The following is a 71,612-nucleotide window of genomic DNA, read 5'->3' as shown; positions in this document are numbered from 1 at the left end:
AATTTAACTCAAATGTCACCTTTCCAGGGAAGCATCCCAGACCAGATCAGCTCTCCCTACTAACACATTCAAGGTTTTGGTGAGCTTTCCCTCCCTAGTATTTACCACAGTCGGTAACAAGATATTGTATGATTCTTTGACTGTATGTATGTACATATACAGTATATATGTATATATGTATATGTAGTGCCCTGTCCTATAAGCTCCATGCAAAGAGATGATCCTATCCTTCAGCACCCAGCACAGTTGCTGACAATAGTAGTTACCTAGTCAACACTAATGATGGACTGGGTGAAGGAGAAAAGCGATTGGAGAAAAAGGTATGATCCTAGTAGATGGTTTTGGAGATCTAATGCCCTTCTTCCGGGAAAGTGGGACAAAGAGACATGGCATAGGGTGTTCATGCATGAATGTTTGGGTAGAGAGACAAGGGTTGATCTGGAATCAGAGGTCAGAAGCTAGCAGCTCCACTGGTTGAGCATAAAAAACATGATTATAGCACTGTGAAGAATAAATAGGGTAGAGCCAAGGAGACGATCCCTTCTCAGAAGGGATGCACATAGGATTTGAAACTTGGCTAGAAGAAGAGGAAATGCAATTATTGGTACCAGCCACAGGAGACATCACCAACATTTCTCTGGGTGTACAATCTTTCAGGGTGCTGCATCTACACATGAGTCAAGAATTTGTCATTTTGTGGGTACACGGTATCTAAAACCCCTCTTTGGTTTTGGAGAATTCCCCATGGGATAAGTCTTTATGGGAGGTAGCCAGCTTTGTTTCTACCTGTTTTTCAAGTCTGGCTCTCTAGCCTTCCTGGCGAGCCTCAATGCTTCCCACTATCCCTGAATAAACTCCCTTTCAGCTTAAGTCAGTCGGAATTAGTTTCTGTTGTTTTCAGCCAAGAACCATAACTGGTACAGTCGGGGGCCAGCAGGGCAGTGACATCTGGCTTCTCCATGTAACCACGCATGTGGATGCCAAGCACGCAGACAAGTGGACAGGACTGCTTTGGCAGCCTGGAAGTTATGGGCTCCTCAGAATTGGGGAGGGAAGGTGGCCATTTTGAGCCAGCAGGGCCTTTGGATAGAATCAGAATTCCTGCAGATCTGTGGGTGAAGGCCACATCACAGAAATCATCCTATTGTTGGGATATGCCCAAGGGGTTGGTCACGTAATACACCCCAGACTGGCGGCCTGGGAAACTCTGACAGGTGGAGGCCCAGAGAACCCACAGTTGGCTCATGGCCCTGTGGGAAAGTCCTGGCCCTCCTGGGCCTTCTCGTATTCGTTGTACTTTTCCTGAAGAGTTTGTACTCTGGTAATCTGTTCAAGATATTTTCCACTTCTCGGATCCTGAATCCACTATAAAGAATAAAATATGGGAGGAAATAAACGGAGAGTCAGAGTGCACTTAGCACACTTCCTGATGCCTCAAATAATAGGATGTCAGAGCAGGAAAGGCCCTTGGGACCATCCAGTCTTGTGGTCTCAGACGTCAGTGGGCTTCACAATTACCCAGGGAACTAGTTAGCAGTGTGGGTTCTCGCAGATTTCTCCATTCTCATAGCTGGTACACTAGGTCTAGGGTGAAACCCCAAGATTTGGGTTTTGTACAAACTTTCCCAGGTAATCCTAATATAAGTTTGAGAATAGTGATTCTAGTCCTTCATCCCATCTTACAGGGGAAAAAATGGACTGAAAAAGAAAACTCCCCCAAGGGTCAGCTGTTGACTGGACACCAAGCCCAGGCCTCCTAACTCCCACTACCCTGGGCTGGTGTGGACTAGGACAGGGCATGGAAAGTGCTTCTTTCCAAAGTCAGTTATGTGATTTTTGTCCCCTAACAAGGCTCCTCCTTTTCTGGTTGTAAAAGGTGCAGCGTGTCATGGGAAATGCCAGAAATAAAGATGGATCTGTTCTAGCCTCTGCCAGAGAGGCTGTTGTGGTCTTAACCGAGTAGGAAGCCCTGGAGGCAAAGCCAGGAATTGCCACCACAAGGCCCTCAGCTTGACAGAGCAGCAGCCCAAGTTCTAGTTCTGGGTCCTCCAATGTCATGCATGAGCTTAGACAAGTCCTTCCCTGAGTCTCTGTTTTATCCAGTTCATAAAATGGGGATAAATGTGCTATCTGCTGTCTACCCTGCCTGCCTCCCTGGCCTCTGGTGTGAATGCGTTTTGTAAACTCCCACGTGCTGCTCAAGCAGGAGGGATTACAGACACTGGAGATGTGACTAGAATCCTGATTCCTACTCAGGGTCCCTTGAGGACGTGCCGGGCTCGTCTTAGAAACAGCAGAGGAAGCTAAGAACCTGCCAGCGATGCTCAAGGGAGATTCTCAGAGCCTGTGGGCTGGCTGGCAAAGAGATCCCTTCCTCTCACACAGTGCTCCCATGTCAGGCAACCTGCATGGACGAGAACCTCGCTCACTGCCAGGTGCATGTGTGTGTGGGGGGGACAAATGGGTGGTGAAATCACTGCTTCGGGGTCTTCCCTGCCTCTGGTCTGGCTCTGCTGGGAACTTCTGCCCGTCTTTCAAAGTGCCCTGGCTCAGGACCCCTAGGAAGTGTTCAGAGAACCCCAGGGGACCAAGAGAAGTCACACCCCACCCTTCCATGCCATGGCCTGTTACAGCAGGTTCAAGGGGGTGGATTCGCTCAGACGGTATCTTTCCATATTGCCACATCACACCTCTCAGAACCATTTCCCCAGCTGGCAGGAGTCCTGGCTTACCTGAAGTTATCAGGACGCCAGGATTCTTCCACCATTCTGCCCAAAATTTGCTTTGTCACCTTGCTCAATCCCCTCATCTCTATGGCCATTTTCTCATCTGTAAAATGGGGGAAACAATTCCTGTCCCTCCCTCCATTACAGGTTTGCTGTGTCAAGTGACAGCAGCGTGTGGGAGAGCTTTGTCGTCATTACCTGGTAGGACAAGACAGAGGCCTGGAAAGGGAAGGAGGAGAGGCAGGCACAGAGATGAACTGCAACTCCAGGAGGCAGGGGAGCTCTGCACAAGGACTGAATTCTTGCCTCTACTTGGGGCTGCCATGGGACAGCAAGTCCTTTGCTGTAAGATGCTCCCCATCCTTTTCTCTCATGTCAATATTTATAGTGCATTTACCCAAAATACCACAATTACTTGACCCTCAGAGTGCATTTTCACATTGGTAATACTTTACATCCTAAGAAGCCCCCATCCAACAGCCCCAGCTCATGAAAACTGGCACAGCTCCATTTTACAAGTGAGTCCAACTTAGTACACACACACACACACACACACACACACACACACATACACATGGCTGGCCAGCTGGCAGTTCACTAGGCTTTTTTGTCCCTCATTCCCCAGTAAGAAATTTCTATTGCATGACTATCAAATGTAAGGCATTCACTAGCGCATGCCAGACTCAGGGGCCTCGCTGTGATCAAGCCTAAGAAAAGCCTTCAGTCAGAAACCCAAGCAGACAACTGCTTGATGCAGGTGTAAGGTCATCTAGTCCGGGAGTTTTCAAACTTTTTTTTCTTATTTATTTATTTATTTATTTATTTATTTATTTATTTATAATTTACATCCAAGTTAGCATATAGTGCAATAATGATTTCAGGAGTAGATTCCAGTGACTCATCCCCTATGTCTAAAACCCAGTGCTCACCCCTACAAGTATCTTCCTCAATGCCCCTACCCATTTAGCCCATTCCCACACCCACAAACCCTCCAGCAACCCTCAGTTTGTTCTCTGTATTTAAGTCTCTTATGTTTTGTCCCCCTCTCTGTTTTCATGTTATTTTTGCTTCCCTTCCCTTATGTTCATCTGCTTTTTTAAAGCAGTACACTTTCTTCATAAGATCTTAAAGCAAACCCCTTATCAGCTAATTCTGAGGAATCGCTGAAACTCGAAGCACCACTGATTTATGGTGCAGATGTGGAAAATGAAGCTCAAAGAGGGTGAGGAATGTGACCAATGCCACACGACAAACTAGTGGGGAAACCAAATAAAAAAACTGTTCTTGAGCCCACAACGACAGGTACAAGGCGGGACCCAAACACCAAAGGCACAAGCAAGGGTTTGTAGAGCATACAGCTCAACTTAAGGGCAGGCACAACACCAAAGCACTTGAGTTAGGCTAGCCTCCAGAAACCGAGGGAAAGCCTACCTTCATACAGAAAGTTCCCGCTCAGGTTCTCACTCGGGTCCAATATGAAAAGGGAAGGGGGGAGCCTCGTCCTGATTGGTTGGAGGAACCTTATTCTGATTGGCTCAAAGGGCCGCATCCTGATTGGTTGGAAGGTCTCGTCCTTATTGGTCAATATTGGCAGACAACTCAGGCAGCTCATTGGTGCTTTTTGGAGCTGGAGTCCTCTGGTTCTGCTCTGTAAGGCTCGCAGTTTAACAAGAACAGCCAACACAAAGTGCTCTAGATGCACAATGTTTTTCACTTGGCGCTTGGTCCCATGGTCCCTAACTGTCTCAAAACCACCTTTCAGTGCAGGTCTCTAACCCTCAGCACAGATGTCTCCAGCTCAGTGTGACATCAGAGAGAAACGAAGTTTCCTTCATTCCTAGGCCATTTACACAGCCTAAGAAAGGAGGCTCACAAAGGGGGTGACTAGTGAATGGAGGAGGGGGATGTGCTGACATAGTTATAATAAACAAATCTGGCTGGGAAGTAAGGGACTCACCATCTCCTTTGAAAACAAGAATGTTTGGCAGGACGTTTCTGAGGCACTGAGCCCCTTGCTGAAATAAAGCAGAAGCAGGCCTGGCAAGAACAGACAAATGGAAATTCCTTCCAGCTGCCTTAGCTCTGCCTTCTCCATGGTTCCCTGGATCACTGGCAGCCAGGCTTTGCCAGTGGCCAGCATGAGACCGACCCACCTGCAGAAGGGCCCCTGGTGTCTCCCACCAATGGTCCAGAGGGCATTTGCATGAGCCATGGGCCAGAGAGTGACTTCTGTGGACCTTTGGGGTTGGCTTCCTGCCAAGGGGAGCTGACAGCCTGGGGGCGGGAAGTGGGCAGAGTCAGACACGCAAACCACCCCACCGTGTGAATATGGCATAGGGACTCGATGAAGCTACATTCCACACAGGGGAGGCGAGGACCGACAGGGACTGAAGGCCAAGACCACGGCTCTGTCGCTGAGATTGGTGAGCCTTGACCCAAGTCCCACCGTCTCTGTACAGAGCTGGGCCCGGGGCGGCCTGTGATTTGTCAGACTCCCAGCCGCCCAGCTGCTCAGCTCTGAGGCGGGGAGGCTCGCGATTGCGAAGCGTCAGAATGGGACGCGTGGAGCCGGCCCGGCGGCGGGACCCGCGGGCCATTTGGCCTCGGGAGCGCAGCCACGTCCCAAGTGCGGCTCGGCTCGCGACGCTGAGGACGTGGCGGGGGGAGCGGCGCCCCAGGTGGCAGGAATGCACTCTGCGGCGGGCGTGATCCCGGGAGGTGGTGGGGACAGCAGCGCCTGCCCAGGAGAGCGATTGCTGCTGCTGCGGGTCTGCCCAAAAGACTTGGCCGCCTCCGTTCCGCTGCTCCAGGGAGTAGGTGCTGCCAGTAGTTTGAAGCAGAGTTGCGTTCTGAAAGGAACTGAGGTCGAACAAGAAGCCCCGGGGCCCCAGCTCTCCTTATGTGAATATTCTGCTCACCTAGAAAATAGGTCACTTTGGAGAGTTCATCAAGCAAGGGGACTCCCAGACAAGTTCTGATCAAGCCTTTAATCCCAGTCTCAACTGGCAGATGGCAGGGCACCACGTCCTCTGTTCCGGGCTTTCCAAATCCCAGAGAATCCCTGGCCATGCCAGACTCTTCAGGATACTCCAACTGGAGGGCCCTTAGAGTTTTGTGGCTTCCACACTGTTCTAGAGCTCAGGGGAGGCCAAGCCTTCAGGGTTTAGACCCCCGCCCCCGTTCTACCCAAGACCCCACTTTCTTCTTTACTGCATTGAGACTGCATGCGATGTCATTGAAACAAGAGACTGTTAATAAATACAAGCCTGAGTTCCTCTTCTAAGAGGTAGTTCACATTTTTACTTTGTTGTGTATGCCCCTGGGCAACTTAAAAACATCCCAGGTTCTTCACCTGTAAAATGAGAATAGTAATAGGACCTCCTTCATGGGGTTGTCATAAGGAGTAAGTGAATTAATGCATATAAATGCACTTAGAGCATGTTGTGCCTGAGTCACAGTAAAAAAAAAAAAAAAAAAAGTGGTAAGGATTGTTGTTTTTCTGATCATTACTAATATTTTAAGATGAGGAGAGTGAGGCCCAGAGAGGAAAGGGACTTGCCCAGGTGACAAGGGAACTTGGTAGTAGAGTTGGGAGTAGTATCAGTAATATCCCTGTCTAGATGAGTCCTTTATGGCTTTTGAGGTTGATACTCCATGGAAATCTTTGCAGATAAACAAAAGCCCATTTGGGAGAGGCCATTATGTATGAGGGGCCCCTGGCACGAACTCCATGAACCTCAGGAAATAGAGGAGGGGGGCAGTTTGGGGAGAAGGAGGAAGAAGAGAGGAGGAGGAAGAAGGAAAGGAAGGCAGGGAGAGGAGGAAGAGGGGGAAGAAGAGAGGTCTTGATCCCTCTTAGTCACTCAATAAGAAATGGTGTCTTCATCATCTTAGGCTGTTATAACAAGATACCACAGAATGGGTGGCTGATAAACAACAGAAATGTATTTCTCACAGTTGTAGAGCCTGGAAGTCCAAGATCAAGGCACCAGCATGGTCCAATGAGGGTCTCTTCCTGGCACTTTTTCCTATGTTCTCACATGCTGGAAGAGGGTTAGGGATTTCTCTGGAGCTTCTTTTATAAGATATATATCTCATTCCTGAGGCTTCCACCCTCATGACTTAAGCACCTCCCAAAGGCCCCACCTCCCAATACCATTATGTTTGGGGGTTGGGATTTCAACATATGAATTTGGCGGGAGGGACTCATTCAGACCATAGCAGGTGATCTCACTGGGGTTGCTCTTGAGGGGACACCTTCATTAGGCAGAGAAACTAGACCTCAAAAATATTTCAAATCTAAGAATTTTGTTTGAGAGTAAGGACTGTGCTTTGGGCTGCCCAGGGTCTCAGCCTGATTTATGGTCAATTTCAGCGCAGCCACAACTTCATGAATCTCTCCTCTTAATCTAAGTTGAGCCACAGGCCCCAGTGGCCCAGGTGAGGTCAGGGAGGCCAAAGTCAGCTTGGCAGGGACCCTCATTATTACCAGAGGAACAGTCAATGCTTGCGTCCAGCAGTTAAAGAGAGTATGGTTCTGAATCCTGTCACTTTCTGACTGACTGGGCAAGGTATTTAAACCTAAGCTTCAGTTTAATCATCTATAAAATTGGGATTATAAGTCTTACCTCATAGTATCACTGGGAGGATCAAATGGGATAATGCTTAACCCCGGGCCTGGCAAGTAGGAAGTGCTCAATAAATGCCCATAACTATTACTATCAAATGTGGCTTCCTGCCCCCATGTGTGTGCAATACCTTCCCTATCTTCTGTCCATCAAGGGCCTACATTAGTTAAGATCTGATTTGCCTGCAAAGTGGTAATGCAGAAAAGATAGAAGTTTATTTCATCCCACATAAAATCTAAATGGGTGGTTGAGGAAGGAAAGTAGTTTGCCAGTGTCTGGGATCACCACACTATCTTGTAATGCCATAGATGGCCTTGACCTCATGATTCAAGATGGCAGCATCCAAGTTCCAGCCAGGCAACAGAATGAAGGGGTGAAGGAGCCAAAGGATGCTTACAGTCTATCTCTTAAGGAAGGTTCCTGAAAGCTATTGAACTACCATTGGCCAGAACATAGTCATATGACCACCTCTGGCTGCAAGGGAAGCTGGGAAATGAGGTCTTTATTATGGGTAGCCATGTGCCCAGCTAAACATTGGTGGATATATTCCTATAGAAGGACAGAATGGATATCAGAGACCTAGCAGTCTCTGCTCCGAGGGTCTTGGTTTGTCTTGGCCAGCTAGGCAGCTGGAAGCCAGGTACCTAAGCACTAAAACAGAGGGTTGGGAGCATGGTGCTTTCTCAGCCACTCTCAGTGGCTCAATCTACAGCTGAGAACCTGGAACTGGAACCGGAACTCATGCCTCCAGCCGGAGGTCAAAGAAAGTTGTATTCTATTTAATCACCTCCCAGGCCCTCCCGGGCTTCAACTCTAAAGGCAGGAAGCCTCCGGGAAAGGCAGCTGACTGCTCCCTCCTGGCTAAACAGAGGACACTGAGCAAAGCAGAGGTTCTGAGGGGGCAGAGAGGCACAGCAAGCAGGTGGGCCTGTTCCATGTTGCTCCCTTCAGTGGAAATGCTCTGCCAAGCGCCCTGCCTCCCGGTTTTACCTGTCAAAATCCTCTTCCCTTATCAAGGCTCTGCAGAAACACGACCTCTTTTAGGAAGCATCTGTAACCGGCTCAGTCAGAATCCCCCTCTCCCTTTCCTGGGTTCCCACACGTGGTTGTACCTCCAGTGTAGCACAGGCTGTCCTGGGTGATGATAGCTCCCCTAGGCTGGTGCACAGCTCACCTGCCCCACAAAACTGGAGCGCCTCAAGGCTAGGAATATAATCTTACCACCGACCCCCTGCAGCCTGATTCTGGATGGCACTTCACCCTCCGAACTTGAATGCCGAAAAAGACAAGACAGAGAGGAAGCCAGGCTTGGCTAAGACATAACGGAGAGGCAACAGGAAGAGCCCAAACACAGACAGCTGTGGGCAGGAGGAACTGGTCCGTCCTCCCCTGAGCTGAACTATTTGGGTGACACCCCCTGGACAGCTGCAAGGGTTTGTGCCTCGGAAAACACCTCCTTTTCTGCCGGGGATGCGCTTGTGGCCTGTACTTCCAGACTGAAGCCTCTGTGGCCCCTAATTCCTTTATCCACCAACATCCCCTTCAGGGATTTCTGGCAAGGAGGTGATGCAGGGCTGCAGAGTTCATTCTGTTTAGCCATAGGAGAGGGGCATTGGGAGGAAGAAATTACCTCCTCTGCCCCAGGCCCCCAGAAGGAGCAGGTGAGCAGGAAGGAGGGCTCAGGCTGCTGTGGCTCAGCCTTGAGTGTTTCCCGACTTCTGTCTCTGGCACTGACACACCCTAGGACTAAAGCCTGTGTGCCTTTCTCAGAAAGGCCACGCTGGGGTGGGTAGGGATGGGAGACGGTTTTTTAGGCCCTGGCTATGCTGGCTGGTGTGCCTCTGGAGTCTCTCCCCCTGTGCCGGGCACTGTGCTGCGGAGCTTACACAGTCACCTAATCTATGTAGCCCTGCAAGATACCCACTGTTATCCCCATTTTAGACATAAAGACACTGAGGCTGGGAGAGGCTAGATTACTTGACTGCATTATACAAATGGAAGGTGACCGAACAGGATTCAATGTCAGGTCTAGCTGGCCCTAAGACTTGTGTTCTCTCTACCCAACCTTGCCCAGAGTGAAATTTCTGGAAAGGCCTTTTCTTTCCCATCCTCTAACTGCACGGTCTCTGAGGTCCTTCCACCTCCAACAGGACATCACCAGTAGGCTCCCTTCCCCAGGGGTTGCCACTCAGAGACCCCCAGATTTGCTCCTTATTTCTCTTCTTCCCCAAGACCATCTCTTTAGTGTTCTATCGTATTCTCTTGTACACTTAAACCTCTCAGAAAATAAACACCCAACGCTGAAAACTCCAATTTGTCACATTCCTCCAGGTGGTATCCACCTTTCTGTATCTGTGCTCAGCCTGAGCATATGGTCTGGTTCTACCTTCAGCCTCCAGATCATGTGCCCAGACTGTGTGTCAGAGCCCCCTGCCTGGTCATTCTTCACATGGTTCCAGCACTGTTGGCTCGGCTACCTTATGTTTTTGGTGTCTGGACAAGGCCCAGCAGTGCTTTTTCAGGGACATTCACTTTTACGCTTCCTTTGAAAAAGTTGAGGAACTCCCCAAGCAGGGAAGGACCCCTGGCCCTTCATGCCTCACCCTCATCTGCTATTGCCTGGGGCCCTGAGGCTCTGCTAGGAAGAAGCCAAATTAGGTTGCGTGGGGATTAAAAATGGCCATACTTTTATTCATCTCTGGTGGAATAAAGCATTTCACTTCCTCCTCCAAATCATGGCACCTGTCACCCTGGGTTAAGGTTTCTGGCTCCCTGGGCTAGCCTTTGAGTTCCGGGAGGGCCATGGGCTGCCTGCCTTTGGACACTGTGTGCCTAGTACAGGGCTTGGCACAAAGAAGACACTCAAATGATACAGGAGCCAGAGGGAGAGGGAGCAGACGCTACTGAGCATGGGGCTGATCCTCTGAATATGGGAACACAAGGGGCATTTGCAATGGCTCCTCCATTCCCACGAAAGCCCCGTGAAATCACAGCGTGCCTTCCACCAGTTTCTTCTGTTATAGAACCAGGCCAGAATGCTGGCAGAAAAACCAAGCGGCACTCAGAGATCTTGGTGGATCGGAGATTTATTTAACACCGGCGGGCTCAGAGGAGACCGTTTCTCCAAAGATCTGAGCCCTGAGCACAAGCATGGGAGGCAATTTATAGTCTGTTACTTCCACATTCCGCATTAGTAGTAATTTGGCGCACACCGCAAGCAGGGCAGGAAGAAGAACCCGGAAAGAGGGGTCTCTGAGCTAGAAACTCAAGTTTGTTGCAGTTCCTTTGGCCATCTTATGGTGCAGAACTTTACTTATTTTCCCAACACTTCCACTGGAACCAGTCTGTTGATCCTGCCAGCCTGCAGGGAAGTTTATGATGCCCTTCATTACATCACTAGTCCCCCGTGGCCTGCCACTCTTTACCCTGTTTCCTTGAAGGTGCCCCCAGAGTCTCACAGAGCGCATGCTTTCTCATCCAGAGCAGTGCTCTTTCTTCGCTTCTCACAGTGAGGCGCGCACTACTTTGTAGACCTTCGGTGAGACGTGATGAATCAAAACCTTTGGCCAGAACACAGTGTTAAGTAGGGGAGAGAGAGAGGCCCCGCAGAGTAAACAGCCCAGTAATGGAACACGTGGCTGGATGGCCCACAGAGAAGGGTGCCCAGAACAGTCTGCCAAGCCCACTCTCGTTGTTGGAGAGCAGAGTTTAGCAACACTGAGACCCTGACCCTGAGGATAACGGGCAGCTCCTCCAGAAACCGAGGTGGCTGCGGCTGAAGCTGAGGAGAGCAGCCAGCCCCACTGCTATTTCTGAAGGAACCCCGTGTGATTACTCAACGCGCTGTAATTAAGCTCATCTATAATTTGATAAGTGGGAGCAGCCTCCAATTTTACAGAGTAATTAAGTCTCACTGAGAGCAGCACAAGGTGTTTCTGGGCCCCAACATCCCCTGAGGTTGGTCCCCATTCACTCTCTCTCTCCTCTAACATGTGCCCATCGATGCTGAGCCAGAATGGTCCTCAGGCACGGCCCTGGACTGCGCTCTCCAACCCTCAGGCCCTCACCCATGCCCAGGCCACTGGCGGATCCCACAGGCCACACCCGCAGTGAGACACAAGCCTTAGCCTCCCTTCCACACTGCTCTCTGCGAAACTGTGGGCTAGGAGAGAGCTGAATTCAGTGCTCCCCCCATCACTCCCTCACGGGCTACATGGCCAGCCTCTGAGTGGGGTCCAGCCTAACTCAAGGGCCCTGATGGGGAGACTGAGGCAACCTGGGAGTAAAGGAAGGGGCCCCAAGGATGGAATCCAAGCCTGGTTTGTCTTGGCTCTCCCACTTCCTGGCCCTGTGATCTCGGGCAAATCACGTCACCTCCCTGAGGCTCAGTTTCCTTATCTGTAAAATGGCAATTGTGGTCCCGCCTAAGTCATAAGCGGTTGGTGAGGATCGGATAAAAGATGACTCACAAGCAGACACACGAGCATAAGAAGTTGTCAGCATCTCACCAAAGGTACTGAAACCTGTCTCCAAGTTCTAGCTGCTTGAGGAGACGCAGGTGGCCACTCAGCGTGAGGAGTATGGAAACCTTGCCAAATGAGGGACCTGGGCCCTTGAACGTGACCCGGCCATTTCCAAACACCCGGTGTCCTGTGCAGTTCTGGGTCATAGCCACTTGCCAAAGGAGTTATGTTAGGGGTGGTGGGTTTTGACTCAGTCTTTGGATAAATTCTCCCCAACCAAGGAAACGTTGTCTCAGGAAGTAATGAGCCTCTTGTCACTGGAGGACTTCAAGGCTTGGCCAGCTCTCTGGAGGCTGAGAGTCAGGCTTGATGGTGGTTGAATCCCCTTTTCCTCTCTGAGGTTCTGGGGGCTCCTAGCAGCCTGTCCCAGCCCTAGTCCAAGGCCCTGGTCCCTGGGGCAGCAAGTCTCACCCTACACTTCTGAAGCTGCTACTCACAAACCACCTTCCGTAGTGCCTGCACACATCAGGAAGGCCTTGTCTGTTTGGTCTCCAGCAGAGCACCAGGGCCCCGTAGCTCTCCTTGTTCTACATCCTTATCTGTGGATTCTCAAGCCCCGTGCTCATACAACCCTCGAGCACACTGGGAGCAGCTACAGAATCTGTCTCTGCCCAAGGTTGGGTTTCGGCATTCCTAGAGCATGCCCTCAGAAATGCCACTGATGGGGGCAGTGTTGGCCCAGTCAGGGCACATTTCCTACCGGAGGGACACTAATGGGCTCCTCTGGCATATGCTCTCCTAGGGAGTGGCACCCGGAGCCCAAAGGGGGAAGGGAAGGAGGGGATGGCTCATGTGGCAGTGCTCTGTGGCTGTTACTGTGTATATGCTTACAGATTTTTCTCACTGTTACGTAATTGAGGTATTTTTTTCCCCTCCTTATTTTAGATCCTGGTGCCATCTGCCCTGCTTTTCATGCATCACTAGCTCTGGGCTGGAGGTTAGATCTGGCTTGGCCACCTAGTTCTATCCCTCACTTGGCAAAAGACTTGGGGTAATCTGCTTCCTTATGTGTAAAATGAGATAGTAACCCCACCCTGCCACCTCCCAGGGCCACTGTGAGACTCAGGGGAGCGGCAGTGAACTGGCTGTGGAAAGCACCCAGCACTGCACAGCTCTGCCCGGTGGTTATCTGGCAGCCTGAGCCTGGTGCCACCCAAGCAAGGGAGCCTCTGCTTGCTCATGTCTGCACCTGCACCAGACGGGCTTCACATAGCTTTGCAGAGCCAGGCTCTATTTGAAATGCAGGAAGTGAACAGGCCTCACAGGTGGGGAGTCTGGCAGACCGCCCCCCCCCCCCAAGGACAACAGGGACACCATCCCAGCAGCTGGCAGCAGGCAGGGCCAGGCTGGCCCATCACCTGCTCATAAGCTTCTTGGTCCCAAGTAGAATGTTAAGTGCACCTTGTCAGAAGCATCTTGCAAAAAGCTCTCACCCAGTCTCCGGCCATCAAGGAGAGTACCCTAGAGAGTGGATGCCATTTGTACCCAGCAGAACTGGAGCCTCCTCCCTCCCGTCACCACTCCCAAGAAGGGGCAGCTCTCTGCTGACAGACAAGCAGTGAGGGTCTAGGTGCCAGGGGACCCTGATCTGCTTAGTTCCCAGGGCTGTTGGGGCGAGATGATGGTGAACAGCACCACTCAGGAGACATTCAGATCCACTGTGACACTGGGTGAGTCACTTTCCCTCTTTGGGTCTGAGTTATATCATCTGTAAAATGGGAACAACCACCTCTGTTCTGCCCACTCAGCTGTCTCTTGTAAGGATGAGGACGAGACGTGCACCCAAGGAGGCTCAAGGCTGCCAGGGTGAAAGGTAATTGTGAGGTTTTCATTACCATTGAGATTATCTGGAAAGAAGGTGTCTGTGCTTTTCAATCACTGGGGTAAAAATAAAAACTCCGGGAAGCCTGGAGGCCAGTCTAGCAGCCCTGTATTACTCCTGGAGACCCCAGCCGATGAAGATATGGCTGGTCCAGTGCTCAGGTGACTGCTGATCCCGACCGCTTCCCCTTCCCTCTGGTTCCCGGGTGTCCACGTACACATGTAACTCCAAGTGTCGTGTCCACCTCTCTTTCATAAATTTGAGCACAAAAACAAAACCTCCCAAGATGTAGAAATGCGATCCTGAAAGGTAAGCTCTGTGATTTAAAAGGATGTGATTGTTACGTGAACACGATGGCCATCAAAAGTCCACCTCTGGTCTCTAAAAGGCTTCAGCCCTGCCTGCCCACCCCATCATCCCCACAGGCCCTTTCAGGCCTCCCCCTGCTGACAGGTGGCTGGGTAGGGCATCTCTGATTAAAGACAGAGGGGACCAAGGCCCAAAAGGCAGGCTGAATTTCCTCCTTGTCCAACCCCCTATTCCTTGGCACTGCCTGAGCCCCGCCAGAGGCCAGACCCAGCTGCACAGCTGTTCTTCTGCCTTTTCCTGGTGCCAGGCTCTGCCTTTAAGCCAGACAGCTATTGAGCAGGAGTGCTGTTTCTAAAAGGGTCTTGCGTTTTTGTGCCCAGATTGTCTGGGAGGTGGGGATCTGGAACCCTCTGAGACCTCAGGCATGGGTGGAAGCACCCAAGTCCAGAGAAGAGGCCACAGGGGCTGCAGAAGAGGCAGAACGCCCTCTAGCGGCCATCCTAGCCATTCCAGGGAGAGGCGGAAGTGCCGGTTTGATTTGAAGGGCTGGCGCTCAGGACTCTACCATGGCGGGGGGGGGGGGGGGGGGGGGGGGGGGGGGGGGGCAGCCACCTGGAGGAGAGAGTGGGGCCTGGTTTTGAACCAAACATCCAGGCTCTGGACAATTGCAGGGATAGCGACTTGCAAACCCAAACCCAAGAAGTGATAATACACTCTGCCTATCAGTGACCTGGCTTTTGATTAGAAATAAGGCCATAGCAGGAAAGCAAGCCATCAGTAAAGGCCACCCTGAGTTTGTGTGTGTCTGTGTGTGAAGGCTACACTGTGTGTATGTATGTATACACGTACTACATGAGACAGGCAGGGAGCCTGGACCTACCCCTGGTGCAAGCTTATGTACCATGCACGGTTCCTGCCAAGGATGCCCCATCACCATGGTCGCACCCCAGGCAAAACTAAGCAGACTCAAACCAGAAACAAACCAACCTCTTAGCCAACGAGCACCTGTACACAAGTCCTAAGAGAGGTTGGAGAAATCACAAATGGAAATTTCCAGAATGTCCCCACCCCTTCGAATTGCTGGCTCTGGGTCACACACAGAGGCACCATGGACATGCAAAGGGGTGCTCAGGTGAGGATAGAGCTCATCACAGGATTCTCAGGTAGCTGGATTCAGAGCAGCCCTGGAACACAAAACATGAGGCGATTCTACAGCAGTGGCAGGAGCACACAACCCAGACCATTTACAGGCAATAAATGGGTTGCTCGTGTGTCCTCTTTGGGCCGCAAATTCATGTACCAAAGGAAAGAATATCTGTCCTTTCTACCCATCAGGCTGGTTTAAGAATCAAATGAGATACATTTTTGAACTGATGTTTTGGCTTTAAAATGTGAAGAATTGATAATAAATCTGTTTTTAATATAAACATGTCTTCCCAAACGCTTTGTATGAAATCAGCTCCAGAGAGTTGGATGTACCGTGTTTGCCCTGAGGTTTGGGGGCCCTGCACACCACTCCATACCATGACTGCGAAGGCCCAGACCACTCGTTGTGCGCACAAGTAGGTCTGGGCTGTCCCCTCTGGCTAATGCTAAAACGGGTGGTAGGTCCTCCTGAGACTGTGTGTGGATAATGCACAAGTAGGTAGTCAAGATCCTCCCTCCCTCCCCCCCCCCCTTCCCTCCCACCAGGGCTCCCCAACAGAGGCCAGTGGGAAACTCTTCAGTGTATGTAGATCCTGTCGGAGACCGCTCCGGGCAAGTGGGTCATGATCTGCATTCGAAGCCACCAGTAGTAGTCCATGGGGTGGTAGCGAGTATAGGGCGTGGCAGAGGTCAGAGCGTGGGTGACGGCCTTGATGACAGGGGATGTGTCTGTGGAGCCACTGTTACAGTAGGTCTCCATCTTGGCGATCTTCTCATCAAAGTACTTCCTGCCATAGTCCTTGCGCACCACCTCAGGCAGTTCTTCCCACATCTTATTGGCAATGGCCTGGATCCGCTCAGGGCTATAGAGGCTGGTGGCAGCAATGAAGTTGCCAGGCTCCACCACGCTGACCTTCACGCCCAGCGGGTACATCTCGTAGCGCAGGCAGTCAGAGAAAGCCTCCACCCCGAACTTGGTGATGCAATATGGGGAGCGGGCTGGGTTGGCCATGCGGCCCAGCATGCTGCTGATGTTGACAATGCGACCTACAGAGGGAGACGGCAAACACCTGCTCAGGAGGCACTGCCTGGTGGGGCAGAGGGCCGGGGGCCCGGCATGTTTCCAGAGGCCTGGCTGCAACTGGCTTCCTGGCCCTGACACCTGTTTTGCTGCCTGTCAGGCTGGGGCCTGGAATTCTGAACCACCCAGGGTCAAGGGGCCTTCTCGTTTATAGTCAGCTCAGGCCCACATGTCAGGATGAACCTCCCTGATATTTCCCAGGCAGCTGACTGTGCCGGGCAGGACACGGGAAGAGCAAAGAGCAGGCTGCATACGAGGAGGGCACACAGAATGGGCAAATTTCTATCACCTGCCAGGGCTCCAGCTGCAAGCAGGCAGGGCCAGGGTTCTGCACCTGATTTCAGGGCTAGGCCATGTGGACAGGGTCTCCAGCACCAGAAGAGAGTGGCGACCTCGAGAGGCTTTCCCACAGACCCAGCCTTGGGTAGTGGGATACAGGTGGAGCTGATCCAAGTAAGCCCAAGCAGACCTGGGACCTGCTTGCCCTGGGTGTGCACTCAGCAAGTTAAGGCACAGCCTCATCCTGGACACTGTGGGGAGGGCAACTTTCAGAAACTTCTAAGCTGGAAGTCACTGGAGGGTTGGGGTTTTCTTCTAAAATCCTACAGCTGCTCTCTGGGTTCATCCTATCACTGCCGAAACTTTGGGATAGACCGTATGGATTGTGCCCTTTTTTCCATTATTGTTTGCTATCTAGGGAGAAAATCTGAATCAGTCACTTCCTAACCAACTGACACGGTTTGAGTGTTTTGTCTGGTTCCAGATTTCTAATCCTGACTGTTACTATTACTGTATTTTACTTATAACCACAATCATCTTATTTTTTAACTGTGGCACAGTAACTCATAGGACGGATATACCAAAATTTACTTAACCACACCTCTGTTGATAGTTGCTGTGCACACACAGCTCTGTGCAAAAGGGTGGTTATTTCTCTAGATTAGGTCCCGAGAGTGGGATTATTGCTGTTAATTTTTCAGCCTTTGAGACTGCTGACCTCTTAGCGGCCCTTCTTCCTGAGAATCACACATCCCTTTCCATCTGCCTGGCCATGGCACCTCCACTTACCACCACCCACAAGACCTGCACAGCCCCTGAGAGTCAGGTGTTCAGCTTCACGGGGGAACGGATGCTGATCTGCTGAGACCAAGTTCCATACTAAGCAAAGAAGAAAAGGTGGGGCAAGAGGAAGATCCCTTTCCAACTCACCTTTGGCCCTTCGGATGAGGGGCAGAAAGGATTTTGTCATCCGCACCGTGCCCCAGAGGTTCACTTCTGCCACCTCCTTGTAGGTCTCCATGCTGGTGAACTCCACCTCTCCGAAAGTCGAGATGCCCGCGTTGTTGACCAGGCCCCACATGCCTGGACAGGATAGGACAGAACTGCAGTCACCACCTAGCCTTGGCCTCAGACCTCACCCATCAGCCTGCAGCCCATCCCCCTCCCTGCTCTTGTCCCTTTCCCCCCAGACTTGCCACTTCCTATCCAAGGCTCTTGGGACACTTTCTAGACTCACCAAGAATAACAGGAGACCAAGAGGACGAAAGTGCTGGCTGTGACGCTCCCTTAAGTCTAAAAGGTCCAATCATCATCTTGCTTCTACCTGCATTGACTCTCTGGGCCCCACCATGACCCAGCCCTGCCAGGTGCCTTCAGTCCTGAGTCCCACATCAGCTAACTCGTTTCCACTCTGCTCCATGCAGTCACGTCCTCGCACCCTGCACCCCGCACCGAGTATTCATCCCTGCCTCTGCAACTTCACCTGAATTCACCCTCCTGCCGGAAGCCAGGAGAACCACAGGAGTCTTCCAGGTCAAGCCTTCTCTGGAGGTCAAGGGAGGGACCCAGCCTCCAAGGTCACATAGCAGTGAGAGGCTCAGCTAAGGCTTGACCTCAGGCCGAGCCCCAGTCCTACTCCACCCTGAGACCCTTCTGATCATTACTGCATTCTCTGATCTCCCTTCTGTGAACCACGCACTATTTGCTGGTTACCACTGGTAAGCCCCAGTGTATACATACACCTGGCCTTTGCGGGTAGAGAACCCCCCTCAGCCTTGTGTGGTCCCAGGTGGAGTACGGAATCAGAGCAAACGTACACTCTGAGTATACTTGGGTTGACTGTTTCCGGCAAGACCAGCGAGGGGAGAGCTGGTTTCTGTAGACTCAGTGAACACTGGTGCTGGAAGGATCCTTGGAGCTCTGACGACTACTTTTACAGCCAGGGAAGCAGAGGCCCCGAGGAGAAGGGACTGGCTTCAGGGTGCCCCAGAAGTCAGAGGCAGAGCTGAACTGGGGAAAGTGGCACCGAGGAGGCGGCCTTGATTTGCAGGGCCCTCTGAGTTCTGTTTTTGGGGGGCCAGGGCTGGATGGGCTGGAGCCTCAGGGCAGAGCTGTCCTCCAGGGCCTGTCCTCCTGCTGCCTGTGGGAACCCTGGCCCTGCTTCACTTTCCAAGTTAATCATGGAAATGAGTTTGTGTAAATGACAGAGTGATTGGTCTCTCGCTGCTTTTCTTCTGTGTTACCCAAATTAAAGCTTCAGCTGACCTCTGGTGCCTTCTCCTTCAATTACAGAGAATTAAGGACATTTATTAAGAGAGGAAATTGCTGGTTAACAAAGTGCTCATGAAGCTCTCACTCCCACTCCCCACAGCGGCTGAGCTGACGCCTCAGGCTCTCAGGTCTCACCAGTGACCTCGCAGTGACGCAGCCACTACAACCCCCATCCTGCAGACCTCCCCGGGAAGTCTTCACCCCTCTCTTCTTCCCAGGAAGGGCAGGAGGCCTCCCGCCACCTGACAAGGCTGACACTTCACCCTCCACCTTCCAAACCATAAGCCATCACTCCTTGTCCCTTTTTTATGCAACCTCAACCCTTCCCTTGCCCCTGACCCCCCTCCCTTCAGCCTTATACCCATTAGATGCTCAATAAATGTTTGTCAGATGAATGCATGTCTACAAATACCATGTCTCAACACTCTAAAGAACCTTCTCTTAACCATGCTACCTCCTCACACCGCTGTCTGCTCTCCTTCCCTCCACGGCCCATTTCTCTGTTCCCCTGGGCCCCAGCCCTGCTGCTGCTCCATGGTGTCTGCGGTGCTACCTGCTGAGGATGTCACCGTCCCCCCTCATCCCTCCCTCCCATCTTCACTCCCCTCAACCTCCCACAGTATGAGCACGACTCATGGTGCCTGACATTCACTCCTCCCTTGGCATTAATGATACCCAAGCACTCCTCCATCCTCCCTAACGCCCTTCTTCTACCTGCCCCCTAAATACAGGTGTCCACCAATGTCCTGTCCTACACCACCTTCTCTCAAATTACACTTGGTGCTCAGGCAGCCTCGTCTTCTTTATGTTCATGGAAATTTCCAGCTGCTTTGTGTTTGATTCACACAGGACAGTATCACACTTAAAATGCATACAGGGATTTTTTTTTTTCCCAACTAAAAACTAATTACATCTGACACTGATATCCAAAAAAGTGTAATTGAACTTGACCTGTGGAAGCACATTGCTCCTGGATTACAGCTCTGCTGACTTGATAAGCAGTAACAGTTTGCGGACCTAGGAGCTCTCTGGAGTCCTCAGCCAACATTCCAAACCCACTCACAGTGAACATTCCTGCTGTTTTCCTGCGACAGCCCCGTCACATCACCGCCTCTGCGTCAAGGGTTCCCATGTACCCCTTGCACTCATGGCTCTCTCCTAACCCCGGTCTCCTCCTCCTGATGGGCACTTTCACCTCAATGCTCCCCAGGGCCCCAGCACCCCCGACCCACAGCAACACGTCACTCTCCAGCTGCTCCAGCCCGCACCTCCTCTTTGCTAACAGCCTCACTTTCATCTGGTTCCTCACTTCTTCCCCCATCTATGAGTACTGATCAAGAGTATCAGTTGATATTACTGATCAGTTGATACTATTGATCAAGATCAAAAGGACAGCTGCCAGCCCCTGAATAAGCACTTTGCATGCATTCATTCAGATATTAAGTTGTCCCAGGTCTGGATGAGGCAACTGAGGCTCAGGGAGGTTAAGTGCCCTGCTCAATGTCACCCAGCTAACAGGTAGACAGGATAGAAAACACAGCCCTCATGCTCAACTCTGCGCTGCTGTTGGCTTCCTCTGCTGTCACAGAATCGGTGTCTTCTTTCCTCTTTCCACAGCGTTACTCTGGGTCCCGGTGGCCTCCCTCCAGTATCATTGGAGAAGACTCTCCCAGGTCTCCTTGTCACAGCCTTTGTCCTCCACCTCCATCCTGATAGGCCGGTCAGCCAGACTGTCCTCTATCAGTCACTTCCCCCTCTGATAATTCCTTTCCAGAGGGAGTATGTGAGGCCTCCTTTGCCAGGCTTCTTGTTCTGCCCTCTGGAAGCCTGAGCCACCTACGCTCCTGCCTCATGCTCCACCCCGCCCTGCTGCTCCCTGGCTCTGCTCAATGCCCCGTCCCTCAGCCGGAGATGAGAGCAGTTTTTGCTGACTTTCTGCCCATGGTGCTGCGGCAGTCAGATCTAGGTGTGAGCACTGGATCACTCACAGGCACTTCTCCCACTTCACAGATGGGCAGGCTGAGGCCCACACAGAGGAACATACAAGCCTAAGGTCACACTTCTAGTAAGAGATGAAGCCCACGATAACTACAGTCTTCTCACTCCCAGACTGAGGGAGTCCCAGATGGAGGACAGGGTCTTCTCTATCTGCGGCATAATGTCCCCGGTGCTGTAACTGTTCCAAATAGGTCCTGCCGTGAAGCCACCAACTTAGGCTTGGCTGGTGTCGCACCACAAACTCCTCCTGCCAGGTCAAACCCTTACTGGTGCTCAGTACACTACCAAGCATGCAGCAGGTATTCAATAAATATCTATGGACTGTGAGGTTAAGTGATGGTTGCAAGATCGGGCCTGCCGGTTGGCTCACTGACTTAGCCTTTCCCTGGGGTGCAGGTGGGCAGTGCTGGTTACAGGCTCCAGGTGTCTATCCAGTCACTCAGAGTTCTGCTGGCAGATGGCTCACCTGCCCTGATCACACAATCCCCTTTATCTCACCCCCCTGAGCCTGGCTCCCGTGGCTTTGACAGATACTGTTCCATGGAGCCAACGTGAAGGGCACCAAACTCCTCATCAAAATGTACGCTCCACTTGTCCTGGTTAGGATCCTGTCTGGGTGGTGTGTTGGAAGCAGCCACCCACTTAGGAACCGCAGGCTGATCTGAAAGCCCCAGAGGGCGCCACCTGGAGCTCAAGGACAGCATTGCCCGAGAAGGGGAGAACTGCAGCGGCTTTACCAGGAAAAAACCGGCCCTTGGGGTGGGGGTGGGGGCCACAGGGAAGGAAGAGAGGTGGAGGGGGAAGTAGGGAGAGAGAGAGAGAGAGAGAGAGAGAGAGAGAGAGACCTGGACAACCACATGTCTGACAGATTTATTACCTTTTTCAGACCGAAAAATCTTCAAATCTTTTTCCAGAAAATGCAGTATTGGTTAAGTAAGGTCATGGTGTGGTTTATCAGCCCTCACTGAAATGCGTCATGAGAGAAAATGCAGTAGGGAAAAGTTTACGCATCGAGGCGGTACTAGGCTTTGAGCTCAATGTGGCTCCGGGTCTACCCTGCCTTGCCTGTTAAGCTAAACGGCCAGACTAATACAGGGAACCGAAACTGTCCTGCCCTGGTGGCAGGGGACAAAGATCAGGATCCTGGGCAGCCCCCAGCTCTGGTGCAGCCCCACTCTGTGCTCGGTCTACAGTGGTGATTTCTTTCTGTGGGCATTTTAAATCACCACAAACCCTCAGGCTGCAATGAAGTGGCTTTATGGTGCTGAATGCAGCTGTTTTCCTGCCTAATCGCTTATGAAGGCAACATCCTGGCAGTCGGGGAAGGTGGGCATGAGGAGGATTTACCACTGGGGAGGGGTGAGGCAGGCTGTTCCTCTCAAGCTGATAATCATCCCAGTGGGACCCATATCCTGCCTTTTCTCAATGGGACAGGAGCCCTGGCTTTGCCTGCTAATTATTAAACAGATGTTCAGTGAGTGAGGGAACTCACAGGCCTCTCCTCAGAAAGCAGAGAGACCTGGCCATGGCCTGCCTTGGGGTGGGCCAGCACTGAGCTGACAAGGTGACACATCAGCGACAGGCTGGCAGGCCAAGCAACAGCTTCTCCGATAGCCACACAGCACAGGAGTTTCTGAGGCAGCTGCTGGCCGGTGACAGCATCTCCGCCTGCCTGATAAATGCTCAACGGGGCCCAGCACAGGCCCTGGTGCCCTCCCCTCCTCCCTACTAGTGCTTGAAGTCACCATTCAGGAGAGCTGCCCCCACCCCATTCTGTGGAAAAGCAGAGAACTGAATGAGGTTCTCTTTCTGCATGGTCTACCAGGAAACTCAAAGGTAAATGTCTTAGGGGCGCCTGGGTGGCTCAGTCGGCTGAACGTCCGGCTTCGGCTCAGGTCATGATCTCATAGTTCGTGAGTTCGAGCCCCGCATCAGGCTCTGTGCTGACAGCTCAGAGCCTGGAGCCTGCTTCCGATTCTGTGCCTCCCTCTCTCTCTGCTCCTCCCCCACTCATGCTCTGTCTCTCTCTCTCTCTCTCTCAAAAATAAATAAACATTAAAAAAAAAAAAAGGTAAATGTCTTAGATGAAGCAAGTAGCCCAGAATGCAGCACCATCACGGCTGTGTACTTCATGAATGGTGTCTCCTCCCACTTAGGTCCCCCATGAGCCGAACTGGGAGGACAGCTAAGTCCTTATGTTACAGGAACTTTCTGTACCATGTGACCTTATTAGCTACTGGCCCTCTAACTTTTTGTTCCTTCAGCTTCCAGTGCCCAGTACCCACCTTCTCCGCCAGCTGCCTCTCCCCCTCTCGTCCCCTGACCGCTTATGTTCCCAGGAGTCCCTCTGTATCCGCACCGCCCCCCCCCCCACCCCAGCCTCACCTCCTGGCCTGGACATCTGGTCTCCACCCGGACATTCCCCCAGGGTGTCCCATGGGCACTTCCCATCCCTCAACCTGCTCCTCCAGTGGGGGGCACCAGGTGACAGGAGAGGCCTCATGCCCCTCCCTCATCCCCACATGCATCCGTCACCAAGTCCAAACAGCTGTGCCTTCCCGAATCTGATCCCTCCTCATCCGTAACACCCACTGCCCTTGTTCAGCACTCCTGCACTCCCTTTAAATCCACCCTCCACACTGCCGTCACAGTCCCCAGACTGACCAGGTCATTCCCCTCAGAAAATCCCCTTCAGTGGCTCCCACAGGCCTCAAGAGAGTGACCATGCTCCCTTGCCTGGACCCCAGGCCCTGGACGACCTCCCTCCTCAGCCCCACTTCCTGCTCCTGCCTCCACCAGACTTGTCCCCTGGCTCGTCCCCTGGCACATGCCGTCTGCTTCTCACCATCGTTCACGCTCTCCCCTCCTCCTGGAACGCCCTCCTGCGCTCTACCACAATCTGCTTTCAACAACCAGCTCCCCACCCCTCTGAAGACTGGGCTGTGTCCTTCTGTTGTGTGTTGCTCCCTGAGAGGGGATTTGGAAATCATCTGGGCTAGCCCCCCAATAAACTGTGAGGTCCTTGGGGACAGGAACTGTGCCTTGGTCATCTCTGTGTCCCCAGCACTTGGTCTGGCACCAGGCCCAGAGTGGGCATCCAATGAGCACTGTCTGAACGGACCTGAACCAGCACTCATCCATTCATCTCTTCTAGAGATTTAAAAAAAAATTTTTTTTTTAACGTCTATTTATCTTTGAGGAAGAGAGAGAGAGAGAGACAGAACGCAAGCAGGGGAGGAGCAGAGATAGAGGGAGGCCAGCACAGAGCCCGACACAGGGCTCGAACCCAGGAACCACGAGATCATGACCTGAGGCGAAGTCCGACACTTAACCAACTGACACCCAGGAGCCCCATTTCTAGAGATTTTTAAACCACCTCTGGCTTTATTTCGCATTGCCTTATTGCATGTGTGTGTTTAATTTAACCCACTGCCTCCCACTGGGCAAGAGGAAGAGCTTAAACAACAGGGAAAGTAGGCTTTTGGCAGGACACAAGTAAATGGGGCGTAGTTTTTAGGAAAGGTGCCCTTGGGACGGCTAGTGCGCTACCCCTGCTGCCCCAAGGTGCCCCTTACCTTTCTCAGGGTCTTCCAGGCTCGAGCGGACAATCTCCACCACTTTGTCCACTTCCTCACTTTTGCAGACATTGAGCTGAACAGTTCTTAGTCGATCGCTCTTCAAGCTGTCCAGCTCCTTGACCCCATCATTTCCTTTGTCCTGAGGAGGAGAGAGGAGCTGCTTCAACAACTTCCTTCCTACCCTGCCTGCAGGATGAGGACCAGGGCCAAGGTCCTGCCAAAGCCTGGGCTTACTAACAACTGCAGGAAACGGTCTCTGGAGACCCACTGGGGCTGTTCAACCAGCAGGCAGTTCTATTCAACCCTAGTACTGATGACAAATCAGGCCAAACCAAATGCCCTAGCTCAAGCCCCCAGGAGAAAGACTCACCAGCAGGAGTCTTTCTCTAAGCAAAGGTTGCAGACTCAGTACCTGCTCGGGCCAGACATGTGGGTATCAGATAATGGGGAGGGTGGGGACTTGGGAATGAAGCACGTGCCTTCCTCTCAACCCCTGCCAGCTGCTGCCCATGTGGGTATGTATGTAACATAGAGTTGCCAGATGCTCAGATTAGGATTTCCTAATTTTTTAAGTTTATTTTGAGAGAGAGAGTGTGCGAGAGAGGGCGTGTGTGCACATGAGGGAGGGGCAGAGAGAGAGGGATGAGAGAGAACCCAAGCAGGCTCCTCACTGTCAGTGCACAGCCTGACACGGGGCTCAATCCCACAAGCCCACGAACCATGAGATCATGACCTAAGCTGACACCAAGAGTCAGATGCTTAACCGACTGAGCCACCCAGGTGCCCAGGATTTCCTAATTTTTTAAGTGTCGGCAACTTACGTTAAAAAAAAAACAAAACAACATAGGCGAAAGCACATCCACAGGCCATATGTGACCAGTGGGCTGGCAGTTTGTCACCTCTGTTCTAAGACAAAGGCCTGTCACCACCAAGATGGTCAGAGGCCAAAGCAGGCTCTAATTCCAGCTCAGTCACTACTCAGGCTCAGGTACTCTGGTGCATCCTTTACCAGGTGCCCAGTTTTTCCAGCTTAGAAATAAGGACATTGCCACCTGTCCTGATCTGCTCAGGTTAACAGAATGAGGAAATCATCTTTATTTAAAACCTGCTAAACTATAAAGCGCTATGCAAATCCAGGTATTCTTAAACACGAGAAAGCAAACATTTCTTGGGCCTCCATCATGTTCTTAGCCCTGTGCTAAGAACTGGAGACACAAAAATAAATAACTCAGCCCCTGTTGTCAAAGAGGCACCTTGTAAGGAAGGGAGCAGATGCATCAGTGAACAACACAGGCAGTATTTGCTGCATTGAAACCTTGCAAGAGGTGAGAGACTGCACAGAAGGTGGGACAGACAGGGACGGCCTTTCAAGAGCAGTGACAGCTGAGGCCATGAGCCAGAGGGGCCCTGGGGATGGGACATCTCAGGCATAGGAAAGTCCTTTTCAGGCAGAGCAGAGGCATAAGGAAATGGTTGCACATGCGGCTGGGGAGGTGGGCGGCGGTCTTCTTGGGGGCAATGGTGAGCTGCTGGAGGGTGTGGATAAAAGCAGGCATCATTTACTGAGTGTTTACCATGCTTCCCACTGTGCTAAGCACTTGCCGTGCATTTCTCATTAGCCCTCACATCATGAGGCCGGTTGTATTACCATATTTCATCTATTCTATAATCCACATTTTTTCCACCATAGGGATCAGCTACAATGGATGTGAAAGTCAAACACTGTCCGTTACAATTTGATTGACAGTGACTTTCTTAGTGGTGCATGAAACAGTAATGCATCTTATAAGAGGACTACATAGCTGCCAGATGCTGACGTGAGGGAGATATCCTTACTCCCAGCCAAGGGCTTGCCTCAGCTACAAGAAGTACTGAAGCAAACATCCTCAGAAAGGGCAAGAGTAGGAAGCACAAGGATGTCAGCATATGTCAGTGGCGAAAACTTCTCTACAAATTAGGCTGAGCCTCATTAAGTGGTCTGAACCACGAGGACTCTAACCCCAAGGCTGGACACTCTGCACATGTGTGTCAGAGGGACAAAGGAGAGAATGGTGAAGGGACTATGTCAAATGGGGCCAAAGGTGCTGGAGATAATCACTCTGGAGAGAGACTTGGGGAGAACAGGACAGTGAGGGAGCAGACTTGTCCTACGCAGCCCACAAAACAGAAGCAGGGCCAGGAAGAAACTCAGCCCAAAACAAGAAGTGACTTTCACAGTCCACGGATGGTGTAGACTGCCCAGGAGCTCAGACAGTGAGGGTGGAGGTCATGGGGCAGAACGTGGTGCAGAGAAAACCCAGGCAGGAGACAGAAGGCCAGGCTGATCCCCCCCCCACTCCCCACTAAGATCTCCTACACCCCAAAACAGTCACCCTCTACAGGGAGCCTCCCCTGAAAGAAGCAACGTGCGTAGCCCTTCCTAGACAACAAGACAGGTGTTCCATCTACAGGTAGAGCTTCTGCTGCCGTTCCCACAGACGGCTCCACCAGCAAAGAACTCCCTGGGATGACGCCATCTTCAGGCCTGGAGGTGGGAGGGGCTGGTGTCCACAGACACCTCTCTCTTCCCCAGACAGCACGCAGGCACCACAAAAACACATATCTTGTGTTCATGCAGTCTTCATGTCATGCTTCCTCGAATGCCCCTCAGAGCAGAGCCCAAGTGGTCTGAGTGTCCAAGGGGTGCTGACACCAGTTCCGCCGGGAGAGGCACCCATGAGTCCTGTCTTCTTCCTGGGCTTTGTTAACCCTGCTACCACCTTTCAGCAACTCTCAGACCCCACACCAGACCTCTCCTTGAGCCTCTAGCCAGCATTGAGCCAATGTCCCTGAAATCCCCAGGGGAGACTCCTCATCCGTGTCAGGGGGCCCACACGAACTTAGTTTAGTAACAGAGCAGCTAAGAGCCTTCCCCCAGAGAAACTGGGGGTTAACCTCAGTGCTCACAGCTTTGGGCTCAGCATTCAGGACCCCAGGAGAGAAACCCACCTCCTACCTCCACCTGACAGACGTCCCCAAGAGTTCTCATCACTCTGAGCAGCCTTCACATCCTGCTCCTGACAGCCACGTCAGCAGGGACACCACGACCGTCCCCTTCCAGATCCACCAGCTGGTCCCCTTCCAGATCCACCTGTCCTTAGTCCAAGGCCACACTGCCTGGGCTGCACTGCCTCCCTGGCTCCAGGGTTTTTGTGTCTTCGTCTTCATCTGTCCTGCTGCTCAGGGACAAGCTTTCAGTCCTGCTGTGCTGGTGCCTATGTAACTGGTTTACTAATAAACCCACTTCTTTCACTATCCCTTTATTATTTTTTTAACGTGTATTTATTTTTGAGAGACCGAGAGAGACAGGGCACGAGCAGGGCAGGAGCAGAGACAGAGACACAGAATCTGAAGCAGGCTCCCGGCTCTGAACTGTCAGCATAGAGCCCAACGCAGGGCTTGAACTCACCAACCGTGGGATCATGACCTGAGCCACAGTCGGACACTTAACCGACTGAGCCACCCAGGTGCCCCTTTCACTATCCCTTTAAATTTCATCTGTCAGCTCTCTTTCTACCCCTGGATGAAATCTCAGGCAATTCTTGTAGCGATTCCACACACCCTCAGATAGTAGAGCCTCTTTGTTTGACTTAGGGTGCCCAGCCTGGTTTGAAGACCCAAACCCTCAAACTTGTATCCAATTTAAAACCTGCCCTGACCCAGGCCTGAGGGAGTGCAGAAAACCCACAGGATGCAGATAGGGGTGAAGATTGTCTTTCTCCCTGTTTTCTAGCTCCTCCTCACCTGTGCCTTAATCTCTGACCCTTTCTGGGGTGGGATCCAGGGGCTGGCAAATTAGGGGGCAAGACTGTAGTCTTCAGAGCCTGGTACTCCTGCTGTCTTGCTGTCCATGCCCTGGGACAGCAGGTGCACAAGAGCTGGCCCTCCCTTCTTGGGGTGCTTTTGTGGGTTCTGCAGGGATCCCTCCCCTGGACATCTCTTGTGCCTCTTCTCCCTCAGCCTCAGCTTCAGTGAGGCAGCCCTTTGGCTGGGGCCACATGGGTGCTCCTAGGAGTCTCACTGGATGGGCACCCTTATGATGACTCGGGGGTGCCCTCCCCCTTGTCCACATCAGGTCCAGGCAAGCGTGTCCTTCCGGGCAGAAGGACGGCCCTTTCCTGGTACAGCTTTCTTTGCTCTGCCTCCAGATGAGCCACTCTGGCTTCATTATTGGGGCTCTAGACTTCGGCTGGTAAATAATAAGATACCATTCTGTGGCCTCAGACTCCAGAGCATAAATGGTAAGCTCTCCAGGTAGCTTTTAAGTTTGTTTTTGTTTTTGTTTTCTTAATGTTTATTTTTGAGAGACCGTGAGCGGGGAGGAGCAGAGAGAGGGGGGACAGAGGATCCAAAGCGGGCTCTGTGCCCAATGTGGGTCTTGAACTCACAAACTATGAGATCATACCTGAGCCAAAGTTGTACACTCAACTGACTGAGCCACCTAGGCTCCCCGCTTTTTTTTATTTTAATTCCAATTAGTTAACATACAATGTTCTACTAGTTTCAGGTGTATATTACAGTGATTCAACACTTCCATACATCACCTGCTGGTCATCACAAGGGCACTCCTGAATCCCCATCACTTGTCCCCCCACCCTGGTAACCATCAGTTTGTTCTCCATGGTTAAGAGTCTGTTTTTCCTAGTACTTTTCTTGAAGTCCACCTCATTTTACTGGAGACCAGAAGGAAAATATCACAGCACATTAACAACTCTGTCCAACCTCTCCACCTCTTCTACCTCCACTTATTACCATCTAGAGGCAAGTGATGGACTAATCGTGGCAGGAAGGTTTTACAGACTCTCAGCATGTCCTGGTAGGTGCTCTAGCACCTCAAGGCAGGAGTGAGGACACTCAGCATGTTAAATGGGAGCAGTTAACGCACATATTAGAAACACTGAAGAGGAGCAAGCCTGGGGCATTGTAATAATCACAGGATGGGTAGCAAGAGCAGCTCGCAAGGGAAATGGAAGAAAAACCAAGAGAGCAGGTGTCCAAAAGGCAAGAAACAATGTGTAACAAACAAGAGTGGTTTGTTAGGTCAAAGCTGCTGATGGGTTGAGTATGATACGATCCGAGAAGTGGCCAATGGATCCAGCAAAATGAGGGCTGCCGGCATCCTCGATAAAAGCTATTCAGAGGCATGCAGGGGCCTTCCTGGTTCCCTGCCTTCTTTTCCCAGCTGGTCTCCTCTCCCTCCAGGAGGGTTCTGGGCTTCACCTACCTCAAACTACTGACAGTGTCTAAGTATGCAAACTCCATCACAGGAACTCCTGTTTGTCCTTCCAGATGGCAATGAGATGCCACCTTGGCCTATCAAGCCTTCTCCCACTCCCAGAGAGAGGCAATCTGTCCCTTCTCTGATACAAGATCCACCCCCAATTCCATTTTCACCTCACACCACTCCCCCTCCCTCCCTCACTGCAGCCACAGAGGCCTCCTGCTGTTGTCTAATACACACAGGCACACACCCTGCTTGGGCTTTGGCTTGGCCATCCCTTCTTCCCCCTCAAACCTGCAAGCCTTGCTCCCTTACCCCTTACCTCCTTCCAATGTCACTTTCTCGGTAAGGACTTTCTTCCCTCTTTAAACTCAACACCCGCTCTACCAAATTCACCATCCATCTTCTTTTCCTGTTTTATTTTTCTCCACAGCTTCAATATCCCATAGAAAAGCAATTTACATATTTGTCTTCTCTATCTCCCTGTGCATCTCCCCTCCTCCACATAAGCTCCACAAGGGAGCTTACCCTCCCTGAATGGGTATATGCTGTATCTCAAAAGGAGAACATTGTTAGCTCATAGTAGGTACGCAATAAATATTTGTTGGGTGAAAGAACAAATAAACAGAGTGGTGGGGCCCAAAGTCCAATCTAGATGGGTTGGAAATAAAATGGGAAGTAAATAGGCGAAAATATCTATTACAAACAACCTTCTGGGGATGCAGAGAAATAAGGTAGTAGCAGACACAGGATATGGGGTTGTGTCAGAGAGAGAGAGTGGGTGTGTGTGTGTGTATGTGTGTGCATGCACATGCAACCAAATGATTCAGTAGAGAGCGAGGAGTTAATGATGTAGGAGAGGAGAAACATCTCTGGAGCCAAGTCCTTGAGTTGGCCCAGGGACTGAGATAAGAGCATGTGGAGTGTTTGGGCACAGATGTAGTCAGAATCTACCATGTGGCTTAACATCGCAGAAGCAGGCTGGAAGACTGATCTCCTGTTTTCAATTCCTATAGCACTTCATCCCTGGTCTCTGGTGGCTCTGACTGCTTTCTGCTGTGCATAATTAATTCAAACCTCTAGTGACTTCTGTCTCCTCTAGCCTTTGACCAGAAAAGACAGACCATGACATCAAAATAGTCAAGAAGTAGCTCCAACAGACATAATCTGGCAATGACCTTGTCCGGTATTTTGAAGAAAATACCAGTCACTATATCAGAATCACTGCCGTGGGGATGGACGGAATAAGAGCACCCAGTCCAACCCCCTTATTACAAGTAAGGGGCTCAGGGAGGGGAAGTGCCTAGTCCCGGGCTAGTGGCTGATACGGCACTAGAATCCAAGGTCATGACTCTCTCTCAAAAGCTCCTCTTCAGCACTCAGCAGCTTCTGTCCTGCAATGTGGAGTCAGGGTGCAGCCCCTGGGTCACTGGGTAAGCCACCATAATGGCACAGGTGTTTAAGACATGGAGAAGGAACTTCAAAGGCACAAAACATTCTGTGCCATCACAGCTCCTGCCAGGACCTGTTGAAGCAGGTCCACGTTATGCAGAGAACCCAGCTCCAAAGATGCCCCACCCGTCATCCCCAAATCCATCCTGAAACAGGTTTTTGCATGCACTATCACAGGGAGTAGGCATTGGTATGGCTTTTGGAGGCAGCAGTTTGGCAGATTTGAATGAAACCTAAAATCTGTACACCTTTTTCTACCCAATATTTTCATATCTAGAAATTTTTCCTAAGAATGACTAATGAAAAGCATGCAAAGATATGTGTAAGACGATTCACTGTGGCTTTGATTTTAATAGCAAAAGTCACAAATAATGTGCACACATACGTTTTAGTTATTCTGGGGCAAGAGACTGCAGTAAAAACACTTCCCTTTTTTATATCATCCACTTCTGTCTGGTTTGAATCTATTATAAATATGTATTACTTTCATAATTCAAAAGAAGGAAAAATTAAAAAGACAAATAAACCCTCTCTGATTTGTGCCAGCACCATACTGTCTTGACAATTACAGCTTTGTAATACAGCTTTAAGTCTGGAAACCCTCTCTGATTTCGAAATATGTTCAAACCGTGGCTATGCAAATTACTGTATTATTTGTGTTTGTTTATCTTATTGAACATTTACATTGGACAGGTATTGTTTTCACAGATATTAAACCTACTATAAAAAAAATTCCTTCTCTGGATTCTTACTGCCTTCAAAATAAAGAAAAATATCTCATCTACTGCGAAGAGGCAGCAAATTATTCTAAATACCCATTCTTCCCTTCTTCTATAGCAGTAGAACCCCTAACTTTAAGCAGGGTACATACTATCTCAGAATATGGACTACATCTCCCAGCCTCCCTAGCAGCTAGGTAAGGTCATGTGACTAAGTTCTGGTCAATAGTGAGCGTGAAGGTTGCTAAATGGCAACTTCTGGGTCACACATGCCTTTAAATACCAGGGCAGAACTCACAACAGAAAAAATGCAAATTAAAACTGTACTGGGATATATTTCTCACCTATCAGATTGGCAAAAATCAACAGCTTAAAGTACATGGGGTGCCTGGGTGGCTCAGTTGGTTGAGAGTCCAATTCTTGATTTCGGCTGGGGTCATGATCTGATTTGAGCCCCGTGTCGGGCTCTGCACCGACAGTGAGGAGCCTGTTTGGGATCCCTCTCTCTCTGCCCCTCCCTTGCTTGCACTCTCTCTCTCTCTCAAAATAAATAAAAGAAACTTCAAGTACACTGTTGGTGAAATTGTGTGGAAACAGACCTTCTCATACATTACTGGTGGGAATGTAAAGTTACACAGCCCCTATGATGACAAATGTGGAGATATCTTTAAAAAATGATGACATATTTTATTAACTCTTGACATAAGGGATTACCCTTATGTCAAGAGTTAATAAAATATGTCATCATTCCTAAGAATTTACCCTAAGATAAACCCCCAACAAATACAAGAATACACATGCACGAAGTTATTCATTGTGGCATTATTTACAATTGCAAGATATTGAAAAATATTCTAAATGTTCATATATAGGAGATTGGTGGGGTAAACTATGGTCCAACCACACAATGGAGTACTACAATGTTGTTAAAAAAAAAAGTTAGGAAGATCTCTATGAACTCACATGGAGTGATTTTTGATATATTATAAAGTTTTTTTTCTAAAAAAAAAGCTCAGAAAGGTCCATGCAGGATACAAACATTTGTGTGGGAAGGGGAAAATGAAAGAATGGGGTGGGAAAGATAGGAGGTAGAAGACTAACACTACTTTGAATATATTTTTAATATAATTTGATGTTAGAACCTTAATGTTTTACATATTCCAAAATTAAATTAACAAGAATGAAAGGAACAAAATACAAATAAATGAATCAAACTGCATTTAAAATAAAATAATGACAAAGAAAATAAAAAATTAATCCAAGTAACATTCATTCATTTATTTTTTTTAATGTTTATTCATTCTTTGAGAGAGAGAGAGAGAATGATCAGGGGAGGGGCAGAGAGAGGGAGACACAGAATCCGAAGCAGGTTCCAGGCTCTGAGCTGTCAGCACAGAGCCTGGCATGGGGCTTGAACCCATGAACCACGAGATCATGACCTGAGCCCAAGTCGGATGCTTAACCGGCTGAGCCACCCAGGAGCCCCTCATTCACTCATTTATAATGAAGATCCTAATAGTTCCCATTAGGGCTCTACTGTCATTTAGTTTCCGATTTCTCTGTTGTTGGTCATTTAGGTTATTCCCAAGTTTTTATTATTACAAATAGTACTTCGATTATGGTCTTCATAGATAAATCTTTGGCTATATTTCTTATCATTTCTTTATGACTGTTTTATTGGATGCTGTCCAAGTAACTTTTTTTTTCCTGGTCCACGTAACTTCTAAACACAGTTAATACATAAAAACACTTCAAAGAAATCTTAAGCTCTACTGCAGTAGACCTCCCTTCAGGACAGTCTGCTGCAGGAGCAGTTGACTGAAGGTCTCTGGCTGCCTCATCTTCAGATCCACTGTAGCATGAATGCCATGGCCACAGCCATGCTGGCCTGAGCTGCTCTCAGCCAGTGGCCCAGCATGGCAGGAATACTGGGCCATTCCTGGTATACTTTACTTGGAGACGCCTAATCATCCCAAATGAGACTCTCGGACTGGACCGCAGTCAGAAATTCTGCCTACCTACCCCTCCTTCCTTCCCACTGTTTTTCACAGAATGGCACCACAATCCGAAGGATTTTCCTGCCTTTTCCTGCCCTATTCCCCTTTAGCCATTACAGGCAATTCCCAAATCAATCTCTTGCACATCTTATCCTATGGTGGCATCTGCTTCTTGGAGGAACTGAGCTGACACAACTTAGTAGGTTTCTGTTTGTAATGGTATGAATGTAGTATTCTGAAGCAATTGTGTGTGTATTATAGTATTAACCAAATGAGTAAATATATTGATATAGTTGGGGATCAAGGTTCAAACTGCAGGAAAAGGAAGACAGAAATATGGGGGGCACCTGGGTGGCTCAGTCAGTTAAGCATCCGACTTTGGTTCAGGTCATGATCTCACAGTTCATGGGTTTGAGCCCTGAGCTGGGCTCTGTGCTGACAGCCCAGAGCCTGGAGCCTGCTTCAGATTCTGTGTCTCCCTCTCTCTCTGCCCCTTCCCTGCTCGTGCTCTCTCTCCCTCAAAAATAAATAAACATTTTTAAAAATTAAAAAAAAAGAAATATGGAATGAGGGAAGCAAAGAAGAATGCTGTAGTGTTGAACTGGAATAGAAGGTCAGTATAACCTCATGAATTATACGTGCGTGAATGTGTGCGTGTGCGTGTGTGCATGCGTGTGTGTGTGTGTGTGATATTTATAGGAAATGTAGATAGGAGATAGTTATAAATATATACAGTGTGTGCATGTGTATGTATATGTGTGTGTGATTATTTATACATCTTCTAGTTCTGTCCACTGAGAGACACAAAGAGCACGGCTGTTGGTTTCTAAATTCTGTTAAAAGGAATCTGGTAAAAACATTTCTACACAGAGAGATGTATATGAATGTTTATAGCTGCATAATTCATAATGGCCAAAAAATCCAAACATACCACCCAAATATCCACCAACTAGTGAATTAATTTTTTTAAATGTGGTGCATCCATACAATAGAATACTATCCAGCAATAAGAAGAAGTAAACTGCCGATACATTCTACAACAAGGAGAACCTCAAAAACATTATGCTGAGTGAAAGAAGCCTGGCATAAAAGCCCATGCACTGTATGATTCCATACATGAGCAGTCCAGAAAGGGCAAATCTAAAGAGACAGAAATCAGCGCTGTCTAGGACTAGGGAAAGGTGTGGGAATTAAGTGAAAATGGACAGGAGGGAAATGTCTAAGTGATGGAAATGTTCTAAAAGTGGATTGTGATGAGGTTGTACAACTCTACAAATCAGGAGAACTGTCCCTGATTACTTTTGCAGCCTCATGTCCCAATGCTTCCCTTCATACGCCCCCAAATTCCACTTGAGGAATTTCAAAGGATCCTCAGTTTCTATCCAGAACAGCATCATTCAGTCTCCACCTGGGACAGCATTATTCATTCTCCATAACCTAGAACAATTCTGCCGTGATGCCAGAATCAATCCCTTCCTTCCATGCAATCTCATGAAACTCTCTTTGCACAACCCTGAGAGCCCTCTTTGCTCTAACTCTTCCAGCTGTGTCTGTGCATGGCTGTCCCCTTACCACTGGACAGTGAGCTCCTCAGATGCAGGGACCAGGTCTTATTCCTCTAGAGAACCTATCAGGGAGTCAGGCACATCATTGGCATTTGGCAAATGAATGAATAAATGAATGAATGAACAAAGCCATGAAGAACAAGTGAGAATGAAGTGAATAGAAAAGGTATGGGCTGTTTTAAGCAACAGATGAACCAGTTGTTAGGAAAGCAATTAAAAAACAACTACAAATCTTGGCCCATAGTACTGGTAAGAAATACTCAGCTTGAAGGAGGATTCTGGGAAGATGGTAGAGTAGGAAGCACCAGGAATCTCTCCCCGCTCCCCTGCCCCAGACAAGTGTACTGGCAGAATCTGTCTGAAGTAACTATTTTGGAACTCTGGAGTCTGTCAAAGAAATGAAAGGCATCCAAGTTGGAAAGGAAGAAGTAAAATTGTTTTCAGATAACATGATCTTATACATAGAAAACCCTATAGATTCCCTGAAGAACTTACTGGAACTAAAAAACGAATTTTTTTTTTAACGTTTATTTTTGAGACAGAGAGAGACAGAGCATGAATGGGGGAGGGTCAGAGAGAGGGAGACACAGAATCCGAAACAGGCTCCAGGCTCTGAGCTGTCAGCACAGAGCCCGACGCGGGGCTCGAACTCACGGGCTGTGAGATCGTGACCTGAGCCGAAGTCGGCCGCTTAACCGACTGAGCCACCCAGGCACCCCTAAAAAATGAATTTAGCAAAGTAGCAGGATACAAAGCCAACACACAAAAATCAGTTGCATTTCTGTACACAATGAACGATCTGAAAAGGAAATCACAACAATAATTCCACTTACAACAGCATCAAAAAGAATAACATATTTAGGAATTAACTTAACCAAGGAGGTGAGAGATTTGGACAACGAAAACTGTGAAACATTTCTGAAAGAAACTAAAGAAGGTATAAATAAATGGAAACACATCCCACATTCATGGATCAGAAGACTTAATATTGTTACACTGTAGATACTACCGAAAGCAATCTCCAGATTTAATCCAATACCTGTAAAAATCTTAGTGATGTTTTTTGCAGAAAAACACAACTTAAAATTCACATGAAGTCTCAAGGGACCCCAAAAAGCTAAAACAATCTTGAAAAAGAAGAACAAACCTGGATGATACAGACTTACTGATGTCAAAACTTACTACAAAGCTACATTAGTCAAAACAGTCTAGTACTGGCATAAAGACAGGCATATGAAACAACAGAATAGAAGAAAGAGCCCAGAAATAAATCTTCACGTGTACGGTCAAATGACTTTTGCAAGGGTGCCAAGACCATTCAATGAAAAAAAAGATGGTATTTTCAACAAATGGTGCTGGAAAACTGGAAATGCACATGCAAAAGAAATAAGTTGGATCCTTATCTAATACCATATACAAAAATTATTTCAAAATAGACCAAAGATCTAAATGTAACACCCCCCACCCAAAGTAAAAGGCTTAGAGAAAAACAAGACAAAACCACCCTAACTTTGGGTTTGGCCATGATTTCTTGGATATGACATCAAAGGCACAGGTAACAGAAGAAAAAATTGGCATAAAATTTTTTTAATCTTGTATATTAAGAGACACTACCCATGGAGTAAAAAAACAACTCACAGAATAGGAGACAATATTTGCAAATCATTTACATAATAAGGATTCAATATCTAGAATATATAAGTCCTAAAATTCAACAACAATAACAAAAAACAAATGACCCAGTTTAAAACCGGGTGAAGGACTTGAACAGACATTTCTCCACAGAAGATAATGAATGGCCAATAAACACATGAAAAGATGAGCAACGTCACCAATCATCAAGGAAATGCAAATCGAAACTACGATGAGATATCACCTCACAGGCATTAAGGTGGCCGCTATAAAACATCAGCCACAGAAAACAAGTATCGGTGAGGCTGTGGAAAAATTGGAACTGTTGACACCATTGGTGAGAATGTAAAGTAGTGTAGCCACTGTGGAAAGCAGTTCATTTAAAATAGAGCTACCTCACTTAACAATAGAACTACCATATGGGGCGCCTGGGTAGCTCCGTCAGTTAAGCATCCAACTGGGGCTCAGGTCATGATCTCACGGTTCCTGAGGTTGAGCCCCACACCAGGCTGTCTGCTTTCAGCACAGAGCCTGGTTCGTATCCTCTGTCTCCCTCTCTCTCTGCCCCTCCCCTGCTCTCTCTCTTTTTCTCTCCCTCATAAGTAAATAAACACTTAAAAATAAATAGAACTACCATATGGTCTAGCAATTCTACTTCTGGTATACACGGACAAGAATTGAAAGCAGGGTCTCAAAGAGACATCTGTACACCCATGTTCACAATAGCTAAAACTTGGAAGCAACACAAGTAAGTGTTCAACAGCAGACGAATGGATAGCGAAATGTGACACATACATACAATGGCATATTATTCAGCCTTAAAAAGGAAAGATATTCTGTAATATGCTACAATACGGACAAACTTTGAGGACATTATGCCAGGTGAAATAAGCCAGTCGCCAAAAGACAGATACTGTAAAAGTCCACTTATTAGAGTAGCCAAGTTCATAAAGACAGAAATTGTAATGATGATCGCCAGGGGGTGGAGTGGGGAAACGGGGATGGACAGTTATTGTTATTGGGTACAGAGTTTCAGTTTTACAAGATGAAAAGTGTTATGGGGATGGATGGGGGTAATTTCTGTACAACAATGTGAATATATTTAATACCACCGAAGAAGAGTACACTTAAATGGTTAAGACAGTAAATTTTATGCATATTTTACTACAATTTTAAAAACGCTACAAAACAATAAGTATGTGTAAAGGACAATGGTGACAAAGATGACCCATCTCTTACCTTCATCAAGCAGCCAGCAAACACAAGGAAGCCTCTTGAATGCAGATGTTTGGCCAACGAGAACCCAAATCCCGAGTCACAGCCTGTGACCAGGACAGCTTTGCTGCCAACCTGTTTTAGAAGGTCATACCCCACGTTAGGAACCCAAGATCCTATGAGCATAGTGATCAAGCCTCTTCTGGGCAGTAACGATTAGTGCTTCCTGAGTGAGCCAGTCCTGGCCCTGCCCACCCGCCTCTAGCTTTCTAGAGAAGCACCATGGTATAGTGGGAAATGCTTGGACTCAGAATCAGACCAGGTTCTAACCTTTCTGGCATCAGTTCCCTAATCTATAATCCCCAACACCACCATCCCCATCATTATGGTATATTGATCGTTTCTTACCATATGCAAGGCACTGTGCACGCATTTTTCTTACTTAATCCCCATAGTAACTCCATACTGTATGATTATTATACTACGTTGCAAGTGAGGAAATAGATATTTTCTAAATGCCCAAGGTAGTTAGTTAGTGGTAGAGCTGGAACTGAAACCAGGAATGAGAGATTCCAGAGTCTAAACTCAACCCCTAACTTCATTTGATGGGGGTAAAGGGGGGGCAGTTAAGAGAGTGGAAAGTGGTTCCAGCTGTCTCAGAAGCACTGAGGCCCTGCTCTGAGGGTGGCCTGGGGCCGGGGGGGGGGGGGGGTCGGAAGGGAAGGGCTCTGACCACCTGGCTGGTTTTCAGCTGGGCTGCCACTCACCGGGTTCACCTCATCAGAGTAAGTGCGCAGGCTGACAGGGACAGGGGAGGCGGAGTAAAGCAGCAGCATGCGTCTGCAAGAGAGAAGGAAACCATGAGTAAAGTCTGTGGTCACACCTGGCCCTGTTCCTGGGTACCAGTGAGCACCCCACTGCTCCCCACCCCAAGCCCCTGAGGACAATCTGCTGGTACTAGTGAGGAAGAGGACCTTTTTCCTCCGGGGTTGCTAGGCTGGGACAAAGTAAGCCAGCAGTTTGCAGCAGCCATTTTTGCCACTGTGTAAGGAATGGAATCGTCCTCCAGTAATGCAGCTTGATTAACAAAGCCTTTTGCAAATTCAATGTCTTAACCCTTAGGTGTTACGCTGCTTCCTGATAGCTATTTTTCAATTAAACTTTTGTTTTTGAAATAATTGTAGATTCATATGCAGTTAAAAAATAACACAGAGACATGTCCTGTAACCCTTTACCCAATTTCCCCCAATGGCAACATTTTGCAAAACTATATAGCACAATATCACAATCAGGATATTGACATACAGTGAAAATACAGAAGATTTCCATCACCACAAGGATCCCTCATGTTACCCTTTTATAGCCACACCCACTTCTCCCCCACCTCATAGCCTCTTTAACCACCAATCTGTTCTCCATCGCTACAGTTTTGTCATTTCAAGAATGTTATATAAATGGAGTCACACAGTATATATAACCTTTTAGGATTGCTTTTTCACTGAACATAATTCTCTGGAGATTCATCCAGATTGTTGCATGTACCAATATTCTTTTTTTATTGCTACATTGTATTTCATGGCATGGGTATACCACAGTTTAACCATTCAACTATTTTTGTTTGTTTTTAAGTAGGCTCCACATCCAACATGGGGCTGGAAATCACCACCCTGAGATCAAGAGTTGTATGCTCTACTGACTGAACCAGCCAAGTGCCCCTGACCATTCAACTATTAAAGGGCATCCAGAATGTTTCCAGTTTGGAGTTATTACAAATAAAGCTGCTAGTACAAGTTTTTGTGCAAATCTATTTTTCTCTTGGGTAAATGCCCAGGAGAGCAATTGCTGGGTCATATGGTAGTTGCATGTTTAGTTTTTAAGAAATCTTCAAACTGTTTTGCAAAGTGGCTGAAGCCTTCTACGTTACAGCAGCAACGGATGAATGATCCAGTTTCTCCACATCCTCGCCAGCATTTGGTGGTCTCACCACTTTTATTTTAGCTATGCTGATGACTAAAAAAGATAATCTCACTGTTTCTAATTTGCATTTCTCAAATGGCTAATGATGTTGAACATCTTTTCATGTACTTATTTGCCATCTGTATATGTGTTTTGGTAAGATGTCTCTTCATGTCTTTTGTCTATATTCTTTTTTTAAGATTTTATTTTATTTATTTTTTTATTAAAAATTTTTTAACGTTTATTTTTGAGAGACAGAGAGAGAGTACAAGCTGGGGTTGGGGGAGCAGAGAGAGAGGGAGACACAGAATCTGAAGCAGGCTCCAGGCCTCTGAGCTGTCAGCACAGAGCCCGATGCAGGGCTTGAACTCACCAACCGTGAGATCATGACCTGAGCTGAAGTCAGTGCTTGACTGACTGAGCCACCCAGGCACCCCAAGATTTTATTTTTAAGTTACCTCCACACCCAACATGGGGCTTGAACTCACAACACCGAGATCAAGAGTCACACGCTCCTCTGATTCAGCCAGCCAACTGCCCCTCACTATTGAGTTTTGAGAGTTTGTTACATGTTTTAGATGCTAGTTCTCTGTCACATATATAGTATGCAAATATTTTCTCCTATCCTGGAAGTTGTCTCTTCATCCTCTTCACAGGCTCTTTCGCAGAGGGAACGTGTTTCATTTTGATGAGGTCTGACATCAGTTTTTCCTTTTATGGGTAATGCTTTTGGTGTCAAGTTTTGGAACTCTGTCTACCCCAGAATCCAAAGATTTTCTCCTGTTTTTTTTCTAAGAGTGTGATAGTTTTGTGTTTTACATTTTAAGTCCATGATCCATTTTGAGTTAACTTTTGTATACAATGTGAGACTTAGGTCAAAGTGCATTTTTTTTTTTTTTTTTTTTTTTTGGCCTAAGCATGTCCAATTGCTCCAGAACCATTTTTTGAAAATGTTGTCTTTTCTGCATTGGATTGCTTTTGCACCTTTGTCAAATATCAGTTTGGCATATTTGGGTGGGTCTATTTCTGGATTCTCTCTTCTGTTTCATTGAGCTATGTGCTCCCATCTTTTCTTTTTCAAAACTGTTTTTGCTATCCTATTTTCCTTGCCTATTCATACAACTTCTAGAACAATCTTATCCTTATCTACAAAAATCTGGCCGCAGTTTTTATACAAATTGTGCTAAGCTTGTATATCAATTTGAGGGAAATTGACATTTTTACCTTTTTTGGGTTCTTCGACCCCTGAACATAGTATGGGTTTATTTAGATTGTTGATTTCTTGGCACAAAAACAGACACATAGACCAATGGAATAGAATAGAAACCCCAGAACTAGACCCACAAACGTATGGCCAACTCATCTTTGACAAAGCAGGAAAGAACATCCAATGGAAAAAAGACAGCCTCTTTAACAAATGGTGCTGGGAGAACTGGACAGCAACATGCAGAAGGTTGAAACTAGACCACTTTCTCACACCATTTACAAAAATAAACTCAAAATGGATAAAGGACCTAAATGTGAGACAGGAAACCATCAAAACCTTAGAGGAGAAAGCAGGAAAAGACCTCTCTGACCTCAGCCGTAGCAATCTCTTACTCGACACATCCCCAAAGGCAAGGGAATTAAAAGCAAAAGTGAATTACTGGGACCTTATGAAGATAAAAAGCTTCTGCACAGCAAAGGAAACAACCAACAAAACTAAAAGGCAACCAACGGAATGGGAAAAGATATTTGCAAATGACATATCGGACAAAGGGCTAGTATCTAAAATCTATAAAGAGCTCACCAAACTCCACACCCGAAAAACAAATAACCCAGTGAAGAAATGGGCAGAAAACATGAATAGACACTTCTCTAAAGAAGACATCCAGATGGCCAACAGGCACATGAAAAGATGTTCAGCGTCGCTCCTTATCAGGGAAATACAAATCAAAACCACACTCAGGTATCACCTCACGCCAGTCAGAGTGGCCAAAATGAACAAATCGGGAGACTATAGATGCTGGAGAGGATGTGGAGAAACGGGAACCCTCTTGCACTGTTGGTGGGAATGCAAATTGGTGCAGCTGCTCTGGAAAGCAGTGTGGAGGTTCCTCAGAAAATTAAAAATAGACCTACCCTATGACCCAGCAATAGCACTGCTAGGAATTTATCCAAGGGATACAGGAGTACTGATGCATAGGGGCACTTGTACCCCAATGTTCATAGCAGCACTGTCAACAATAGCCAAATTATGGAAAGAGCCTAAATGTCCATCAACTGATGAATGGATAAAGAAATTGTGGTTTATATACACAATGGAATACTACGTGGCAATGAGAAAAAATGAAATATGGCCTTTTGTAGCAACGTGGATGGAACTGGAGAGTGTGATGCTAAGTGAAATAAGCCATACAGAGAAAGACAGATACCATATGGTTTCACTCTTATGTGGATCCTGAGAAACTTAACAGGAACCCATGGGGGAGGGGAAGGAAAAAAAAAAAAAAAGAGGTTAGAGTGGGAGAGAGCCAAAGCATAAGAGACTGTTAAAAACTGAGAACAAACTGAGGGTCGATGGGGGGTGGGAGGGAGGGGAGGGTGGGTGATGGGTATTGAGGAGGGCACCTTTTGGGATGAGCACTGGGTGTTGTATGGAAACCAATTTGTCAATAAATTTCATATATATATAAAAAAAATAGATTGTTGATTTCTTTCATCAGCACTGTATAGTTTCCTGCATACAAATCCTGTACATGGTTACTGTATTTATGCTTCAGTAGCTCATTTTTTTGAGTTTTTTAAATGGTATTGTTTTAAATTTTGATATCCACAGTTCATTGCTAGGATATAAAAATACACTTTATTTATATTCTTTTATTTTGTGTGCTATCATGATTCCTGAAAGAAACCTATTTTTTCATGGTTCATATTTTTGTGTATTACTGAATTCTATTTGCTAATATTTTAAGAATTTTTGCATCTGTATGCATGAGGGATATTGGTCTGTGGTTCTTTTTTTTTTTTTAATGTTTATTTATTTTGAGAGACACAGGGACGGGGGAGGGGCAGAGAGAGCGGAGAGAGAGAGAATCCCAAGCAGGCTCCACACTGTCAGTGTGGAGCCCGACGCAGGGCTCGATCTCACACACTCTGAGATCATGACCTCGGCCAAAATTGAGAGTCAGATGCTCAACCAACTGAGCCACCCAGGCACCCCCTCTTTTTCTGTACAGTATTTGTCGAGTTTGGAATCAGGGTAATACTACCTTCCTAAAGTGCAAAGTGTTCGCCCTGGGTAGGGATTGAGTTCTGGCTCCCTATGAGGTCTCCACTCATACTCCCTGCCTGGGAGGGGTCGGGATGTCTCACTACTGCTCCCCACATGCACAGGAGTGTGGTCTCACTACTGCTGAGAGGTTGGCAAAGTCCTGACTCTCCCTGACTCCCACCCACACAGGCAGGGTGCCTGATTACTGCTGGGTGAGAACAAAAGTCCTGGCCCCTCGTTGGCTTTCTCGGACACTACCCCTGATGGAGGGAGTGCGGTACCTCACTACAGCCTGGTGAAGGTGGAGGTGCAGGCTCAACACCTCACCATCGGCGGGGAGGCCACAGCTTTTTTCTATGGTGGCTGCCTAGAGTGCAGTGATTATTGTCCAGAGTTTCCTGTCTTGTTAGGCTGGTCTTTTGGCTAAAGAGAGCCAGCTTTTGCTGGGGTTTTTTGTGCCTAGGCTCACTGGCATTTTTGGGTCACTAGCCTCTTCAGCTCCAAGTGTGGGATAGATGAAGGGGAAAGAAAACCTAGAGAGCTCATCACTGTGTTGTTTCTTAGTCCCCGAGGTCCCTAGCTGATCTGCCTTCTTCTCTCCATCTTCTAGAAACTTGCTATGCTTGCTTTACATAATACCCGGGGGGTTTAGTCGTACCTTTTGGAAGCCAATAGAGAAAAGTACATCTACTCCATCTTTCCAGAAGGAGAAGTGCAGTTAGTTTTTAAACGAATATTAAACCAGAAATGATAAATGGAGGTGGTGGAGGCAAGTGAGCAGCTGGTAACAGGGGAGAGAAGGTAGGAGATAGACTTGTACTATTTTCTACCATTTGAATTTTGTACTCTGTTAATATATTATCTACTCAAAACAAAGTTTTTTAGATATTCATAAAAATGTGTTATCCAACATTCTTCAAGAACAATGGGTTCACTAGCCAGAAACAAGGGTCCAGTAGAAAATCTTCCAGAGTAAACTCCTGTCCTTTTGAACTGTCATAGAAGAGTCTCTTTGGATTTTAAATCCTAGTACATGCTGGTCTCATGAGCAGAATGGTACAGTTAGAATGCTCAAAGGTAGTTAAATGATTTTATCCAAAGAGAATCACTGTTTTTCCAAGACCCCAGAGGTTAATCTGCAAAAAAAGAACAAGGTGTCCGTCTGGACCAGATTATATGTGTCCCCCCCTGCAAGTTTCTTTGTACTACTTGATACTTTGAGAAGTAACAGAAAGGTCACAGCAAGAGAAAGAACTTATTTCAAACGGACTTGCCGCCAGATTTTTTCTCCTCTACTTCCGCATTCTCAAATATATTTGGACCCAGACTTGACTCTCTCTGGGTGTACTGTAGCAGGCTGTACCGCCCAGACCCAGCTGTCAGTAGTGTATTTCTTCCTCTCTACCCAGCACAAGGCTCCATCCCTCCACACTCACCTCCCAAGAGGCACAACCTTGACAAGGTGGGGGAGTGGGGCCAAGATTAGCATGTGGAAGCTCCAGCAACATGAGGGTACCCTCCTGGGGACTGCGTGGCTTCTCAGCCTTTCCCCCTTGGCCATTGCTGGGATCGCCTGGTCCTGCTCCTATTCTCTCACTGGGAGGCTCCTGTAGCTGCTGTGGGTCCCTAGCTTGGGGCTACTGCTCAATTTGAGGGTTCTTGGGCCTGGAAAGGCCTTAACGCCTCAATTCTCTAACTTGAGTTGACAAGCACCTGGGGAGTTTGTTACAATGCAGACTCCCAGGCCCCTCCCATTGACCTTCTGATTCAGCAGGAAGGGGCGGCAGCAAACTGAGGGTCACCCAAACCCCTTACTCCATCAGCTATGCCAGTCTCACAGGCGGTTCGAGTTCAACTCGGGACAGTCAGTAAACTTTCTGAGGGGTAGAATCCCAAAGAGGTAGCAGCCAGATTCAGAGGAGAAGAGCTGGCTGGCTGCTGTCCTAACCTACCAGTGCCATTAGATGGGGCAGGTACTTCCCCGAGGGCCTGTGGGAGAAGCCCCTGGTCCCCAGAGCACTGTCATCTGGGAACTTGCCAGGCCACACTTGAGATGCCACCCCATGCTGGCCAGGGCATTAATCCTGGCTTCTTTTCCATCTTACCAGTCTGTGTCTCTATCCCCTTTGTTCCTCCATCATGAATCAGCCACAATGACCGGTAACCCAGCTTTCTGCTGAGAGGAGTCATGACTAAGTGATTTGACAGGCTGATCATAACAAGGTGGAGTCTAGGAGGGACAAATGTCAGGGACACAATGCAGCTTGGGAGAAATGTGGCCTCACACAGCAGCATATGTGAAAACATAGTAGTCCGCTCAACCATGAATCACAAGTGATGTGACTGCCAAAAGAATCTAACGTGAGCCAAGGCTGGAAAGGATAAAGAAGCCCTTCTCCACTCTGCCTGGGTCAGGCTATCCTGGAGTATTACACGTCATGCCCAGGCAGGCAGTGCTGAGCACTGGAGTTAAGCCAACCGGTATGCATAACCAGGATCCAGGAGGTGGTGTCCAGGAGGTGGGGAACGCACCAGTAAGTCACCTCTCCTGGGGCAGGGCAGGTCATCAGGTCATTGTCCTTCAAAAGAGCCAGGCTCCATTCTCTCTTCAATGGGATGCTGCCTTTGTGGGAAGGGCCATTTTATACTCCTCCTCCTCCTCCTCCTCCTCCTCCTCCTCCTCCTTCTTTCAGAGACAGCACGTGTGCATGAGCAGGGGAAGGGGCAGAGGGAGCAAGAGAGACTCTTAAGCAGGCTCCACACTCGGCATGAAGTGCAACGTGGGGCTCAATCCTATGACCTTGGGATCATGACCCAGGCCGAAATCAAGAGGCAGATGCTCAGCCAACTGTGCCACCCAGATGCCCCTATACTCTTCTTATATGAGGTCTTCTGCTAGTTGAAGCCCATCTCCAACCAAGCTTCTGTAGCCCAAGGAAATGCCTTTAAGAAAATGGTGCTAAAAGCCTAAATGCATGTTCTTCTAGACAGACATATTAATCAGTATAGAAAATATCCATCAATTTTCTAGCTGCTGAGACTTTGAATTTAACCTGACACCTAATTTCTCTCCTTTCAAATATAAAGGAACAGAACGTATTATTTTTTCCTTGCCTCTGTGCTGCAAAAGACAAAAATGAGGTAACAGAGCACTCTGAACCCCCTTGGAAAAGGCAATTCCAGAAATTCTCGAAGAAGAGCTGCTTGTTTAATTTGTACTTAATGCTTTCTCTAAATCACACAAACAGTTCAGTGAAGCCTCGGGACATTTTAGTTAACTGGTTCCATGTATAAGATTTGAAAAGAGCAATTATCCAGGAGATCAAAGTATTGGGACACATCAACGTTCTATGTCTCCATAGACATAGAACATTCTATGTTCCAAGAGGGACATCACCTCACTTAGGTAGGACTCTTCCAGACATACACTTCTGAGAGTAAATATGACAAAACATCACACAAACGCAAACTGACAGGCATTCTTCCAAAGTGTCAAGGTCATGAACAACAAAAACTGAGGAACTATCCCCAGTAGGAAGAGACTGAGGAGACATGACAACTAAATGCACTGTGGGACCCTGGTTTGTACCTGGAACCAGGAAAAGGTCCATTTGTAGGCTATTTGGTAAAATTTGAATCAGGTCTCTAGATCAGTCCATCATATCACATCAGTGGTAATTTCCTGGTTTTGCTGATTGCACAATGCAAGGGAAGTTAGGTGAAAGACACAGGAACCCTTTGTACTAATTTTGCAACCTTTGTATAAGGGTAGTTATTTCAAAATAAAAAAGTTGAAGAGAATAAAGCAGTGTTGAAAGATACTCTTCTGTGCCCTGTGAAAGTCTTTGTCTGTTGCAGACACCTTTGGGTTTCCTTTGCTGGTAGACAGCAGGGGCTGGCAGACATCTTTGAGGGTCAGGCCTTAACACCTCCTGCATCATCCGTGTGTGAAGAGCTCTGTTTCGCCTAGAAGGTGTGACCTTCGAGGGCACCTCCATCTTTTAGTTTCTTACCTTGCTCCCTTTTCTCTATCACACAAACTCAGGGTTTTCCCTGGGAGTTGTGACAGGGGTCTGAAGAGGCGGGCAGTCAGCATTATGGCCACAAGAGGTAGAATGGTCAGCCTCCTCCCGGGGGGTTCTGAAACGCAAAATGTATACTCAGCATTGCCTTGTTGCCTTCCCGCGTTTACCTTTCAGGGGCTTAGACGGGAGTGGCCATTTTCACTCCAGGTTGTGAGAGTCCCAACTGGGCCTGTCTGTCTGGCTCAGGTCTGCTCATGGCACCAGACAGTGTCCTCCTGCACTGCCTACATCAAGCTGCAGCTTCATAGGATAGAAAGAGTCAGGAGGCTGGGTTCTGGTTCTGGTTCTGGCTGTGCCACCAACTCCTTGGGCAACCCTGGGCAAGCCATCACCCATTTGTAACATGAGAAAGATGGACCAGGCCAGTGATCCTAAAACCAAGCTAAGTAGCAACCGCAGGAAGGACCTGGGGACCTACCCCCTTGGGGATTCCAACTCCATGAGTCCCATTCTCCTGTCTGTGTTCCCCACAACCTGCCGATCACCAATCTGTGGTGACCCAGGACACCAGCCTGCACTCTGTTTGGTCCCGTGCTTCCACAGGCAGCTCTTCCAGCCCATGGCACGTATCACCGGACTCAACTCTCCACCTCTCTCCCCCACCCCACCAAAAACAGGGTCTGGCTCTGAGCCTCGATTCGTCAGTAGCTCTCAGCGCATGGAGACTAGAGCTAGAAAATGAGACACACTTCCATCGACCTAAATTAAAACACATACACACCCAGTCTCTCCCACCACCTTCTTCTGAAGTCAAATCAACCTTATTGCAACAAGGCCATGTACCATGTGGTGTCACCTTAAGACTACTCATCAACAAAACACCATACGCACATCATGCACATCATGACCAGTTGTGCATTATTAACAGTTGACTGGTGTGTGCATTAGTTGCCCTCCCGTTCTGGCTAACAGTGAGTCCTCCTGGCCCAAAGGAAGGAAGGGAGGCTAGGAGGGAGCTGAGCAAGGCAACGACAGCTGGAGGAGCTGTGGGTCTTTTCCTGGTGAACCTCTCTAGCCCCTCCTTTGCACACCTGCCTGGGGTTAAGGCCATTCTTATCAGGAATGAGGTTCTGTCTAGGAGGCAGCTCCTCCCTGCCCTTTTGCTGCCACCCAAACCTAACTGATTACCAGCCACCTGGGTCACTAGGTCTGTAATAAATTCACTACCTGGCCAGCCACTGCGCTGTTCACTGCCGCAGCAGGTAGAGGTATCTAATCTGCTTAACTCTCGAGAATAGAAAACACGTAGGGATCCCCTGGCTTGCGTGATCTTTCCCGGACACTGCAGCAGACTCTTGCTCCCACTCTGGCCCCTGCTCACCGCACTCTATTCTCAGCACTGCAGCCAGAAAGATCTTTATAACACAGTCAAGTTAGGTGACTCCTTTGCCTAAAAGCCTCTCCATGCCTGTTGGAGTAGGCCTCTGCCTCCCTTCCCAACCTTGTCTGGTACCACCCTCCCCTCTGCTCACTGCTCTGTAGCCACACTGGCCTTCTGAAAGTTTCTCATGTGTGCCAAGCTCCTTCCTGCCTCAGGACCCTGGCCTTTGCTCCTCCCTCACTCTAGATGGCTGAGTCCTTCTGACCCTTGGGACATCAGAGAGGCTGTCTGTGATCCCCTATGCAGTACACAGAGGTTGCTCTCTGTAAGATCACTCTTTAATATGAAATACCTTGTTTCTTTACTTTATCCTCTTTAGTGGAACCAGGGGCCTTGTCTGTTTTGTTCACCACTGACTCCCTCATGCCTCAAAGAAGCCTGGCACAAAGGAGGCACTCAGTGAGTCTCTGCTGAGTGGGGATGAGTTGTGTGTAGAAGGTCAGCCTGTAGCCCAAACGAAGATTCCATGGCAAGTACTTGGCAGGCAACAGCAAAATGGAGCCCAAACTAGCCCTTCATAGAAGGCACAAGCCCATGTGGCTCATATTCTTTACCTGGGTGCCTCCCTCCCCCACCCAAGTGGCTGAGCTGGCTGAGCACACACATCTCCACCTCTCCCATCAGGACCAGAGTCCGAGGTCACCACCACTGGGTGACTCCAAATCCAGTTGTCTATAATTAAAACACTTCCATGCCTTCTGCTCAGTGCCTGTGGTAGAGACTACTTCAATATTATCTCCAAACAGAGGGCTGCTTTCAATTTTATTTTCCCTCGAGTCAGCAATATGGAAAAGGATTGGAGTCAAAAATAGCTTAAAGAACGTGAAAACTCAGCCCCTTGAATAAGGCACTAGTCACAATGTAGTCTCTTACACACAGAATGGTAGAATTTTAGATCTCTTCTTTTTTAAGTTTTTTTTTTTAATCTTTATTTTCAAAAAAAGAGAGATGAGTGTGAGCGGGGGAGGGGTTGAGGGAGAGGGAGACAGAGAATCCGAAGCAGGCTCCAGGCTCGGAGCTGTCAGCACAGAGCCCAAGACAGGGCTGGAACTCACGAGCTGTGAGATCATAACCTGAGCCGAGGTCGGACACTTCACCGACTAAGTCATCCAGGTGCCCCTCTTTTTTAAGTTTCTTAAACAAGTTGCTTTTTTCACCCAAACACAGTGCTATAGGCAGTGGGATTCCCACGTAGTCTTTGGGGACGTTTGCCATCTTAATGCTTTGTGCTGGTCTTTCTTCTCTGTAAACATGGAGTTCTCAACCTTGAAGAGCCCTCACTTGTCTTTTGGCTTGGAAGCAGAGGTGGCTGTGACAGGCGGGTGCTACAAGAAGGCAGAGTACCTGTGGCGGTGGGGACAGTCTCCTGAACCTTGAGCTCAGTCAGCTGCCCCAGGGCAACTTGGCACAGGCAGCTTGACCGCCAGTGACCAAATTTCTAAGATACTGTCACAAAATCAAGATGGTCACGTGTCAATCTGTAATCTGGGAGAATCTTGCTGAAAACACCTGAGCCTACTCTCAAGGACACCTCCTTTCCATTTTCAATGTATAACCCGCGGAATGTACCTCCTCTCCAAAAAAACCAGTGTGTGCATCCTTGCCCTGATGCTGGGCTCCCTTGTCACATTCTGACAGGACTATCTTGCAGAGGACACAGCCGGTTGCATTCCTGTGGGTCAGGATCAAGGTCTCCCTTGTAAGGGACAGACATTCCCTATACTGACATCCTTGAAAAAGGTGAGGAATCAGCAGGAAACAGGAACACAGGAGGCAGGGCTTAGGCAGGAAAAAGAACATATGTGATTCGAGATATGAAGTCTGGATGGGCCGTGGCAATACCAAGTGGGAAAGGAAGGCCCTGTCCTACTGAGGAGGGCAAGCTGGGTTTAGGCAGGAATCTTCCTAGGAGGGGACCCCACACTGAGCAGCTTTAAGACCAGTGAGCTTCTGTGTGAGATTCCAGTTCTGACAATTGGCAGGTTGCCTCCAATGTGTCCTACCTGGCTGTTTTGTTTGGCCAGCCTTGTGTTTTAAAAAGCAATGCAACTAGGGCAATGCAACTAGGCCGCTAAATTATGCTTGAACTCAATACAAAGTTTACACTTACTGTCTATCTTAAGCCTACCTACAATCACCTTTGTTAACTTCCTGGACTCCATGGGCGTTAGAGTTTGAAATCCCTATGCAGATAGAGACATATTATCCTTTGGCTATTTCCCTTCTGATTACCTAGTATATATGGCCTTGCCTAAAAGTTCCAGCCCAGCTCAGCTACACATGCTAACTACATAGTTAACAGGGACTTCCTTAAGGCCATACAACCGGGAAACCTGACAAGGTTTAAAGCCCTAATTTGAAAAAGATGCCTGTTATTCCTTAGAGATAGGACTATTCTGGAACCAAAGTCTAAAAGCATTATATGGAACATTAAATGATACGGTAGAGGATGGTCTCACCATTTTATCATAAATGCAGGGGTGACTCATATGGCTATGTGTGACAGAGCCCTTCGGTACAAGCCAAGGACTTAACTTCATAGCCCAGTACAGCGAAGGCAAACCTAATACAGGCACTTTAGTTAGTCTGAGAGACATTCCAGGCACCTGATTAAACTCAGGTGATGCCAACTCTCCTCTGATAATAAAGCACCACCACTCTCTGAAGTCGTCATCTTTTGGGGTATCTGTCCTGCTCACCTGATCCCTGCCCTCTCAGACCCACACAGGATTTGGCCTCTGCAGCTGCAGCCCAACAGTGAGACCTCACCTCTGGCCGCAGAGGACTGGGTCCGGGAGAAAACCCATCCTTCTGTCTCCTGGCACTGAGAAAGAATGCAAATCAGCCTCTGTGGGGCAGGGACAAGTGAGCTAGCTGCAGCAGTGGGGAGGGGGACAGCCAAGCTACACGGGGCCTGAAGCCAGAGAGGGACAGGGAGAAAGCCAGTCTGCAGAGAGAAGAGCCAGGCCCACACGCAGGAAGGAGGAGAAATGGAGGTGGAGAAAAAAGAGAAACACAACAACAGAACCGCCTCAGGACAGGCCTATTTCTGAGACTCATTTGCCCTCCAGTCCTCCAGCTCTGTAAGGCACACAAGATGCTTATTCTCCATGTTATTTAAATATGGTTATAGTCCCTGTTCCTTGGAGCCAAAACAATACTAGCTAAAATACACTGAAAGCAGGTTCTTTCTGCACAGCATTATTACTAATTCTTTAAAAAAATTTTTTTTAACATATATTTATTTTTGAGAGACAGAGCAAGATGGAGCATGAGCCGGGAAGGGGCAAAGAGACAGGGGTGACACAGAATCTGATGCAGCCTCCAGGTTCTGACCTGTCAGCACAGAGCCCCATCCGGGGCTTGAACCCATGGACCATGAGATCAAGACCTGAGCCAAAGTCAGACGCCCAACCAACTGAACCACCCAGACGCCCCTCAGCATTATTACTAATTCTTAAGCCTGCCCCATATTCTGCGACTGCCACACTGTAGATCTTGCAATGACAACAGCAACACGTGCGTCCTCCTCTCTACTTCTCATCTGTCCTTCCCTGAGAGAAAGTGTTACCAGGGCTATCAAAATTGCCATAATCACAAATGCCAGATTAAGCAGGTGTTCCATCCCTAGGAGAATAGGACTTGCCTATCAAGTTCAAGTCAGACCGCTAAACGACAGGAGGCTCAGGGCTCCATTTGTGGGCTCTTTGCACCACCATGATGAACTCTCATAGCTTTAAATTTGATTTACAGGGGTGCCTGGGTGACTCAGTCGATTAAGCATCCAACTCTAGACTGCGGCTCAGGTTATGACCTCACGATTTGGGAGATCAAGCCCCACATCGGGCTCTGCACTGTCAGCGCAGAACCTGCTAGGGGTTCTCTCTCTCCCTCTCTCTCTGCACCTCCCCCGTTCTCTCTCTCACTTAATTTAAAATAAATAAATAAGATATACATGCTATCAACTCCTAAATGTTTACCTCCACCCAGCCTTCTCCTCCAAACTCCAGACTTATGTATCTACCTGCCCAACCGACATCCCCACTGGAATGTTTAACATGTATCTAATTTATTATTATAAATTTTAATAGGCATATACTATACTCGAACTTAATTTATATTAGTATATATTATATATTATGAACTTAATTTATTATTATAAATTATAATAGGTATATTTTTTTTTTAATTTTTTTTTTCAACGTTTATTTATTTTTGGGACAGAGAGAGACAGAGCATGAACGGGCGAGGGGCAGAGAGAGAGGGAGACACAGAATCGGAAACAGGCTCCAGGCTCTGAGCCATGAGCCCAGAGCCTGACGCGGGGCTCGAACTCACGGACCGCGAGATCGTGACCTGGCTGAAGTCGGACGCTTAACCGACTGCGCCACCCAGGCGCCCCATAATAGGTATATTTTATACTTGAGCCTGTCCAAAACTGAGCTTGTGCTATGGCATTGAATATCTGCCTCTCTACATCTTCCTCGTTCTTGATCCCTCTCTTTTTTGCACACTCCACGGCTAAGCTGTCAGCACATCCTGACTCCACCTTCACAATATATCTAGGACCCTCGGATAACATCTTTGTCTAAGCCTTCATCACTTTTTGCCTGGATTATTGCAACCACTTCCCAACCAGGCTTCCTGCTTTCACCCTTTCCCCTCTTCAGACACGGCTCAACACAGGTCTACATGACCTTGTGAAATACAAACTTGATCATGTCACTCCTGCACCAAACTCTTGCTCGGACTAAAAGCCAAAATCACTACGAATTGCCCCCACGACCGTCCGTGATCTGGGTTCTCATGACCTCTCTGGCCTCATCCCTCTCGTTCACTGCCCTTAGTCACAGTGGCTTTCTGGCTATACTTAGAACATGACAAGCAAGCTCCTGCTTTGGAAACTCTGCCCTTCCTTTTCCCTCTACCTAGAACATTCTTCCCCCTCACCGTCCACAAGCTCATTCTCTCACTTCAGTCTTTTACTCAAATGTTTACTCAGTAAAACATTCCCTGGCCACCCCACCAATCCCACCCCATCCTGACATTTTCTATCCCTTTCCCTGCTTCTATTTTTTCCCCCTCCTTGGCTTACCACATTAGAATGTTATACACGTTGCATTTATTTATCTTGTTGGCTCTCAGTCCCATTAGAATGTAAACTCTGAGGGCAGGAGTTTTGGTCTGCTTTCGTCACTGTCATATCTCTAACACCTAACAGTGCCCTGTATACAGTAGGCACATGATATGCAAATTACTTAAAAGGGTTTTCAGCAGAGGAATACTATGATCAGACTTAATACAATAATACAGTAAGTCTCACTGGGTTAACAATAAACTGAGGATGAACCAAAGCAGAAGCAGGGAGACCATGTAGATGCTATGGCAGTAATCAAGGGCCACAATTTATAGACACAAAGGTCGTGCACTGCACAGCTCCAGTGAAATGTGGAAAGGTATTCTCTGGAGATACATAAAAGGGAAACCACGAAGGTGATTAGAAGTGGTCAGAGTCTGGCTACATCTTGAAGAGCCCAATATGATTTAACAGGCAAATTTAATGGAGGATGTGCAAGAGTGAAAAATAAAAATATTCCCAAGGTTTTGGTGCAGATATTAAAAAAATAATATTACCACAACTGACAGATTAAAGAGCCATTCTATTCATAAGTGCTTAAGACATTTCAAATCAGGGTATACAAACTGGGCCTCACCTGGCCGCTCCAAATCATGTTTCTAGTCATCCTTTTCCATCTACTCATTACCATTTGCGATACCATCATTCTGCAAGCCCTGAACTCTCCAATTTCTGCATCTTGCTCATCCTATACCACATGTGCCTTCTTCATATGACCAAGTCCTGATTCAAATAACACTCCACCAGGATGCCTTTCTGATGCCCTAACTAAAAAATCAATCTCTCGCCTACATTTGCATTTCGTCGCTTCCGTCTGTGCCTCTGTAATAGCACTTAGAATAGCACTTACCTAAACGAGTAGGAATAGAGGTATTGAAGCATTCAAGCCCCTATCTAACTACTAATTCCCACCTGGACTGTGAGCGCCCCTCAGATAGGATCCACGTGTTCTATCATTCACTTCTGCGTCCAAAATACCTACGCTGGTGTCCGGTAGGAAACAGACACTATACAAATGTGTATGGAGAGAGTGTGAGAGTTGCACAAACTCCAAAGGTCAGCTTCCTTGCCGGCCTGGGGTGTATATAAACCCGTGCAGGGCCAGGCTCCCAACGCTCAGGGAGAAAATAGGACAAATGCTGCATCGTAAAGGATCCCGGCAGCAGGAGGCCTGCAGGCGGCCCTCCGTAATTATATACGTGCCCCTGCAACTAACTCCTCGCAAGGTTAGCCGATGACTCCGCATCAGCTGACTCTAAGCCAATTTTAGCCGACTGGCTGGAAAAAAACGCGCGGAGCTCAACGACGCGGGCAGCACCGAATCCTCCCCGAAATGGCCTAGGGCGAACAGCCAGCCTCACGCCTTCTCCCGCTCGCTCCAGCACTTAAGCAGAGCGCGGGACGCCTGAGACGCGCAGGCGCAGCCTCCCCTCGCTCGACACACCGCGGAGTCAGCGCAGCCAATGGCAGCGCCACACTTCTTACCCGCCGGCAGGAGGCTGCAGCCACGGGGGCTCGGCTCGAGCCACGCTCCCATTGGCTAAGACGGCACCGCCCAGACAGAGCCCGGCGGTCCACGCCAGCGGCTCAGCGTGCTCCGGGGCCCGCCACCACCTCAACATCCCCAAACTGCCCCTCATGGCGCCTCCACCGTGCTCCCTTCTCCTCCTCCAGTCCTGCTGCCTGTCAGGTCCTCCAGCAACCACAGTCTCAGCTCGTGCTCAAGGCAGCAGGACCGGCAGCCTAACCACTGTCCACCATCCTTCCCGAGGGCGCAGCGGGGGGAGAGGGGGAGGAGTACTCCCCAAGCCCTGAGAACAGGGCCTCATGGAGGACGCGATGCGGGACAAGATGAGGGAGATGCGGTGAAGAAGGGGACACGGCCTAGCCTAGAAGACCGAACTACTGGCTTTTGGTCCTAGCTCGACCTCTGACTACGATATGACCTTGGGCCGCTTCCTTCCCTTTTGGGAGCCAAGGTGGTCTTCTGTAAAATTCAGCGGCGGGAAGGATGAGTGCCAAGGGTTTCCCCTGGGAGCCTCGGGGTGGCATGTTCAACCCGGGCCACTTCCTGCTGAGCACATTATTCCAAATAATAAATGCCAGGCAGGCTCCCAGAGCGCGGACAGAAAGCCCGATAGGGCGGCTGGGACTGAGACGGGTCTGGGCAGGGCAAGTCCACCCTCCCACCTAGACTCTGGCCGCAGCTGCGGGCCAGACCTACAGGAACCTGTGGCGACTCGGCTAAGGGGCCGCGCAAGGCCAAACCAAAGTGAGCAAGGGCGCAGGCGCATCCCGCCAGAGCTGCAGAGATGCGGACCCCTCCTCTTACCCGAAACCAAATGGGCGGAGGGGCTCGGGCGGCGAAGGGCCAACCTGGCGCGTTCCCCAGAGACCTGCGCTTCGCGGGTACCCGCGCTCCTGGCTTGAACCGCCGAGTGGGGGCGCTGTCGCCGTCTCCTTCTCGAAGCCCCTCTACCTGCTCCTGCTACCACGGCTTCCTACGTGGGCTACCGGATACGGACAAGCCTAGACACTGGGTGCGCGCGTTAGGGCTGCGCGGGGCGGGGCGGATGGCGGGCGTAGCCGGGGCGGGGAGTGCTCCTGCGTTTCCTCCTTCGTCCTCCTTCATCCTCCTTCAACCTCCCGAGTCTTCCCTTGTCCCGCCTGGCCGTCCTCCTGCGTTGCGTACCCCCTACCGAGCTCCCAGCCAGAGATGAACCCTCTGCCGGGCGCTGATCTCCACCGCCAGCCCCCTTCTGGAGCGGCTGGGGGGCTGGGGGGCTGGGGGGGCGGGGCTTGGGCTGACAGGAGAAGGTGCCGCACTGGGAACTGAGGAAATCTGGTGAGGAATGAGGCTCCTTCCAGGTTCTGTGTATGTTTTCTGTCTTTAGAACTCATCCGGGTTGGTTGGATGATTTCTCAGTTTGCCTTTTGATCGGATGAAATGCATTTAAAGAATTACTCCTACGGATCTTTAAAAGTACTTTAAGAATAGCACAGCCCCCAGAGTTTCAACAATCGAACATCAGGGGCCAATTGGCCACAGATCAGGATGCCCTCGCCAAGTTTCCAGTTTGAAAAACCGGCTGAGGAGAGAAGGAAGCGATCAGGACAAATCCGTGGCAGAACTATGTTTAGGTCAAATTACAGAGAAGCACGGATGGAAATGGATGAGGCAGATGAAAACTGGGGGAAGTACTGGCCTGGTGGGGCTTAAAAAAAACAAAAAACAAAAACTTGTCAGCTCAGTTCCATGAGCTTCTTGAGAGTTGCTGTTTCTTCCCTCTTTATCCCCAGCTCCTGACACACAGAATTTTGAAGATCCTACCTTTGGATCACAAAGGTAGGACGCACTTGATTCTCTACACCCAATTTTCGGACAAACTCAAGCAAGCATACTTTCTTCAGTATTGTGTTTCAAAATAGTCAGTCTGTACATCTTGCCACAGCCAAAACATAAATCGTTATATTGGGTCACTGGTTACACTTTGGGAGTTATGCCTTGCTAGATAAGCAGTTAACTAAAGGATGAATTAATATTTCCACCTGGGCCCTGATTTTGGACTCAGAATTAAATGGAAATGTAGTTCTATTTATGGAAAACAGGGAAAGGATATTTGACCAGAAGTTATATCGGACTGCACCTGTGGCTGACCTCACATCTTCCCAGACTGTCTTTTTAATCCAGCTTTGCTATGGCAAACAGCTGCACCTGGTGTTTTCCTGCCTCAGATCTCTGTCACAGCAGCTAGGGACCCCTGCAGAAACCACTGCCCACTCTGACATATGCGTATACCTGCAAGTGCAAAAGAACTAACACCTCATGGGACAACCTTTGAGGCAGAAATGAACTGGTAGAGAAATACTCCACTCTTCCATCCTCCGGGTGGGCAGTTCTGAGGTGCATTCTTGGTAACTCCTAAAATGATAGGGCCCTGGTGGCCCATGGTGGTGCCCAACTTGCAGTTCAGTACTGCACTCTTGGATTGCTTTTCTCTGTTCTTTCTTGATTGCCTGATTTTCCAGTCCTCCATTCCTGTTCCTTGGGATTTGTTCCCAAAATAAGCTACCTGTACCAAAATTCTTGCTCAGAGTCTATTTTGCAGGAGAACCCAGACAAAGCCAATCATGAACCCAAAAGAGGCATCTCTGCCCACCTTTCACGGCCTTTCTCAACAGACCTTTCCCAAGTCTGCTAACAAGGAATCGATTTGTTCGGCCTGAGCTTTTGCTCCTTTTATTTCCCAGTTGTCCTGTCCTCTAAGGCATCACTAGTAAGCTCTCAGAGACAGGCAGGAAGTATCAGGGATTCCTAAGAGGTAGGGCCAGTTGAAGGGCTGAGGCTAAGTGAGAGTCTGACAAAGCCATTCTCAGACCACTTAAACCTTTCCCCTGTTTCCAAGGTCCTTGCTGTGGACTTTGAAACTGTTGAAACTCTCAGTTGAACATGGAGGCAGAGAGCATGTGAGACCCAGTTCACTCTCCACACAGCGTGTACTGAGATTCTGTCTCTTTTCTGCCCTCCTCTTCCCCTTACTCCCTTGTAAAACCAGTTCCTCTACCCAGATACAAGGTCTCAGGCCAGGGTGTTTGGCACCTAGTACGTATCATCTCATTTCAACACCAACGGTGCTGTTGCAAATTGCGAAGCTAGCCTTGGGAGGGAAACAGCCCTTCGTCTCTGCCTTCAAGGAGGGAAATGAGACATGTACCTAAGCTAAATGAATCATTGGAAGTCCTGGAGATCTTCTAAAAGAGGGACATGGAAGTATAGTGGGAGTACTGGTAGGGCTTCAGGGTGGGCTTCGTAGAAGAGCATCCTGAAAGACTCTCAGGTTGGAACGAAGTCCCCTAAGAGATCCCACTGCCCAGAAAGCCACAGTGTTTGCTCCTGTCCATATCAGTTCCTAATTGTCTCCTGGTTCACACCCTTCCTGAATCATGCTAATCATTCCCTCATTTTCCTAGACCCGAGCCCTCCCTTTGTAGATCTGGCCCCGTCCCATCTCTGAATGCCCTTGGTCTTCTCTGCCCTCAGTGGTAAGTGTTGAATGCCAAATGGTGCAGGTTTAATCCTGCCCTTGGCCAGCCACCTTGAACTCCTCCGGAACCCCACATGTGCAGCCCTCTATGCTGAATTCCGCTGGGGAAGAGAGAAGAATAACATCGTTTACTATTCCAAACCCTGAAGGTCTTCTATTTGTTTTGATACAATTGAATTTTCTTAAAAAAAAAAAAAAAAATTGGCCGGGGGGGGGGGGTGGGGGCTGGGCGGGTGGTGGTGCTAGATATGCCCTTAATTCAGAATTTTAAAGTATCAAGCAGCTTTTTTTCTATAATTGATAGTGAAACCAAGAAAAAGCCCAATGGATTATTCTAAAAGCTGTGGTGCTCAGAATCTAATGGGCTGCAAAGAGCCCTTGATCCTGACGTGACTATAATACTGATTTCTGCCCATGAATGAGAACTGGAGGTCCAGCCTTTTTCCCTGCCATGAATGAGCAAGTAAAACAAGAGCTTGGACCTTTCTGGAAAAAGAAGGGTGGTATCAGGCACCCACATCCGCACCTTCTTTCTGTCTCTTGACTCCTATGTATTTAATTAAATCTTTGGTTTTTTTTAAACACAGTTTGGTGTGGGGAGTAGTTTGGTTGTTGTTTTTAAATTTTTTTTTAAATTTTTTCATTTTATTTTTGAGAGAGAGAGAGACAGAGCACAAGTGGGGGAGGGGCAGAGAGAGAGTGAGACACAGAATCGGAAGCAGGCTCCAGGCTCTGAGCTGTCAGCGCAGAGCCCGATGTGGGGCTCGAACCCACGAACTGTGAGATCATGACCTGAGCCGAAGTCAGTTGCTTAACTGACTGAGCCACCCAGGCGCCCTGTTGTTGTTTTTAATGTAGGCTCCACATGCAACATGGGGCCTGAACTCAGGACCCTGAGATCAAGAGTCACATGCTGTGCCAACTGATCCAGCCAGGTTCTCCAGTAGTTTGGAAATTTAAGCAAAGTTTCTTTCAGGTAATTGGGATCTTAAAAGAGGGAAAGTATGAGAAGATAAAAAACAGTGTCCCCACCTCTGCCCATTCACCTCACACTATAAAACTCCTTCCTTCCTTCTTTCAGTTTACATCTAGCCCTTATATCTCAGGCATTGTGCTTTGTTCTGGGAATGCAACGATAACCAAATGCTGGGTCCCTGCCTTCAGCAACACAATTTAGCAGCTAATCACTATGTACCAGATACTATGTCAAGTGCTTTGTGTGTTATTTCACTTAATCTCTGCAACAATCTTAAAAGTGACCTAAGATTATCCCCATTTCTCATCTAAGGAAGTTGAGGCCTAGAGAGGTCAAATAATTGGTCCCAGCAGCACAACTAGCAAGAGGCAGAGTCAGGTCCCACACAAGTCTGCCCTGTTCCAAAGACTTCCTTTAAGCATACCACCAATTGTTCTAATATTCTTGCTTCATAAAAGAAAGAAGAAAGAAAGAAAGAGAAAAAAGGAAAAAAAGGATGAGGGGTGCCCTGGTGGTTCAGTCGGCTAAGTGTCCAACTCTTGATTTCCACTTAGGTCACGATTTCACAGTTTGTGGGATCGAGACCCTCATCGGGCTTGGTTTGTGGGATCGAGACCCTTGTCAGGCTCCATGCTGATAGTGCAGAGCCTGCTTGGGATTCTCTCTCTCCCTCTCTCTCAAAATAAATAAACTTAAAAAAAAAAAGAATGAAAATCCCAGTTTATAAGGCTATGTGGAGTACAGAATTTTTTGTAACCTGTTGGGCATTGTTTCTGTGATCTAATAGAAGCTCAAATTACCTTATTACATGGAAATTTCTGTCAACAAATACAATACAGATGCCAAGATCTGATGCCCTCAACTAGGAAAAGTAATTATAGGTTCTTTTTTTAAAAAAAATTTGTTAAGGTTTATTTATTATTTTTGAGAGAGAGACAGAGTGTGAGCAGGGAGGGGCAGAGAGAGAGAGAGGGAGACACAGAATCTGAAGCAGGCTCCAGGTTCTGAGCTGTCAGCACAGAGCCCAATGCAGGGCTCGAACTCACCAACTGTGAGATCATGACCTGAGCTGAAGTCGGACGCTTAACCAACTGAGTCACCCAGGTGCCCCTGGAAAGTAATTATAGGTTCTAATTGACTATATGAACTTTGAAATACAAGAGTATGGGACAAAATTCTAAACCCTTAAATCTGATTTTCTGATCTTCAAATTCTATTTTTTTAAAGAATATTTGTTACAGTAAACTCTTAAAAATCAGGATACAAAACCATATGCTTCTTTTTATTGATATCTTTCCAACTTTTTTCCAATGAATGTATATTTTTTTGTATATATATTTTCTGCTTCTTGCTACCAAAGACAGAGCCTACTATTTCAAAAGGAAAATCAAATTGCCAAGTTGCTGCCTCTCTGTTTTGGGTTGCCAGCACCTCTTTCCCAAGGCGTATCAGCTCCTCTGCAACTCGCTCCCCTCAACCAGTCTCTTCCCAAGACCTGAAGTTTTTACCCCCCTAGATAGTTCTCACATTCAGTGTTCACTCACCTTAGCCGGTGGTGGGGTAACAATGCCCCCTCAGCACTGTCCACATGCAGGGTACTCTCCAGGTAAGTTACAAGGCAGATACACCTGGAATCCTCTTAATGCTCAGTTAATAGGGTATAATACACACCCCTGGAAACGTCTCCCAAAACGTATGTGTATTATTTCAATGCCTGCCTTTAGCTGGGAAGGTAAATTCTCGCACCCGTATGATAAAGCCAGCTACTGACAAAATACAGTATTTAGAGTTCTGGATGTTTGTATGTTTGTCATTAAATAGGCAAAGTTCAGCTTTGTAAATGTTTGTTTTAGGCTTAAAATGTCTGCGAGTTTGGCCCTCTGACAAGCAGAGGATCAGGAGTAAATGCCATTGCTTAGGGACACATAAGAAAAAAAATGATGCGAGAGGGCAACTCCGACTGCCTCCATCTTGAGCTCTCGCTGCCAGGTATATGTGGACGTAAATGAACACAGGAACTGGCTTGAACAGAAAGAAAGATGCGGAGAATGTCCTGAGCATGACCCCAAATCAGGACTTGAGAAAGATTTCAAGATGGCCAAGTAGCTTTGGGCAGATTAGCTACAAGAAGATGGGGCTAAAACATACCCCTTGAACATCACAATGGGGGTAAGGAAGAGTATGTCTGCAATATAGGAGATCCCTTAAGGGTGTTTCTTAGTACTACCATACCCTGTGATTAAAGTCAGTGGAAAATTACAACAATCAAATTCAGGCAGGACTGCTAATGACCTTGATCCTTCATGAATGAAGGTTTGGGGCACCCTACCGGGTAAAGAAGGACAACCAGCCAAGGACAAAGGGAATATGGAATGGGCAGTGAGAAAAGGTAATTACAAATACCAGCTACAACTGTGTGACCAGTTTCAGAAAACAAGGACTGTGATTGTCATGAGTATTTCTTCCTTATTTTGTTATGTGTGTGTGTTTCATATTTTTGTTTTCTTTCCTCTATTACTCCCTTAAGTAACGTAAGATGTTTTGACTTTATATCGTATATATCATACATAGTATTAAGTTTATTATTTTTTTAAGTTTTATTTTTATTTATTTTCAGAGAGACAAAGAGAGCGCCAGCAGGGGAGGGGCAGAGGGAAAGGGAGACAGAGAATTCCCAAGCAGGTTTTGCACACGGCTCAGCGTGCAGAGCCCAAGGCAGGGCTCGAACCCACAAAACCGTGAGATCATAACCTGAGTCAGAATCAAGAGTTGGTCGCTTAACCAACTGAAGCCACCCAGCCACCCCGGTATTGTTAACTTTACATCATAGTATTTAAGTTATGGGGTATCAAGGAGAAGAGTAAATATCACCCAAGGACTTTGCATCCTCTTCCAGGGAAAAAGTTCATGCATTTTCAGTTGTATACAGGATAGTCATATCATGTTAGGCAGAATTATGACCTTATTATTGTCTTTATTTGGAGATTAAGTATGGTTTAAGCAGATGTATATGGGTGCCAAGTTGACAAGGAATGGGTGTTGATGTTTAATTTTATATGTCAACCTGGCTAGGCCATAGTGCCTGCGTATTTGGTCAAACATTATTCTGAATGTTTTTGTGAAGGTGATTTGGATGAAATTACTATTTAAATCAGTGGACTTTGAGTAAAGCACACTACCCTTCATAATGCGGATGGGATTCGTCCAACTAATTGAAGGCCTTACTAGAAAAAGACTGACCCCTTCAGGAGAGAGAATTCTGCCAGTAGACCACCTTTGGACCCTTCTCTGCAGCTCATCCCTGGGAAGAGCCTATGCTGCTGGACTATGCTGCTGATTTTGAACTTGCCAAGCCTCTATAAACATGTGAGCCAATTCCTTAAAATCTCTCTCTCTCTTTCTCTCCCCTTCTCTCTCTCCCCACCCCCCACCCTTGCTCTTCCCACCCCTCCTTTCGTATACATCCTGTTCCTTCTGTTCCTCAGGAGAACCCTAACCCTAATACACCCACTCAGAGTGGTCTCTTCCCTAATTGGACCCTGATACAACATTGAAATAGATCCCTCTACTCTGGAATTGGTCTGTGTCTGGGAGGGCAGGACCCCAAAGGAGCAGGAAGGGCCATTACTTAGGGAGGTGCTCGCAGGACAAGCTGGGACGTGGCAAGCCTTGCTTTTCACCTTCTCCATCCCCTGAGGCCCCTTCAGCCCCTGCCCTCCAGGTGCTCACAGCCCAAGAAGGACGCAGGCACAACTGCAGCTTACCCATTCCAGGGCAGCTTGGGCTCCGTGATATAACAGGCAAAACCCTGGGCTCTGGGACCATGGTAGAGAGAGCTGTTCCTAAAGATCAGGGCCGAGAAGCAGGCTTCCTAAAGGAGGTGACTGCCTTGGATCGCAGATTCAAAGGCAGGAGATTTTTCCTCCAAATTTTTATCTTGAAAAAGTTTAAAATTACAGAAAAGATGAAGAGTTATAATGAACACCCATACGGCCATAATCTAGAGTCACAACTGGTAACAGCTGGTCACATTTGCCCTCCCTGTGTACACATGCAGTTACATTTATAACTTTGCTGAGTCATTGGAGAGTATGTTGCAGACATCATCACAGACCACTCCCAAATATTTCAGAATCTTTTACAAAAGAAGAAGGAAATAAGGCAATTCTTCTACATAATCATGGCACTATTGTCACATTCAAGAAATTTAACATCTGGGGCGCCTGGGTGGCTCCGTCGGTTAAGCGGCTGACTTCAACTCAGGCCGTGATCTCGTGGTTTGTGAGTTCAAGTCCCACGTCAGGCTCTCTGCTGTCAGCACAGAGCCCACTTCGGATCCTCCGTCTCCCTCTCTCTCTGCCCCTCCCCTGCTTACACTGTCTCTTTCAAAATAAATAAACTTAAAAAAAAAAAAAAGAAAGAAATTTAACATCAATGATTATAGTATGATCCTGTTAATCTAGACTCAGATTTTTTCAGTTGTCCCAATTATGTCCTTCTGTAGTTTTAGGTTTGTTTTTTTTTTTTTCCTCTCAGTTAAGATTCCAACTGAGGAAAATGATTTCTATTTAGTTATCATGTCTCTTTAGTTTCTCTTAATCTAGAACAGGACCCTGCCTTTTCTTCTGAGGGGACAGGGTCTTTCATGATATTGACAGTTTGATAAGTCCAGACTAGTTGTTTTGTAAAATGTCCCCAAATCTAAATTTGTCTGATCATTTCCTCGTGATTGGATCCAGGCTAAACACTTTCAGTAGGAATACTAAATAGGTGATGTTTAGGTAGAATTTGGACAAGTTGCATTCGGGAGGGGTACACCAGACATAGGGAAAAGCAAGACTTATGTCCCTTAGGTGTGGGAAAGCCCAGCATGTCTGGGAATAGCCTTGGTCCCAAGGAGTCACACTGGGATGGCCTGGGGCATGTGGGCAGAGGACAGGAGAAGGGTAAGTGATGGGAGACAAAGATGGCCAGGGAAGTTTGGTCTTTGTTCACTGGCATTTGTTCAGAGGGCAGTGGGGAATCATAGCCTCTAGAGGCATATTAGCTTTTCATAAAAGAGCCTCAAGGACCAAAAAGCCCTCAAGACCCAAAGAAATGAGTCTCAAAGGGTGGAGTCCCAGCCCCTAGAAGAGATATTTTGAATAATGGGACCTTACCAACCATTCACCAGTACACAACATATTACTAATTGGAAAAAAGAGCAAATCTCAAGTGGAAGGGAGCATAATTACCTTTAGTGTCATTCCTCTTTCTTTCACAATTATCTCCCAGCTCTGTCGTATGCCATTTTCCTCAGAGATGTTTCCTTCAGCCCCATCCTTTCCCTTCCCTTCTCTCTCCTTCCTAGTCACCCAAGCTGAAAACCTGGGATTCCCCCAGTGCCTTCCCCTTGCCCCTCACTTCCAGCCTGCTTGGCCCAAGTCTCTGTGCCTGGTTCTGCAGGAGAGGATGAGGGAAGGTAGGTGAGGACCAGGTCACCTGGTACTGGCTGTCAGGACTGCCCTCTAGGGCAGCTCCACTTGAGGGCCTTGAGCTATGCCCAAAGGCCCTGACTTAGGAGGGAGAGGCCAGCCATAAATGGGAAGCTATGGGCCAAGCCAGTGGCCAAACCGGAAGGAAGAGCTTGTAGAAATGAAGAGAGTCTAAAGAGATGGGGTGATGTGGAGAGCTAGGAATCCTGGATTTCCTGATGTTTGCAGTGTCCCTCCGACTCCTGGCAGATTCACTAGGTGATGATAGGTGTGGTCTTTTTTAATTTTTCAATTTTATTTTAGAGAGAGAGAGAGAGCATGAATAGGGGAGGGGGCAAAGGGAGAGAGAAACTTAAGCAGGCTCCATGCTCAGCACAGAGCCTGACACGGGGCTCAGTTCCACGACCCTGGGAACATGACCTGAGCCAAAATCATGGGTTGGATGCTCAACCCACTGAGCCACCCAAGCACCCCTGATGATGGGTGTGTTTTTTAAGGTTATACAACTACCCCGGCAACATGTCTTTTTTTTAGGGGATCATGGTCACATGGGGTATCTCTTGGTTACCCTAGCACAATGTTTCCTCATAGCTGGAGACTACTTCAGGCAGACCAAGAGTTATGGAACCTCTCCTTGCTTCTCCATCCTTCCCATTTGCCCAGGCTCTGCAGCCAGCCTCCAGTGCATCTGTGCCAGCATTCTCTGTCCGATGCCTGGCTCAGGTCTGCGGTGGCAGAGGATGGACACATAAGTGGGGGTCCTCGTGGGTCAATGAGAGTAAAGAGAGCATAGACATGAGGAGATGCCCAAAGGGGAAGAGGGAAAGCTGGAAACAAAGGATACCAGACTGACCAACCCAGTCTTCCAGTACTGAGCGAGCTAGAAGCAAAGACAGAGCCGGCAGCATGAAGGGAAGTGAGCTGTGATGGGGCCCAGACATTTGCTGGCATTCAGGGTGTAGCAGGTCGTCTTTAGAGGTGTTTCCTCAAATGGCTGCTCATTTTCTTGTACAATGTGAGGCTGCAGCTGCCACAGATGAGAAGGGTGAGAGCCATGTTTGCAGGGAGGGTGTGTTCTGATAAGTAGAGGCTGGTTCAGGGTATGGGCCCCCCCCCCACACACACACATACAAAATAGTAATAGAGTTTCATCCATGGTTGAAGACTTGCAGTAGGAAGGCAGAGTCCCAGTGTCATGGCCCGAAGGAGTGCCAGAGAGAGACACTGTGCCCAGACTCCCAATGGCAAGGCCAAAAGGCAAGAAAAGGAAATGGAGTATAAGTAAAAGGAATCAAAGCTACCATTACTGCAAGCACTATAATTATTAATCTAGACTATTTTGGATAGTTAACATAAAAGCTATTAGAATAATAATGGAGTTCAGTAAATTGGTTGAATATAAGACAAATAGAGAAAATTAAAAGCTTTCCCACTTAGAAAATGTAACGGTAAAAACTCATGATAAGCACATTGCAATAAAAAGTAAAGTACCTGGAGATAACAAGAAATTGCAAAGTCTTTGTTAAAAAAGAAAAAAGAAAAAAGAAAAAAGCTGTGTGTCTGTATTAAAAGATATGAAAGATGAGCTGAAAATTGAGGGGCCATATCATGTTTCCAGATAGGAAGGTGACATTATAAAAGATGGGGTTTCCCCACATTTATCTAGAATTCATTGCAGTTTAGGGGGAGAGAGGGACTTGATTCTAAATTGATTCTAAATGAGTAAATATGTAAAATTAAGCAGGATCATTTTGAAAAATGCTGCATGAGATGAACACATACTACAAAGCTAAGCTAATTACAAGGTATGGTGCTGGTGCGTGAGTAGAAAAGGCAGATTAATGGAACAGATGGGCAGTCCAGAAACAAAACCACAAGTTAATGAAAACTTAATATACCATAAGAGGGGCATTTCCAATCAAAACAGATGAATTATCTAATGACATGGGGACAATTACCTATGTACATACCATACACAAAAATAAATTCTAAGTAGATTAAAAATCCAAATATGAAAACTAAAACTATAAAAATATTAGAAGAAAATATGAGACCAATTCAATAATCATGAGGTTGGAAAAGGATTTCCTAACCCTATCGCAATGCCCAGGAGACAAAAAGGAAAAAAACTGAAAGCTTAGACTACTTAAAAACTTAAACGTTTCTACAAGGAGAGCCACCATTCATGTGACTGGCTGAGAGAAAACATTTACAACATATATAACAGATAAGGGCGAAAAATCTGCAGCATGTAAAGAGCTCCTACATATGAATAAGAAAAAGATAAACAATCTAATCGAAAAAATGGACAAAGGTAGATAAATCACAAAAAAGAAAACTGAATGGCCATTACACATAAAAAGTTGTGCTCAATTATAATGATGTATCAACATTTAAATGCAAGTCAGAAATATATTTTTGTCAATCACATTGGTGAAAATTAAAATATGGGAGAGAAATGAGGAAGCAGCACCCTCATACACTACTGACAGGAGTGAAAATTGCAATCTTTTAAAAAATAATGTGGCAGCATGCATGATACCCATTGACTCAGCAATTCCATTCTAGGACTCCAGCCTACAAAAATACTTGCACACTTCACAAAGATGTGTGTATGTGGATATTTGATGCGACATGATTTATAACAGAAAAAAATAAAAAATAATCTAATAATGGAATGTTTAAATAAATCATGGTCCACCTATACCAAAAACATTGTCTGCCCAGATTGGCTACTTTTCTGAATCCCTCTTCCTCGTGACCTGGCCTCTCTATCCCCTGAAACACAATTCTTGTGAGAACAAGTCAGCCTTGGGGCACCTGGGTGGCTCAGTCAGTTAAGCCTACACTTCAGCTCATGTCAGGATCTCATGGTCCGTGGGTTCAAGCCCCGTTTTGGGCTCTGTGCTGCAGTTCATGACCTGCAGCCTGTTTCGGATTCTGGGTCTCCCTAACTCTCTGCCACTCCCCTACTCTGCCTGCCTCTCTCTCTCTCTCTCAAAAATAAATAAACATTAAAAAAAATTTTAAAACAAATCAGCCTTCCTGGCCACAGCTGATTGATTTATGGCGTTCACTCGATCCACAGGCCAATCAGACACATTCCCTGAAATTTTGGAACTGAAAGTAAGAAAGAGAGACAGTCTAAAGATGTAAAATATTAACTTCAGGGGGTAGCTGGGGAGTTTTCTCAAGCCACATTTCTGACACCTCGAACCTGACAAATACGGCTGGCCTGGGCATGGGGAGTGTGAACACAGTAGTGAAGCTGAGATGCAGAGAAGACCTGGACGTAGAGAAGTTGAGAGAGTCCTGCCCTGGCTGCTGGTGTCCCTCTTTCTCATGAGTTCCACGAGACATCCTTCTCGCTGAAGCTAGTTCGCACCTGCATTCAGTCATATGTACATACAACCAAAGTAGTACTAACTACCGTGATTTCCCACCACGGAACACTGTGTGGCCAATAAAACGATTGGAGTCCAACATATGTTAAGATAAGGAAAGATATCCAGGACATATAATGTGAAAAAAAAAAATCAAGGTACAAAACAACATGATACCATGATTCCATTGAAAGTGTTTTTATATTTGCAACTACATGGATGGAACTAGAGGGTATTATGCTAAGCGAGATTCGTCAGAGAAAGACAAATATCACATGACTTCACTCATATGAGGACTTTAAGACACAGAACAGATGAACGCAAGGGAAGAGAAGCAAAAATAATATAAAAACTGGGAGGGGGACAAAACATAAGAGACCCTTAAATATGGAGAACAGAGGATTACTGGAGGGGTTGTGGGATGGGGGATGGGCTTAAAGGGTAAGGGGCATTAAGGAATTTACTCCTGAAGTCATTGTTGCGCTATATTCTAACTTGGATGTAAATTTTAAAAAATAAATTGAATTAAAAATAAAATAAATAAGTACATAGATAGATAGAAAGTGTTTTTACTATATATCCTTTTTTAAAAATTCCAGTTAGTTAACATATATTGTTATATTAGTTCCAGGCGTAAAATCCAGTGATTCAACAATTCCATACATCACCCAGTGCTCATCACAACAAGTGCACTCCTTAATCCCCATCACATATCTCACCCATCCCCTCTGCCCACCTCCTCTCTGGTAACCATCAATTTGTTCTCTATAGGTTTTTGGTTTTTTGTTTTTTTTTTTTTAATTTTAAGAGAACCCTTTGTGCAATATACAAAATTACAAACTTTTAGGCATGGAGAAAGATGTGGAATATTAGATACCAAACGCCCAATAGTTATTATTTCTAAAGGATTAGGATGGCAGAGGGATGAGGAACTTTTATTTTTGCTTCACTTCCAAATTGCTTGAATTTTTTATAGTGAGAATATATTGCTTCTTTTGTGTTTTAATAAGCTTTTATTTTGAATAATTTTAGAGGTACAGAAAAGTTTGAAAGATAGCATAGAGTTCCCATGTACTCTTCACCCAACTTCCCCTAATTTGAATATTTTACATGACCATAGTATATTTGTCAAAACCAAGAAACTAACATTGGCACATCACAATTAACTAAACTCCAGGCTTTCTTTATTTGGAGTTCACCCGTCTTTTTCATCAATATCCTTTTTCTGTCCCAGGATCTAATCTAAAATACCACATCACATTTACATGTCATGTCTCCTAGCTTCCTCTAATTTTTGATAGCTTCTCAGTCTTGCTTTGACTTTCTGGACCTTGATCATTTTAAATAGTACCAGTCATGGGATGCCTGGGTGGCTCTGTTACTTAAGCGTCTGACTTCGGCTCAGGTCATAAACTCGTGGTTTATGGCTTCAAGCCTTGCGTTGGGCTCTGTGCTGACAGCTCAGAGCCTGGACCCTGCTTTGAAGTCTGTGTCTCCCTCTCTCTCTGCCCCTTCCCTCCTCATTCTCTCTCTGTCTCTCAAAAATACATAAATGTTAAAAAATATTTTTAATAAAATAAAAAAATAAGGAGTACCAGTCAGGTATTCTGTGGATTACTCCTCAACGTTTAATGTTTTCCTCATGGTTAGACTGGGATTTGGTTTTGGGGGGAGAATTCCAGAGGTGAAGTGCCTTCCTCATCATATCAGATCAAGGATATATATTATCAACATAACTTAACACTGATGACGTTAACCTTTATTACCTGGTTAAGGAAATGTCTGCCAGATTTCTTCTACCCTGTAAAGTTTCTGCCTTTTCTTTTCCAGAGTCATTCGTTGGAGGCAAGTCGCTATGTTAGCTCATGCTCAAGGGGAGGAAATTAATCTCCTAGTCCTGGTGTACTACTTTTTAAATTAAAGAGACTTCTGAGAATAGAGGTGCTGCCCTATACATTTTTTTTAAATTGCTCCAATATTAACTTATTTATTGTGTAAATATGTATTGAGCCCCTGCTATGTGGGTTGCTAGCCCCTGATGCAGACATTGGATACAGCAAATTATCACTCTTATGGAACATACGTTGTAGACTAATACTGAATGTACAGTAGATTGAAAAACAACAGAGGGCTGCCTGACTGGCTCAGTCAGAAAAGCATGCGTCTCTTGATTTCAGGGTTGTGAGTTTGAGCCACGTGTTAGATGTAGAGATTGCTTAAATAAATATTTTAAAAAACAGACAAAGCTTACAGGATCCAAGGAACTAAGATATGGAACCAAAAGTGGAGGTGGGCAAGACACAGTCCCAAAAGCAGATAAGTGGAAGTAGGGGAAAGGGAGAGAGAAGAGCAACCCTAGAGATGTGGCCAATGCACATGGCGGCACACTGCAGTATGTGGTGCCTATCACGTACTAGGTTTAGTTGAAGGGCTAAGCGAACTGGAAGGAATAGGAGGGGATATTATATGCAGTTCTGGACACATAATAGGTACTTCATAGAAATTTGCTACATAAATGAGTGAAGGAATAACTACATTGAGTAGGTCCGTTTACCCTTGCTTGCTTCCACACTAAAAATTCCAATAAGACGTTCCAAGGTAATCAGAGAAGGGAGAATCTCAACATTCTAATGGGCAGCTGCTCCTCACAGCCCCATCTCCTGCCTCCAGGCTTCCTTTCTTGGGTATCCTCAAAGCTACTCCCCTTTACCCTACCACCTG

General features: G+C 47.5%; 1 protein-coding gene across 2 annotated transcripts; it reads right to left on the bottom strand.

The window, feature by feature from the left end:
* Nucleotides 1-15,407: 15,407 nt before the first annotated feature.
* BDH1 (3-hydroxybutyrate dehydrogenase 1) lies at nt 15,408-56,597 on the bottom strand. 2 transcript variants are annotated; one of them, XM_047098912.1, is made up of 7 exons: nt 56,346-56,597; nt 47,424-47,550; nt 38,969-39,041; nt 38,226-38,336; nt 24,359-24,500; nt 17,445-17,597; nt 15,408-16,201 (listed from the first exon to the last, which is right to left on the bottom strand). In XM_047098912.1, exons 2-7 carry the CDS (start codon nt 47,504-47,506, stop codon nt 15,732-15,734), a joined length of 1,032 nt encoding a protein of 343 aa, XP_046954868.1. In that variant the 5' UTR covers nt 47,507-47,550; nt 56,346-56,597; the 3' UTR covers nt 15,408-15,731. The 2 variants fall into 2 exon arrangements, with proteins under 2 accessions (XP_046954868.1, XP_046954869.1); XM_047098913.1 differs by lacking the exon at nt 47,424-47,550 and having other exon boundaries at nt 56,346-56,596.
* Nucleotides 56,598-71,612: the final 15,015 nt, after the last annotated feature.

The sequence above is a fragment of the Lynx rufus genome, unplaced genomic scaffold, assembly GCF_022079265.1.
Source record: "Lynx rufus isolate CCGP_SWC_20201006 ecotype Redwood Valley unplaced genomic scaffold, mLynRuf1.p SCAF_5, whole genome shotgun sequence".
Lineage (NCBI taxonomy): Eukaryota > Metazoa > Chordata > Mammalia > Carnivora > Felidae > Lynx > Lynx rufus.
The sequence above is the reverse complement of the archived record's forward strand: the minus strand, read 5'-3'. Positions and strand labels throughout refer to the sequence as shown.

Bases quoted from the DNA above. Each gene is read 5' to 3' on its own strand.
- BDH1 (XM_047098912.1), bottom strand. From the start codon at position 47,506: ATGCTGACTGCCCGCCTCTTCAGACCCCTGTCACAACTCCCAGGGAAA. The intron at 24,501-38,225 runs GTAAGAGATGGG...TCTCCTCCTCAG, and splicing joins TTGCTGGCTGCTTGATGAAG to GACAAAGGAAATGATGGGGT. The intron at 17,598-24,358 runs GTAAGGGGCACC...TATCCTGTCCAG, and splicing joins CCTGGAAGACCCTGAGAAAG to GCATGTGGGGCCTGGTCAAC.